The sequence below is a fragment of the Anolis sagrei genome, chromosome 4 (genome assembly GCF_037176765.1).
Source record: "Anolis sagrei isolate rAnoSag1 chromosome 4, rAnoSag1.mat, whole genome shotgun sequence".
NCBI classification, from domain to species: Eukaryota; Metazoa; Chordata; class Lepidosauria; order Squamata; family Dactyloidae; genus Anolis; species Anolis sagrei.
In genome coordinates, this window is record NC_090024.1 from 216373477 (window position 1) to 216445565 (window position 72089).

Sequence of the window (72089 nt, forward strand, 5' to 3'; positions counted from 1 at the left end):
TAAAACAACATACAATCTCCTCCATCACTCTAACCCCTACCTCTTCAGCTTTTATTTGCCAACTGGAACTCTTTTTTTGGTTTTTCCCATGATAAAATAAATGATATTTTCATGCTTAGAAGTGGAGCATCTCTGGATAATAGTAACAAGTGGGGCATGCCAATGAAATCACATGCCATCTGTGAGCTTCCCACTGGAGATGGCAAACTGAGAAAGAATGCTTGAGTTTTGCTGTGAACCAGCAGAGGCAATCCCACACAATAGTTGTAAACTGAATTGAAATTATTAGGTTTGCTTCAAGCTAGTGGCGTTTAGGAACCTGCTGCTAGAATGTGGTAGGGAGCTATGGAACCTGTAGTCCTCAGATAAATTTAAGAACCCCTTAAGTCCTTGTGAGAGTCTTGAATTCATACCCTACCATTCATTCCTAAGGAGCAAAATGAAGCATTCTATTTAAGTATGGCATGGCAATTAGACGTGGTCTCTCTTTCACATGAATATCATATTTTCTACCTGGTAACATGTTTATGCTGTTTTCTTTCTTTGCTATTTTCCCAATTGAGGGGTTAGCACTGTGACTGTCGTTTCCACAGGACTTTGTTTTGGGCATCCTTGGGTCTCAGGTTTGCAGCACGCATGTCTTTGTTGATGGTGTCTATCCATCTTTTCTTTGGCCAGCCACGTAGTCATCACCCTGCAATCTCCAAATGTAGCATTGTTTGTACTACTGTTCATGCCCATTTTCAAATGCATGAAAACATCCATATCTATGTATTGTTTCTAATGCACACTATTTTTGGCAAGCAATTTTCTTTAACATATTATTTTGTGCACATATTCCTACACTGTGCCCATTTTTTATTGGACATGTCCATTACAACATTCAGTGACAAGGTGGGAGTGAAAGATAATTGTATTCAAATTCATGTATTATCTCCGGAAGTGTGGAGATATGTGGAGAGGTGACAGCCACTTCTCCACAAAAGTCAACATTGACACTGAAATACAACACCGCCTGAGCTCTGCGAGTGCAGCTTTTTTCCGAATGAAGCAGAGAGTGTTTGAGGACCGAAACATTGAAGCTAATCTAATACACTGGATTGAGGAATGAATTCTACAGCACTATAGTACATAGTCCCACTTTCTTCCAATCACAAGGTTTTTTTCAATACATACAGTTACACCTTGTTCTACATAATGTTGGGCTCTTTGCTACCTCAATAGCATTTGTGTAGCTGGCTACATGTAGCTGGCTAACTTGGTAGCATTTATGTAGCTGGCTACATGTTCAGAACCTTTTATATACATTTTGCATAAAGCATTTAGAACATGGCATACTTATAAGTGCCTTGCATGGTAAACTTAATGGTATCTTGTTGCAGAGTACAGTAATCCTTCGCTACTTTGCAGTATCGCAGTATTCGTTACTTATTGCAGTATTTTTGCTGTTTCGCGGGTTTTTGCGGTACTCGGTAAAACAACAATCTTGTGCGCAGCTACTCCTCTCCACTTTTCCATTTCACATTAGCATCGGATTGTCACATGTGCATAGTAGGACTAAGGCCAAGCAACTTTATGATCACATGGCAGAGAAAATGGAGAACCAAGATGGTGGTAAACAAGAAGAGAACGATGACAACTATGATGAAGGGTTATGTTCAGGGAGGATTGTGTAGTGTATAAGTGTGTGGGGATGGTTTATAAAGACTTAAAATAGTGTATAACTTCTAAAATAATGTATAAATATTAAAATAAATATAGCATCCCTACTTTGCAGATTTTCACTGTGGGTGGTCCTGGAACATAACACCCGTGATAAGTGAGGGAACACTGTATTCCTCTCATCCTTATCTCATTCGTGATGTAAATGATGCCACCAACAGTGATTTGGAAGAGTAGCGCTGGCCATATTCAAAAGGTTCATCTATTATTGCCTCCACCTTCTGTAAAGCCCAATAGCTCCTTGGGAAAAGAGGAAGTGAGAACCTTAATTTAACATCATTAATGTTGATGAACAAACACATTTTTAAGAATTGGGCATTCAAAGCCATCTTCCCAGATAGAACAAACTGTTAGCCATTTTCTCTCATACTTAGTATTTTTTCTTTTTATCTTTTAATGATTTTGAGTTCTTCCCAGCACATTTATGGTTAAAAAATGTGAATTTTGCAAAGTTCATACCAAAAAGAAGGAACATTGTCGGATTTATAGGTTCTACTAAATCCTGCTAAGGCTGGTTTATTTCTTATGGCTGCCAAATAGAGACCAATTCACTTTGCCTGAAGTAATGATTCTTAGTTTATAGGTTGAGGATCCTTGATCAAGAATTCCAAAATCTGAGATTCTCTAGAACTGTCCATATGAATGTATAAAATAGTAAAACCTTTGCTTTCCAATGGTTCAATATACACACATTTTGTTTTGTGCACAAAATTATTTAAAATATTGTATGAAATTACTTTCAGGCTATGCGCAGAAGGTGTACATGAAGCATTACATGAATTGTGTGTTTACACTTAAGCCCCATCTCCACTTCTGGTCCCAAACATTTCAGATGAAGGATACTCAACCTGTACATGAAAAATTATTTAGGTGCTCGGTTCCCTATACAAGTGGAGCATTTCTTTACACTCTAGAATAACAGCTGCCACATCCAACAATTCAATGTTGCTTTCACATGGGGGTTGTAATATATCAGTAGAAAGAGTGAGAAGCAAAGAAAGCTCCAGTTAAAGAAAAGAATAAGGAAGGAATCTTTCAGTATATATGAGAACACTTCTATTGAATTCAGTGTGTGTTGAGCTGAGTCTGCTCCTGCATGGGGATGGCAACTGGTAGCTTCCATGTCAGTGGAGTGGTGAATCATCTTAGCCTACTTTTAGTCCATGCTTTAAGGAAGTACCCAAATGATGAAAACTATCACTGTAATAGGTTCGGAACCCTGGATAGCTCCTTAAAACATCACACAAAAACCTAGAATGGATTTATTGGTCCACTGATATGGAAGCCACCAACAGCCACTACTCCAGGGCACTCTTTAGCAACCAGGGCCCATTCACACTAAATAAATATAGCACCATGATTTCACTTTAGCTAATACATTTCTTTCCTGTGGAATCCTGGGATTTACTGTTTAGGGAGGGATATTTAGCCAGCATGGTGTAGTGGTTTGAACAATGGACCGTACTCTGGAGAGCAGGATTTAGATCGCTACTCAGCCATGAAAACCCATTTGGTGACCTTGGGTAACTCACATGCTCTTAGCACCAGAAAACCCTGTGATAAGTTTTCCTTAGGATCACCATAAGTTGGAAACAACTTGCAGGTTGACAATAACAACAGCATTTAGAATTGCTCTAATGCCTCACCTAAACCCTCAATTCATAGAATCAGATAATCTCAGATTTAGGGTGATAGGGAGCCTTTTCCCCTGCTTTTAAAAGTATATTTAGCATATTTCACCTTACTTATGAAGCAATGAGCATTGTGTTAGTTTTAGAAAAGTAACAGCTAATACTAACATGTGATATATGAATTTTTTTAATAAAATACCACAAAGCATCTTGGCTTTTTTGTATTTTTGTCCCCCTTCTATCTAATGAGATCACAGGAATCCTCTGTGTTCTCTGGGCAGCATCCTAGAACACTGCCAGGATGTTATTCTGTATGAAACCCTGCCAGAAGTAGCCTTGCATCATATGATGGGCTCCATCGGGCTCCATCAATGAAGAATCCTGAAAGTGCCCTAGGTCACTTCCTGAAAAAAATATGATGAGATCAAAATTCATTTCTGATTTATAACAACCCTAAGGTGAACCTATCACCGTGTTTTCTTGGCAAGATTGGTTACATTACCTTTACCTTTCTCTGAGGCTGAGGCTGTCACTTGCCCAGGGTCACCCAGTGGTTTTCAATGGACAAGCAGGGATTTGATCCCTCATCTCCAGAATCATGGTCCAATGTTGAAACCACCACACTATATTGGCTCTCCAGTACAACTTATTACAGAGGTTGGGGAAGTTCTTTTTTATGACATGCTAGCTGTGGGATACTGGAAGTTATTGCCCCACCACCATCGCCACCAAAAAGAAAACTTGCAATATCTGACCTATGTTTTGTTAGCTGCCCTGTGAATCATCCCAATATGGGGAAGGGTATACATAAATCTAAATACACCCCAAATAAATATGAGTACTTAAGTTGTTCAAGAGTGACCCTAAGAACAATCCCACTTTGAAACATATTGTTTTCCATTTTTGTTGTTGTTTTTTAAGAACTGGAAATCATTTTCCTTCTTCTTTCCTACAAGAGCAGGAAGCAACAGAGGAATGTTGCTAAGGTTAGCATGGGGTTAGAAGTGTATACACTCTCTTCCTCCAATCTCTAGGGTTGCAGTAAGCCATGTAAGAAGCTGTTGGATCCAGAATTATCCTTCTCACTTCATTCATATGAATAGCAGACTACACACAATGATTGGAAATGCCAGGTGGTTGAAATTTTGCAGCAGAGTGCAATGAGAAATATTGTTCTGTGCTGTGCTGTGTTGTCTTATTCAGTATAGCCATACAATACCTGTCAGCACTTGCACAAATGATCTATTATCTTTGTACCAGTCAATGCCATGAAAAATTCCAGTCCCAATTTTGTACACTTTACAAAAAAAAAGAGAGAAAAGTATCAGTTGAAATCAGAGTTTCTTCCAAGGTGATAATATTGCTTTGGATGGTCCCCAGATCAGACCTTTATTTCCATATTTGGATATATTTGGCAGGAACTGGATCATTTTCTTCTTTCTTAGCTCTTAAATAGCAGATTTTTAATTATTCCCAAAGCAAAGAATCCATTAGACATGCCCGTCTCCATTTTCTTCCTGAACTGAACCATATATTGGAAATGTAACCCAAATATGACCCCATCTTTGGGAAGGCACTTTGCTACATAAGTACAGCTGCTAAATGTCCACAGAGATTACAGTAATGGCAAATGTACAGCTTAAGCTGTAGTGAAAAATGTCACTCATAGAAAATAAATGAGAGAAGGATTATAGCAGCTTTTAACATTTAGTGACCTTCCCCCACCCCTAAAAAAAACCTCAAACAAAATCCTAGTATCTTCAGTTGGAGTCTGCATGATATAAGTTATTTGCACTTCAGGTTTGCTATAGCTAGTGCTGGTTGCCTTCCAGCTTGCTTTCTAAGAGACTTACGTCTTCAGCTAATTCTGTAACTTTGGCCTGGCAATCCAACAAATTGTCCTTGAGCACAGTCAATTCCTGAGAGTGGGCAATTAAGGTTTCGTTTATATGGTCCATGTAGCCCCACATACTTCCTGCATTATTCTCCAGCTCACTTTTGATGTGGTCTAGGCTTCCAGTTACAGTACCTAGTCTGCCACACATGTCCTCCACTTGGGCCACACGGTCATCAAACTGAAGTACTTCCTTCTGTAGATTGTGAGCCACACTCCTGCAGTTGCTCAAGTCATTGGTGATTCTGGACTTGAGTCTTTCAAGGTCTCCTTTTAGGTTGAGGACTCGTCTGTTACTGAACAGAAGTTGGGACCCTTGGTCATTGATCTTCTCCTGAATTGAGTGCACCTCATCTTCTATCTTCCGCTCACGTTCATCCACAGATGAGTTGACATGTAGCACTGTGTCAGAATATTGGGAAACAGAATCCTTTAGCCCAGTTATAGATTTACTCATAGTGTTCAGGTTGATTTTCAGAAGGGTGATCTCACCTTGCAAGGATCCTGTTGCTTCCACCTCAATCCGTCTCTGAATCTCCAGGATGGTTGCATTGAGTTTCTGCAGCAGGTCAGAATTACTGTCCATTTTGAGCTGTAAATTCTGGTTCTTACTTTGACAGTCTTCAATCTCTGTACGAAAGATCTCTACATCTTTGGAAGTGGATGCACATCCTAGCAAGCATGTACTTTCCAAAGTCATCAATTGGCTCTGTATTACCTCAATTTTCTCATCTGTTTCTTTTTTAATGGTAGCAAGTTCACCCTCCAAGAGAGGTAGTACAGCTCCATCTATTCCAGTTGTGGAACTGATATTATTCATATCTCCAACCATGTTAATGAATCTCTCCTCCAAGACTCTAATTTTGTCTTCAAATAAAATTTTTGTGCCATCCAGCTCTGACCCCAGGAGACCTCTCATACTGTCTTCCATAGTGGAACAACAACTTCCTGTTTCCCTTTCAGTGATATTCAGCCTAGTTTCAAGGTCCTCAAAACGTCCTTCAAAGAGGTTCCCCAAGGTTACAGTGGACAGATCATTGTCCATCCGGGAGTATAGATTCTTCTGAGACTCAGAGATGCTGTGCAGGCCTTTCTCCAAGATATCCATCCGTTTAGTGAGGTAGTTCAAATTGCTACAGCAGCTTTCCACAACTGTCAGACCTTGGATCTGAGTTTCCAGCTGAGAGATCTCTTTTTTAATCTCTAGTTCTTTGCCATCCAATGTCTGCTGAAGACGAAGGTTGGCAGCTTTCTCTTCCTCACACTGCAGCTGGACTTCCTTGATCCGGAAATCACATGTGCTCTGGATGTTCACTAGTTTCTTCTCAAAGCCATCCAGGAGCTCCACTCGCAGGTTGTTAAGCCTGCTGTCCACATAGTCTTCTAGCATGTCAATGGAAGTAAGGGGTGAAGGTCGGGCTGATTCCAAGAGGTGTTTGATTTGTCCATCATGGTCTAGGACTATGCCATGCACCTCTTCCAGAAGGTCAGTCTTGGTCTTCAGCACATCACTCACTTCAGTCACTTTGCTTAAGATCTCACCCACAGGTGGATAAGGAGAAAGGTCAGCTTTGTCTGCTGCATCCACAATCCCATCAGGAATTACTCCAAATCCCATAGTTGAATCAGGTACAGTAGGGCTGTTCATCAGGGATCCAATCATCTTACTGGTGTCCTCCTGGATGGCAAGCCGCAAATGGTCTCCCAGGCCACTAACCATGCTATGCAGACTGTCATAGGACTGGGAGAGACGCCTGACATCCTCTTCTAACCGGTCCAGTCTGTCGCCAAACAAACTAGGCATTTTGCGTCCTATGAGCAGGGAGAAATAACCGCAAATCATTACCAATATGACCATTTCCCTATTGCAGGTCATGTTCAGACAAAAGCTTCTTAAATATTTCAGTTCATCATGAGTGAAGAAAGTTATCTATAAAATGATTTTGCAGTCATATAAACATCCTGCATCCAAAATGATCTATAATTGCAGAAAAAGGAAAGCGAAGTACACCTGAAATTATAGGGTATATATTACATAAGAATCTAAAAACACACCCAAAAGGACATGAAATACTACTAAATAGATGATATGAGCTGTAATTATGGCCCCATCTACACTGCCAGACAATATAGTGTAGCACTCGCATTAGCCTAGGGTGTTCAAAGGACATCATTGAAAAGACTGTAAAATTTTTGAACCAAACTTAACCATTATCATAAATAAAAGCTTTACTACTCACCATAGTGGTTCTTCTTTGGTCCCGGAAAGGGCTCTGCATGGATTTTTGGATGAGGAGGAGGAACTCGGGCAGCTGGGAACATTTTATGAGTGGGAGGCAATTTAGGACTGGGATGCTGTGGCAGAAGCCCTGGCTGGTCAGTGGGACTGTCATGGCATCCTTCTCCCATGAGGCCTGGACAGCACCTCCATGCTATTTCAGTCACTGTCTTGTAGCCAGTCTTGTATGTGGGTCTGAAGAATGTACGATACCTAGTTGCAAAGGAGGTACAACAAGATTAGAAACTGAATGTGTGGGTCCAAATGCCTCTAACATCAAGATTCCTGTGTGGTCACAATATTGTTGGGAAAGTAATTTTTGAACTACATATCCCAGAATCTCCATACCAAGCATGGTCATATCTGAAGAACTGTCAACACGCATATAAACTCTCTGCAACCAAAAGAATTTCATGCTTATAGGAACTGGTAGTGTTGGTGCCCTCTTTATGGAATGGTCTAACTCAGCCTATATAAATGTCTATCTACTTGACTATCTACTTTTAAATGGGCCTTAAGAATTTGATTGTTTCAGGCTATTTTAATTGAATGTAGGTTTTATATATGTAGGTGTTCAGTCAATCATTTAATTTATCTAGTTTATTTAAAAGTTATTTTAATATTTTTTTTCTGGGATTTGCAGTCCAACAACATGTGAAAGAATGTATAATTCTTACCTTTGACCTATATCTTTTTGTGGAAAGGGATCATATGTCTCTCAAGCCTAAACCAACATTTTCAATTAATATTTAAGACACTGTCTTCAGCACTAGAGGGCAGCAGCTGTCCACACAGAGAGCATGCCTTGTCTGAACTACCACACATATGCCTGGGCAAATGGTAAGGGCAATATTTTATGAACTTTTAAAAAGTACAACAGTATTACTTCAGCATCCATGCTACATGTAACAAAGACTTCGATTGAAACAAACAGTGTTTGCATCTGTAATGAAATGGGCAATATTCCACAAACACTAGTTGTCTCATAAAGTTGTCATTCTGTAAGGTATCATAAGTCTTTTTTTTTTTTTGCAGGACACTAATACACCTACCCTTTGGAAATCCAGTACATGGCTTATGGACCAAGTGGAAGTCTCACCTCCAAATAAGCAGTGATTTTTTTTATGATGAGCATGTTCATATCTATCCCTGCAATCACAAATTATGAGCCAAGTACATTCCTTTTTAAAGGAATTCTGGGAACTGTAGGCCAAGAAGGGACCTTCCCAAGTTCTGTGATCCCAGGCTTTGAGACAGTCATCATCACTTGAATCCCACAGACAAGGGCTTTGGAGACCTCATTGTATACCTGAAATGCGAGTTCACACATATTGCTGCCAGACCTTAAATAGTAAGCTATAAAGTGTGGTGTAACAAACACCCCAGTAACCTGAGCATATTTGTACTGAAACCCATGTTTAGTGAAATTCCTGGTAAATGCATATGTTTAAGATGGCTTCATTTTGATTCATGATATGTGTATTATAGAGTTCACAGTTTTGGACTAGGAGATCCCATTCCAAATCCAATGAGTCATAAAATTAACTGGTCACCTTGTACCAGCCACCCTTGTTTAGCCTTTTCCACATTAGAAGAGCTTGTCAAACAAAAGACAGGATTCAAATGTTGAAAATAATGATAAACAAATCTACAGAAAAATAAATAAGTTCTAAAAGATACACATATCTTTATTCATGTATGCCTCTCAGATAAACATTGCAAAAATTCAGTTCTGTAGATCCGTTATATAACAGGTTGTGGTTTGGTATATGCACATATGAGCTGAGCAGTGTGTATAAGATCATGAAATAAGGCAATTATGTGGTTGGTGAACAAGATTCCAAAAGCTAGATTTTCAGAGCCAGCTTATACTATGATTCTTTGTTATTACACCAACATATTTCATACTATTAAGTATTCCCTGTGTACATTTTTAACATCTCAACAAGGCTAACAGTAATCCTCTAGAAAATGTGGATTAGGCTGGACATAGTCCTGGTTGGATTCACAGCATTTCCTTCTTTTTTGGTAATTAAGTGTAGCTGCTTCATGTCAGAATTAACTACTTGTATTCTTTGCTGCATCCCAAAGGCACCGTGGCTTGGCTTGACCCTCTATGGCTCAGTGCTGTTTTCCCAATAAGAACTATCCTCTAAAGTAGCTTTTCTAAAATGGGCAACTCCTATTATTCCCAACCGGCACAGTCATGTCTAAATGGCACTTGCTGCCCCAAGGCACGATTTTGGAAAACTCACATTTGGGGGAGATTAAAACTTCTGGGACATCTTGTTAATCACATGTGTTGTACATGCATGTATACCAGGCTCTTCATATCTGCTGCAGTTTGGTTCCAGGATTCCCTGTGTACACCAAAATCCATGGATGCTCGTGTTCAATCCCATACATACATACAATGATGCTATAGCAAAATAGTGTGCCTTATATAAAATGGCAAAATCAATGTTTGCTTTTCGGATATTTAAAAAATACTTTCAAACTGTGGATGGTTGAATCTATGGATAAAAATCTGTGGAGATGGAGGGCTAACTGAATGTCACATTTTGGACAGAACACAAGGGTGGGAAGTCCTGCTCTCTATGCCTTTGCTCTCATTGAAAATATCTCACCCAGGAGTTGGCAAGTCCAGGGCAGAGAAGGCTCTATGGGATCCGAAGACTGGTGTGGAAGGGAGGAAGCAATTCAGATGATGATGATACAATTGGTCTGTGCTCTTAGGTGGAGTAAAAGAAAGGTGCAAAGCATCTCTGAGTGCATCCTCATTTCTTCCCAAGCTGAGGCTGGCTCCTTTTTTCTTTGCCTGAATTATCTCATCACCCTGCCCATGAAGTCCTAGTGGTTAGCAGTAGCTGCTGCCATGTCCAACTGTTTGGGCAAAATGAAGGCAGAGAACTTCATGGGAAGACCATTTTGCTACACCTGCTTGGTACAGGATCTATCTCAGTCCTTGAATTTTCCCAGTAACAGCTTGTGCTACTTGGTCAATTTTTGGATTTGTAGTCTCTAAAATAATTTCCAAGCTCTTCTTTCATCCATCAGACTTTGTCTAAGGTGTCTCCCCTATTGCATAAGTTCAGTCCCTGTATCTCTGCTGAGCAACCACTTTCAGCTTTGTCCTGGATGTGTTTTCCTGTTATTTTTCCAGTGAGCCACTGGACGTTGGAGCAGGCTTTTGTTCTGGCAGGCTCCATTTTGGACCATTGCCTCAGAGCTGTGTGCTGTACCAAAACCTGCCATGAGATTCTACTCGTCTAAACTTTGCTTGAATTGGTATGAGTAGGAAGGAAGGCTGCAGGTCTTTATAGATAATTCCTCCCTGAAGAAGCCACCAAACTGCTGAGCAGTTGTAAAACAAAAATAACTGTGCTGCACAAAACCTGTTTGAGAAAAAGCCAAGTCCGGAGAAAGCTTGCCCAGCACAGACATCTACAACAACACTGGCATAGGAACCCTCCTCACCTCAACTCTCTGCAGACATTTGGGCCTCTGCCTGCCTCTCTCTTTCTCTTGGCTGAAACTCAGGGTTGTAAAAAGAGCAGGAATTCATTTATTTATTTTCTTTCGGGTTAAAGTGGGGAAGTCATTGGCATCAGGGCACTTCTGCTGTGCCATGTTTCCCTGAAGTGTTGCTGCTTCCAGTCGAAAATGACAGACTACTTCTTTTTTGGAGGAGGGGAGTGCTTTCAAAGTGCAAAAAACTCACTCCACATGTCAGCAACAGGAAGTATTTATTGCAGCTGGATAAACAGTTACTAGTGGCCCCAGTGGCTGGAAAAATTACATCTATTTCTCAGTTTTCCAAGCCATGTAGAAAAGTTCATCTGGCAAGATTGGCTTTGTTTGGAAAGCATTGTGCTTTTCTTTTTTGTTTGACCCCTGCACTTGTTATGAAAAGATGGGGAGGCAAGGCCTGTTATTTCTTTCGTCAGTAATTGGATAGTTAATTGAGATTATAGGAGACAAGCTACTGTCCTGAACTGGAGAGAATTGGCTATTAGCATGTTCACAAGCAGCCAGCCAAAGAGCTTGCATTAGTTTTCTAAAGGCATATCTCCATGCATAAGGTGGGCTATCTGAACACATTTCTCTATGTGAAAATGTCCTTTCTTTGAAGAACTCCCCACTCCAAAGTCGATTGTAAATAAAGACCACCAGTTTCTCTCCAGGCACAATTCCAAGTGCTGATTATGACCTATAAAACTCTATAGATCTCAGGTCTAGTCAATCTAAAGGATCGTGCCATCCCATATGAACCTTCAATGATCTTCAAGACTATCTGTCTTACCTCCTTCAGAGTCATGTTTGTGGAAATGTAGGAAAGGGCTTCCTTTCTGGCAGCTCTCAGACTTTGGAACTCCCTCCCTAGCAATGTTAGGATGGCCTTTTCTTTGCTGTCTTACTGGCAGCAGGTGAAGATGTTTCTAGTCCAGGAAGTCTTTGGGAATTGATAGTTAACAAGAACAGAGTTTTTAGGATGCTATTTTTAGTCTTTATCCTAAAGGGCTTTAATTCTGAGGTTAGTTCAATGCTGTTTTAATCTCTCTTTTTGGATGCTTTAACATTTTTAACTGCCATTTTCTGTCTAATGTGACCACCTTGGATCTCACTTGGGAAAAGGTGGCATATAAATAATGCAGTGGGCAGAGGGATAAAAAACAAAAAGCAAAAAGAGGTAGAATAACTGGGGTTTGCACTTGCCCTTCAGCATTTGGCATCTAAACTAAGCAGACTGGGCAGTCCCAGAGGTCACTTGGCCACAGACCTTAAAATGAGGCAATTCGAAGAGGTCAGAAATGAGATCAAGCATTGGCCTGGATTGCATATTATGTGCTTCAAGTCGTCATTCCTATTAAGCTGTTATTTTCATAGGCCGCAGGCAGAATGACTGTTGTATTTTTCAGCTGCAGATTTCTAGATCTTTTAAAAATGAAATTACCATGCTTGTTCAGAAGTAAATCCCATTCATTTCAGTACAGTATCTTTATAGTTTTGCACTTAGCCAAATAATGCACTTCCTCAGATGCCATTAGATCGTACGCATATTTACTCAGATGTCAGTCCCATCAAAATAAAAAAACCCACTGGTGCTTTCCTTATATTGAAAGCTGTGCTCTTGTGAATGAAATCTTTAGAAGTTAGTAGAAGTTGGTAACCAAACATGCTTAAGATCAGGCTGCCCAACTGTTTGCTTAAATGATATACATTCTCAACATAGGGGATGGCATTAGAAACATTCTTTTAGCTCCAATGAATTCATGAGCCTGTTTGGTGGGAATTTAGGAAAAGGCATTTTCCAAGACTGTTCTCAGATTTTGAAATTTCCTTCCAAAGGAGGCTAGGCTGGTTCCCTCCTTCACATCCTTTTGTCATCAACTGAAGGTTTTCTTTTCTTTCAACAAGCATTTGGGAACTGGTGGTTTTATACGAGTTTTCTGTTTTAGTTCCGTATTGTTTTTAATCTGTGCTTTTAAATCAAAAATTTAGATGGTTTTTATTCTATAGATTTCAGCTGGTATCTCAGATATTTAGTTAAAGAAAAGAGAAAACAACAGGCCAAATGTGGCCCTGTTGTCCGAATTGTGGACAAAATTGTGTGAGGGAGGTTGGAAGGGAAGGGTCATCATCTTCCCTGCACCTCAATCAAAAGGAGAACATATCTCTTTTAGCTGATCCAGTTTCTGGTACTTAAGGTGGACTATTTATTTATTACTGTGCTTGTATACTGCCGTTTCTCAGCCAAAATTGGCGACTCAACGCGGTTTACAACAGTACAACAACAATATTCAGTTTAAAACCATAAAAAACAACATACACAATACACAATACACAATATTGGCCCAACAATAATAATCCAATGCATCTCTTAACTAAAATCACAATCCAATTTCATCATCCATATTGCCAATCCTTAGTCATCAATTCATTGTACCGGATTAACCGAAGGCCTGTTCGAACATCCAGGTCTTCAATCTTTTTCGAAACACCATCAGCGAAGGGGCTGATCTTACCTCCATGGGAAGGGCGTTCCAAAGCCGAGGGGCCACCACAGAAAAGGCCCTATCTGTCGTACCCACTAGCCGCACCTGTGAAGCAGGCGGGATAGAGAGCAGGGCCTCCCCAGAAGATCTTAGGGTGGCATGTACACTGATTTCCAGTAAGACTATGCCATCTTACTAAAAACAGATTTCTTACTCTAGGACAGACTCTACACTGTAGAATAGAGCTTTCCAAACATTTCATGTTGGTGACACACTTTTTAGACATGCATCATTTTACAACACAGTAATTCAGTTTTTCTAGCAAACCAGAGGTTAAACCAGCTCTTTATAGGCCAGTGGTTCTCAACCTGTGAGTCCCCAGATGTTTTGGTCTTCAACCCCTAGAAATCCTAACAGTTGATAATTAATGCAATTTGACAACATTTAACAGCCATGGCTTCACACTGTGGAACTGAAGTCCAAGTCCAAGATTTGAATCACTATACCATTCAAACTCTCTGCTGCTAATTCCTCTGTTATGTGAAAAATTATATGTATTGTCATGTGCTTTTCTTAAAATGCGAATAGTTTTATGGACATTTTCTGAATTAAACATTTGCAAAATTTATCCCTCCAACAATTACAGCATATTTGAATGCATTTTCCCAAGGTATTCAATTCCTCATGTGCATTTTAAAATGTGCACATTTTTCCAAACGCAAATTGCACTTGGATCTATGGTCCTATTGTGCTGAGAAGTAATCCCCCCATTAGAAAGTGAAGCCGATGAATTTCTCAAGCATCCCTAATCTTATGCAGCCTGTGCCAGATCTTCTCAGTGACTAAGATGAACAGTCTCCAATGCAAATTGGAGTGCATAATACATGCACAAACTGGGGCTGACGTTATATTTTGGGAAGAGGGAAATCCTTTGCTATTTGGCATTTTGAAATTTAAATGCTGACTTCAGGATTCAGCACTGATATGCAAATATAGTTGAAATAAATTGTTTTTCATTTGTTGGGAAGTCTCTTGCTCAGATGGGAATTGTTCAAAAGTATGGCATGCCTTCTTATTACTTAACATTGCTTTCCTTTATGCATGCCATTCCTGTTTTGTTTTTCTCAGAGAAGCTATAAGTCTCCTTGGCTGGAAATAGTGAGCATTCCTTCTCATAGGCAATTCTAACTGAGTCTCAATTGATCTTACTGGTTTTTTTTTTCATTCCAACAACAAGGAAGTATTTATTTATTTATTTCACTACATGTATAAGTTCTCCATCTGCTCACTGAGTATCTGAGCCAACATATAAAATTCAGATGAACCAGATGGTTTTGAACTATTTGGGACATCACAGCATGAGAACTCTATCAAAATCAGGTTTTAGTCTTACTGATTTCAGTGGGTGTTAAAACAGATGTTTTTAACAGAACTTAATGACCCTTCAAAGTAATTTATTCTGACTGGAAGATAGCTGTCTCATACACTTCCCCAGGTAAAACACAATCAGGCTGAACATGTCTTCTCCCAAACTGTCCCGAGTATATTTTCCGTTCCCCAATGGATTGCTTTTCTGTTTTGATTAGCCAGTCACTTTATTTATACCCTATTCCCAAAACAGAGAGTCAAGAGAGTCAAGAAATAGAAAGAAAAGAAAGAAGAAAAGATACAACTAAGAGCTACATAGAATTGAAAAGATAAGAAAAGTTAAGGTAAAAATAATTGTATATTTGCTAGTATACAGTATTGCAGAATTATTTATTTATTTATTTATACTCTGCCTTTCTCCCCATGGGAACTCAAGAAGGTCACAGCAAGAGTCATTTCAGTAATGAATTTATAACCTAAGGTGCATCTATACTGTAGAAGGTGCAGTTTGACACCATTTTAGCTGTCATGACTCAATGCTGTGGAATTATGGGAATAGAAGCTTTACAAGTTTTTTAGCTTTGTCTTCCAAAGAATGCTGGTGCATCACCAAACTACAAAGCACAGGACTTCATAACATTGAGCCATGGCAGCTAAAGTAGTGTCAAACTGCAGTAATTCTAGAATAGATGCACCCTAACAGATCAAAATTCAAATTCTAGCCCAGCCAAAGGACCCATTTTAGGGGTAATTATCACTCTCCCAGCTGAACACAGGCAATGGAAAAGCTCCTCTGAACAAACCTTGCCAAGAAAAACCATGAGAGATTATTCATATGTTTTACTCAAGGATTTTTTGAGTTTCCTAATGCACAACCTTTTCTTGAAATCTTTGCAACAACCTTATAGGTTGTACTACAACTCCCATCATGTTTATGTTACATTTGGAAGCCGCGCTGAGTCTCTTCAGGGAGATAGGTGTGGGTTAGAAATAAATAAATATTATTATTATTGTTATTATCATAATCGCTAGGCTAACCTCACTGCTGTCAATGTTAGCTAATGGCTAGGAATGATTAAAGTTACCACCCAAAATGTCTGTTGGAAGCCAGGTTGCAAAAGGTTGCTCTGTCATAACAAAGCCTGAAGTTGGTATGGCTGAACTAACAAGATGTTGTTCTCTCTTTCCCTGCTTTATTTCTCTCCCCTTTCTCGGTTATCCCCCCCCCCCCCTGTTTTTAGACTGTATGTTCTTGAAGCTGAGACTTCTCCTCTTTATTATTGTAAAGTGACATGATGTAGATATGCTCATATGTCCTTGTACCATCTGTGAGGACCAGCATGGTGTAGTTGAACTAGGACTCTGAGAGACCATGGTTCAAAGCCTTGTTTAACTATGGAAACCCACCAGGTGACTTTGGGCAAATGATAATCAAACTCTCTTATTTATGGTTTTGATATCCAGTATTTTGTGAGCCTATCTAGGTTCTCCAGTATTGATCTATGGTATTCTTCTGGGCCAAGGATACCTCAGAATAATACTTAGGACCTAGAGAGGAGCACAAATGGAAGTATTTGTGGGCCTCCCTAGGTTCTCGGGTCTATGAATAGTCAAAATATAGGGTTCTCAGAGGAAGGCAATAGCAAATTCCCCCTAAACAAATCTTGCCAAGAAAACTTCAAGATAAAGTCAGAAATGACTTGAATGGGAAACGAGAAGCCCTGAAATATGGAGTTGGATCCAGAACTTTGAAACATTGTTGTTTTTGTTGTCATCATCATAACCATTGGATGACAAATGCAAAAAAATCTGCCATGCTGGCTTGATGATTCTGGGAATTCATAGAGTATTTTGCTCAAGCCCTGGCTATAATTAGAGGGGTTTTTCTGCATACATAGAACATCTATTAAGTGAAAGGTCATCTTAGATCTGGAGCCTAAGAAAAGCAAAATTAACTCTGAAGATGTTCTTCTGCCAGCACATTCTCTTATATCAGCCAAATCAGGGAACCCACCACTGGTGGCAGCACTGCAGAAACTGTCCGTTGCTATTGAAGGCTACTCTCTTCATGGCTTTTGGACCCTGTCCATACAATATAAAAGATTTATGCTATATTTGGGTCTGCTTCCAAGAAATACATAGTCATGCGGAACTGCTTTTGGACAGTTGGCTAGCATGGGTCTCTGTTGGAAGGAGGCCACAGCAAGAGCCTTTCCACTTTCAAAGAGAGTGATATATAAGAGGGCTTCTGTCACTTAGAAGCATGACATAGGGAAGCAAAGCTGCCAAGGGGAGCATGGGAAGCTGTTGCCTGCTTTGCACTAAATTCAGTGTCATATACTATAAGCAACAAATATAATCTGTCTGCCTCTGTTCACAAGGCTTCCAGCACCTTTTTTTATGTTGCCAGACAAAAAGCTCTGGAGGTCTCAAAAACTTGCATTTTTGTCCAAACTTTGTAGTTCGCATAATACAAATATCTTTCTAATATGAATTTGTGGTCAAAGAGGATTTCATATCACCTGAAACAGGTACTTCACTTTCTGAAGTTGCATACATAGAATACTGGAAAATGCTGAAATGTAGCACTTCATCATTAGGGATGGAAAGAGTATTGGAAAAAGCTGACAAGAAAAATCCTAGACTGCAGAAAATCTTTCCAGTTCTGTGCAAATTTTGAAGGTATTTTTAGTGCCAAAACCATGCATTTATGTGCAAGGAATGTCCAAATTTTGAGTAGAATGTACCCGAATACAGCATTTTATGTGGAGGAAACAGTACTTCTCTGGCCCCTTCCACACAGCTGACAACGTAACAACATTATCTGCTTTGAACTGGGTTATATGGCAGTGTGGACTCAGATAACCCAGTTCAAAGAAGATATTGAGGATTGTCCATCTTGACATTATGGGTTATCTGATTATGTAGAAGGGCCTTCTATATAAAAACAACCTCTATGTAAAGAAAATGTTGTTTTACACATTAAAATGCCATTTATTCATTTTGTGCATAAATTTCAACAGTGTTAGAAAAGTATAGAAAAGTAAAGATTATGAAGAAGTAGAGGAAAATGCAAAAAGTACATCTTAGGCCTCTTCCACACAGCTGAATAAAACCCGACATTATCTGCTTTGAACTGGGAGCTATGGCAGTGTGGACTCAATTAACCCAGTTCAAAGCAGATATTGTGGGTTATTCTGCCTTGATATTCTGGGTAGTATGGCTGTGTGGAATGACCTTTACTTTCTACAAGAATGGTAATAATGAAGTGTTACATCCTCAGTCCTTATAAAGGCTCCAAGACAACACCATCACCACACAAATATCTAAACAATTTATTTGGGTGAATTTATCAAACTGCCTACCTATCTATATTTCTATCTATAAAATTACTTGTGGAAGTTTTCATATGTAACAAGAGCAGAGCTTGGGAACTTTGGCCCCATAGTGCTTCCCAAAATTTTGATTGAAAATTTCTATTCCTGGAAACCTACAGCAGAGGAGTAATAATACTCCTCCTTGAAAACAGGTTGCAGGCCCTTGACTGAGTGTGTGAATAGCATCTCCAGAGTTTTTCAAAACTTCTAGTTTTTCACTTCTGTTTTGAACAAAAAGGTTGCATTAAATAGCAGACCCTGTGTATGAGGAAAACTGACTCAGGAGCTGCCTTCCAATTATAAAGTCTGTGACTAAGGGTCACTGAGACACCAAAGAAGACAATGATATGAACCAATTAAGTAGGAAAATAATTGCAGAAGAAAGAGGTTGTCAGGTTAACAGAATATTTGGCTATTACTTATCAGGATGATTGATACACAAGAGTTGTTGTGGTGTTGTTTATTTGTTCAGTTGCTTCCAACTCTTCATGACCTCATGGACCAGCCCACGCCAGAGCTCCCTGTCGGCCATCACCACCCCCAGCTCCTTCAAGGTCAAGCCACTTCAAGGATAACCTCCATCCATCTTGCCCTTGGTCGGCCCCTCTTCCTTTTTCCTTCCATTTTCCCCAGCATTATTGTCTTCTCTAAGCTTTCCTGTCTACTCATGTTCTGGCCAAAGTTCTTCATCTTTGCCTCTAATATCCTTCCCTCCAATGAGCAGTTGGGCTTTATTTCCGACGTATGGACTGGTTGGATCTTCTCGCAGTCCAAGGCACTCTCAGAACTTTCCTCCAACACCACAGTTCAAAAACATCTATCTTCCTTCGCTCAGCCTTCCCTAAGGTCCAGCTCTCACTCCATAGGTGACTACAGGGAATACCATTGCTTTAACTAATTTATCGAGATTGGACATTGCTCTCCTCCCAAGAAGTACACGTCTTCTGATTTCCTGGCTGCAGTCTGCATCTGCAGTGATCTTTGCACCTAGAATTACAAAGTCTGTCACTGCCTCCACGTTTTCACCCTCTATTTGTCAGTTATCAATCAGTCTTGTTGCCATAATCTTGGTTTTTTATGTTTAACTGCAACCCAGCTTTTGCACTTTCTTCTTTCACCTTGGATAGAAGGCTCCTCAGCTCGTCCTCACTTTTGGCCATCAAAGTGGTATCATATCTAAGGTTGTTAATGTTTCTTCCAGCAATTTTAACCCCAGTCTTGCATTCGTCAAGCCCTCCACATCACATGATGTGTTCTGCATACAAGTGGGATAGGTTGGGTGAGAGTATGCAACCCTGCCGTACGCCTTTCCTGATCTTGAATTAGTCTGTTGTTCCATGGTCAGTTCTTACTGTTGCTACTTGGTCATTATACAGATTCCTCAGGAGACAAACAAGGTGTCTTGGTATGCCCATACCACCAAGAACTTGCCACAATTTATTATTATCCATACAGTCAAAGGTTTTAGAATAGTCAATAAAACAGAAAAAATATGTTTTTCTGAAATTGTAGATGAGTTGTTGTAGATGAGAGTAAAAAAAGTGCCCTCCCCTTTGGAGATCCTCCACCCCCGAAAAGTCTTTCATTTCTGGTTCTTTTCCTGTTTACTTTATACTTCTAATGTTTTATTTCTCTCTGGTGGAAAAATTCTCTCCTGGTCCTGGAATAACATTGGGGGGTAGGAGGGTGGAATGTGCCAAAATTGCATCCCACACCAATGGAGAGGGTAATAATATTAGGAGGCACTAATGGTGGGCAACAAAACTGTTTGCAGCACATGGGATGCAACCACCCAACTCTTGCCCTAGGGATTACTGTTTCTTTCAATCAAGTCAAAATAAACTCATAGTCTTCTGTAGTTTCCACCAAGCTAGAGTTCAATCACAGCATCTACTTACAGGACTTTTCCAGGACACTTGGGTCCCCAGCTGCACTTGTGATATTCAGCTTTCACATAGCTCTCTACTCCATCCTGAAGGGTGCATGTCACATTCCTATGCACCACATACGCACAGTAGCTCCTGCAGGAGAAACAAAACAAAATTTGGTCAAACATCTGGTGGCCAGACCTGGTGCACCATCTATTCCCAGACTTTGGCTGTAATTCATGAATCCAGTTACAAAAGTGCAACCTTGAGCTATGCATTCATAAGTGATTTGTATTCGTGGCCCCTATTTACCAAGTAGCGTAAGGAATATGTAGAGATCATAAAAGTTCACCAGGCATCAGTCACTGTGGGTGGTGGTGGTATTCTGTTTATTGGGGTGCAGCAGACTGATGTTTCCACTCTCCTCTTTGGTGTGAAGAGGAATTTTGGCAAGGATCCTTCTTCTTAATGCTACATTAGTGAACACTTGTGGGAGGAAGGTAGAAATATCAGTTGGTTGTGCCCTGGTTGATAGGAGAACAGATCCCCATTATTCACAATAGTTGATGGCATTGTGGTAAATCAGATCGTGTGAGTGGTGGTGGTGGTGGGGAAGCTAAGAAATTCTACTTTGTTAAACATACTTAATCACTAATCCAGCATCTTGGCCTTTGCCTGCAGTTATCTAGCATCTGCAGTAAGATTAAAAAACTAAAACATTCTTATAGACTAATACTGTAATATCCCATCTCCCAGGTGACCTGATCCTGACTCTTGACTTTTTGTGGTTGTTTGAATATGAATGAATTAAAAAAAAAGAGGTCCCAATACAGATCCTTGGCAGATGGAGCAAAGTCTAAACTCACATTAGACATATTTATAGCTAGGCCAAGTTATTGGAAATGATTTGGCAAACCTTGCTGGATGTAGAGCCTTGAATAATTATTGTTTTACTCTCTAATTCCCAGCCATTAGGACCAGTGGCCATACTAGATGGAGGATTCTGGTGGTTTTACTCCAAGTTCTTCTGGAGCCATACCAAAGAGGATGATATGGACTCTTCTTTTCTATGAATAGAGAAGGAAAGGTCCAGATCATCCCCTTCAGTATCTAATAATTTAACATGCAGAGAACAGAATGTTAATTCCTCTGCAAGTACCTTACTTCAGTGGAAATTTGGGTTATTACAACCCTGGAAGTAGATTAGGTTGAAAGGTAATGACTGGACTAAGGTCATGATGTAAACATCATAGCTGAGTTGAGATTTGAATGCAGAGATCAGGTCAAAAGATAAGCACAATAAACCCTAGAGATTTTTCAGATGGGAAGTAGAGATATGGCTGAGATCCTGCATTGGGATGAGTTCATGGGGCTCAGAAAAGATGTGTTTGGGAGGAGATTTTGGTCATCATATAGTGAACTCTGACTTCTGCAAGACCCAAAAAGAGTGAGTTGCAATTGCAAACATCTACTGATATCATCATTATTCAACAACAGGCTGCTAGTTGTTATTTCAGACCTAAAGGAGGAACCATTCTGCAAACATGATATGATTGATCTGTCACAATAAAACAACTTCAGTTACTTATGCAGCATACCTCAAATCTAAGGCTTTGAAAATCTGAGCTGGAGAACCTGATAATTTTTTTTTAAATCTATTCTAAAATCCATCGCATTTCTGAATAGGAAACCTGGAACAACTGTTGTAATAATTTGCCATGAAATGCCATGTGTTTGCAATTGGATTAATGGAACTCTGTTTTTTTAAGTGGGAGAAAAAACCTGGAGAACAGAGCAAAGCACACCAAAAGACTTGAACATCTTGTTTAACATTTAAAAGTGCTGAAAACCTTAAGTGGGTTTCTTAGGAAATTCTGGGTGGAGAAGTTGGCTAAGAGTGAGAAGATCTGTGTTTAATTTTTTTCAAAAAAACTACCCAATTGCTGCCAGACTAGACAGTGCTTTAATGTGGTCCATTAGGGCTGACCTAGTAGCTATACCTACCACACAGAATATACACCAAAATCAAAAGTGAAGTACTAGAAGTTGAGATGTAGTTTTATTGTTATTTTGTACTCTATAATGTCATGATTCAAATGCTAAATCTAAAAATCTGAGTACGAATTTATGAGAGAAACCCACTATGCAGTCCACATAAAATGGGTTACTACAGAAGCAAAGTTATTTGTTGTAGGTTGCTGCGGGTTTTCTGGACTGTATGGCCATGTTCCAGAAACATTCTATGATGTGGGTGAAATATCAGGAGAGAATGCTTCTGGAACATGGCCATACAGCCCAGAAAACTCACAGCAACCCAGTGATTCTGGCCATGAAAGCCCTCAACAACACATTGATTTGTTGTAGTTATGTGCCTCCAAGTTGACTCCAATTTATGGCAACCTACCCATAAAGTTTTTTCTTGACAGGATTTGCTCAGATGGGGTTTCCCTTTGCCCTTCTCTTAGGTTTCAAGAGTGTAACTTGCCCAAGTTTCCATGGTTGGAAATTAGGCCAGAGTCCTAATCCAAACACTCAACTATATCATGCTGGCTCTAACAAAGACTTAGGTAGCTGTCACTTAGGACATAATAAACTGATTAGTAGAATCACTCTTAGTTAGAAGCTGCCAACATAAACCATGAAGAAGGCTGCTCCACTTTTTAGTCTGAGCCATCAGGGAACTGCCCACGGTGCTGCATTTGGGAATAGGTTTGAGCACCTTGAAAATCTTCACATTCAGATTAAATGCCAAAGAAGATTTGCCTCCCAACCAATTTTGCAGCCAATAGCTTGGAGGTTGTTACAGTGGGTAAAGAAAAACACCACTTGAAGGTAAAAACACAACAGAAAAAGTCAAAGCTACAACAAAAATGTTGCAATGATCCCCACCTTGTCTAATCCTGGTCTGTGCTGCACATCTGTATGACACAGGTTCACTTTACAGGATGTGTGTAGGGGGCATAGGGACATAGGAATTTGCTTTATACTAAGTTAGACCATAGAGCTCAATCATATCTGCATCAACCAGACTCACCCCACATCTCATAGCTACATATCCCATGCATTAATTGCACACTGTGTGACCAACTTTTTTTATCTGTCCTGAATCTACCATCCACTGAGAGTTCATAGAATAGGAGGGCAAATCCTCTCCATGATCCACTTGCTCTAACCCAGTGAAACTGTGTTCCAGGTGTTTTGGACTTCAGCTCCCAAAACCCCCAGGAAGATTACCAGCTGTTAGGAATTGTGGGAACTGAAGTCCAAAATATCTGGGGGAACACAGTTTGAGAAACTCTGCTATAACCCATTCATGCGTCTTTATCCTTCAGTGGACTTATTGTGTGCCTATTTAGGTCATCCCTCAGCCTCAGGGAGGTCATTTCAGGATGACATGGAGAGGCTCTTCATGGTTGTATAAAATCTTCTTAATCTTATGAATTTGAACTACTGCCCTATACTGGCTGTTTGAGCTCCACTGGCCCCTTCCCTGAAACTACCAAGGAGTCAGAGGATGCTGCAGAATGAAACAAACTGTGGTGCCAGCCTAATCCATTTTGTTTCAAAACCCGACTGAAATACTTTTGCTGCCTGAGGAGTAGCAGCAAATGGTACCCCTAAACCAGTTATTCTGGCATGAGAATCCCACAAACATCTCATCCCATCCAACTGTCACAAACGGGCAGGGCCAGTCCCAATTAATCCTTTGTCATCCTACTATTTTATCTACTCTTAAAATATCTCAGTTTCTCTTTCCTTCTCTCACCCCCCACCTTTCCCTCAGCTTACTTCAGTTGCTGCAAGTGAGTTCAATGTGCAAAACTAGTTTTCACTCTATTAACTTAGTAGAGAGAGGAGAATGGAGGCAGAATATTACTCCTTCCTTAGATTCAGGCAAAAGCAAACTGCTTGATCTGAATGCTGGACTAGGCTTCCAAGAGACCAGAGTTCAATCCTTCCTTATTAATAACTTTGGCCATCTTGACCACCCTCTGAAGTTGCCTGAGCCATCATGTCCCAGTTTTGATTTGTGACATATTGGAAGATGTGACAGTTGTTCTTATCCTTAGCAATCTACAGTCAGATAAACTGGTTATCTGAGGAATCTGCCTCACTTTGTATAATGGTAAGACCTGGCCTGAGTGGTAAGAAGGGGAGTTTACCCAAAACTAGGCAATGAAACTTTCTATTCACAAAATATGCCTCTGTTTATTTTTTTCTGCTTTGTTTTTTGAGTGAATAGATGAAGGTCCCATGCCACCACAGCTAGCTACCTCCTTCAGTAGGGTCCTTCTCATTTGGGGAGTTTAGGGAGTCTGCTGTGAGGAATGAGAAACTGAGAAATCTGTTTCACCCTGCCCAGTTTCACTCATCTAAATTGGAGTCCAAACTACTTGGTATAAAAAAAGCAGTGGCAGCTTTTTATACAACTCATGTTCCTGAAATAAACTGCTGTTTGCAATTTAATAAGGAATATGTTTACCAGATGGACTTTAAACCTTGTGGAGAATCTCAATAATGCCCTGCCCTTCACACACACACCTTTGCGAAAGCATAGATAACAATCCTGCTGAAATCTGAAACCATGCTTATTGTTCTCTATTTGTAATTGGGAATAATAGTGGCCTGACCCACTATTGGGAAGAGCACAGTTGAGAAGAGCACAGTAAAAGTTCTGCACCACTTTGCAAATTCACTATTCAAACCTAGACATGCCTATTCAGAAGTCAATGCCACTGAGTGCTTACTTCCAGGTAGGTGGGTGCAGTATGAATAGATAATCAATGAAGGTAAGAATACGGGACCATTAAGAAGAGCACATATTGGATTTGACAATACAATTATCAGAGCCAACATTATCTTCAGACATCAGCCAATTAGTTGCCTATGGGAACATAAGCATAGTCAGCAGAACATAAACATAGCCGTCAACTCATTTTTCTGAGAAAAACACAAAGTTACATATCACATTACAATATCTGGGGATACCACATTGCTTCCTAGATTTTTGGATTATTGAAGGTCCAAAATTCGAATTAGTAACATCTGGTTGACTGTTAATCATCATCATCATCTAGTTTCATTAATGGACATATCACTGTACAAAAACAAAGCAATAAAACCAACTGCTCTGACAGACATGCAATGTAATTTTGAGGAAAAAGATATGCAGATGCCAGACACCAGACCTAGCATGCAGCCATCCTGACAACTAGCTATGCTGTTTAGTAGGGTGGTCCATCTGTTTGGAAGAGACAGCATGAATGAAGTGATATGAATGCTGGACTAGGCTTCCAAGAGACCAGAGTTCAAATCCCTGTCCTGCTAGAGAAACCGACAAGGTAAAATCACACTTTTTCAGATTCAAAGGATGGCAATGACAGACCTTCTTTGAAGAAATCTTTCCACAATAAACACCTTGAAAAGGTTGCTATAAGTCAGAGTTGACTTGAAAGCACACAACACCAACATCAACAACAGGTTCACAGTGATGCCCATTGTGCTGGGAAAGGTGGGGTAGATGGAAGGCCCCTGATGGTGAAGCCATCTGTTTGGACCATGCTGACATTCCTCCCAACAAGTAGATATGCCCTGGCAAGAGTGGAAGCTGCGTAACACACAAGATGGAGTTGGCTTCACCATCAGGGGCCTTCCATTTACCCCACCCCTCCCAGAACAATGGGCATCACTGTGAACCCTAACCCTATGACTTCCCCTCACATATTTATACATGACTATCATGTCTCCTCTCAGCCTTCCCTTCTTCAGGCTAAACATACCCAGCTCTTTAAGCTGCTCCTCATAGCACTTGTTCTCCAGATCCTTGATCATTCTAGTCACCCTCTTCTGGACACATTTCAGCTTGTCAACATCTCCCTTCAATTGTGGTGCTCACAATTGGACACAGTATTCCAGATGTGGCTTGACCAAGGCAGAATACGGGGTAGCATGACTTCTCTGAATCTAGACACTATATTTCTCTTTATGCAGGCCAAAATCCCATTGGCATTTATAGGTGCCAAATGACATTGTTGACTCATGCTTAACTTGCTGTCCATGAGGACTCCAAGACCATTTCACACATACTGCTATTGAGTCATCTTCAGAAGTGATTTGATTGTGTGTTCTTGCATGGCTGGGGGTTAGACTGGTTGGCCCTTGGGGTCTCTTCCAGCTCTATGATGCTATTGTTCTAAGATATTTACCAGTCTCTGTTAGAGAGCTCTTGTGTCACAACAAATGGAAGGTAAGCTAGAACAGGTAAAGTGTTATCAAACAGTGGCTTCTTAGTCAGATTTGTACAAGACAAAAGGATATTAAATACCGGGCCAGGAAATGCAAAATCTGGTGCCAAATTAGATGTGCAATGTCCTGAGTGACCTCCAGCTGTAGTATTTCTCAACGGGGGGGGGGGGGGGGGGTCGGGACACCTGGGGGGTCATGGAAGGGTGTCAGAGGGGTCACCAAAGACCATCAGAAAACACAGTATTTTCTGTAGGTCATGGGGGTTCTATGTGTGAAGTTTGGCCCAATTCTGTGGTTGGTGAGGTTCAGAATGCTCTTTGATTGTAGGTGAACTATAATCCCAGGAACTACAACTCCCAAATGGCAAGTCTATTTTCCCCAAACACCACCACTGTTCACATTTGAGCATATTGAGTATTTGTGTCAAGTTTGGTCCAGATCCACCATCCATCAGAGTCCACAGTGTTCTCTGGATATAGGTGAACTACGACTCCAAAACTCAAGGTCAATGCCCACCAAACCCTTCCAGTATTCATGGGAGTTCTGTGTGCCAAGTTTAGTTCAGTTCCATTGTTGGTGGAATTCAGAATGCTCTTTGATTGTAGGTGAACTATAAATCCCATCAACGACAACTCCCAAATGACAAATTCAGTCTACACCCCAATCCTACCAGTATTCAGATTTGGGCATATCGGGAATCTGTGCCAGATTTGGTCCAGTGGATGAAAATACATCCTGCATATCAGATATTTGCATGACCATTCATGTTGTTCATTTGTTCAGTCATCTCCGACTCTTCGTGACCTCATGGACCGGCCCACGCCAGAGCTCCCTGTCAGCTGTCACCACCCCCAGCTCCTTCAAGGTCAGTCCAGTCACCTCAAGGATGCCATCCATCCATCTTGCCCTTGATCTGCCCCTCTCCCTTTTACCTTCCACTTTCCCCAGCATAATTGCCTTCTCTAAGCTTTGCTGTCTCCTCATGATGTGGCCAAAGTACTTCAACTTTGTCTCTAGTATCCTTCCCATTCATAACAGTAGCAAAATTCCAGTTATGAAGTAGCAACGAAAATAGTGTTATGGTTGGGGGTCACCACAACATGAGGGACTGTATTAAGGGGTGGTGGTATCAGGAAGGCTGAGAACCACTGAGCAAGAGATTCCATCTAAACTTGAGTTTTCTGGGGGTTAGAGCTGTTCCACAGTGGAATAAACTGTCACAGAGTATGGTTAGTTTTCCTTGTCTTGAGGTTTGTAAACAGAGGCTAGGTGTCCCTCTGCATTGTGTGTTCCTCCTTTGCAGAAGGGGCTTGGATTGGATGGCCCTTGGGGTCTTCCAGCTCTAGGATTGGATGGCTTTCCTTCATCCTTGCCTACTCATAGGGGGTGTTGTGAGGCTCCCAGCCCCTGAGGACACTCGTCCTGAGAGGGGTCACCCAGGCGCTTCCTGCTTCAACTCTCTACCAACTTCGCCTGTGCCCAGCCATCCTTTCAGGAGAGGAATCGGGATGGAGAAATCCTTCGAGAGAGAAATCCAATCCACAGCCAGCCAGCTTTGGCTCGAGCAAAGGACTCTCTCCTCTCCCGCCTTCAACACCATTTGCGGGGAAAGGTCCCTTTGCGCGGAGCCTTCCGCCCTTTCTTGCCAAGGACCCATTCTATATATTGCTGAGACGAAAAGGAAGGCGGCGAAATGGAGAAAGACCCAAGGCTTCAAAGAGAGAGAGAGTCCTTCTTTCCCATCCAGTCCTAACCTCCCCTTCCCCTCCCCCTCCCTTTCCTTGAGCATTCCGGAATGCGAAAATCCATATGAATTCTCCAGATTTGTTTGCGTGGAATGGAGAACGGAGAGGAAGGAAAGGGGTGGCGGAGAAAGAGATTGGAGGAGAGCGAGAGCGAGAGAGAGCGAAAGATTGAGCCTTGCATCCATCCACGCGGCTCCAAAGCATGGCTCCTTCTCGAAACCTCCGAGGTGAAATCCCCCTCGGTCCTAGTAAGAGAGTGATAGAAGGCACCCCTTGGCCATCCTCAGGCCCCGAAGGAACTGGCAGCGGCTACCTGGGAGTGAAAATGGGGTTTATATGTCTGTGGATATATATCTCTAGGATACAGAGAGAGAGAGAGACCAGCTAATCACCTCCCAATAAAGGATTCCCCCAGGCAGTAAGAAGCCAGACCTTGAACACTGCTAGGCCATTAAATGCTAATCAAGGTGGCCAATTGCAACATTCACACCTACCTCGAACAAACAAGGGTTCTTTCTCCCACCCTGGACAATCCATAGATATATAAACCCCATTTTCCTACTTTCCAACAGACCTCACAACCTCTGAGGATTTTTTTTGTCGTGTCAGGAGTGACTTGAGAAACTGCAAGTCGCTTCTGGTGTGAGAGAATTGGCCGTCTGCAAGGACGTTGCCCAGGGAACGCCCGGATGATTGGGTGTTCATATATGTGTGGAATGTCAAGGGTGAGAGAAAGAACTCTTGCCTGTTTGAGGCAAGTGTGAATGTTGCAATTGGCTACCTTGATTAACACTGAATAGCCTTGCAGCTTCAAAGCCTGGCTGGTTGCTGCCTGGGGAAAATCCTTTGTTGGGCTTAGGTAGCCACCCAGGTAGCCCCCAGCCACCTTAGGTAGCCCCCAGGTAGCCACCAACCAGGTTTGAAGCTGCTAGGCCATTAAATGCTCATCAAGTCGGCCAATTACAACATTCATACCTGCCTCAAACTGGCATGAGTTCTTTCTTCCATCCTAGACATTCCACAGATATATAAACCAAATTTTCCTAGTTTCCAACAGACCTCACGACCTCTGGGGATGTCTGCCATAGAAGCAGGCGAAACGTCAGGAGAGAATGCTTCTGGAACATGGCCATACAGCCCGGAAAACTTAAACGACTCAGTCAGGCCCGTAGCCAGGATTTTGATTCGGGAGGGGGGGGGGGCTGAGTTTGTTTCGGGGGGGGGGCTGAGTCTGAGTGAAAGAGGGTCTAGCCTAGCAAACCTTTTGTATCTTTACCCCAATACCCCCCTGCATATGGGATATATTGAGTAGGGTGATCAGATCATGATATGAATAAACATAACAGTTTAAATAATGCATCACTAAGGCCTTTTCGCGAACCACCATGAGAATTTCGGGGGGGGGGGGGTGAAGCCCCCCCAAGCCGCCCCCCCCCCCGCCCAGCTCCATGCCTGAACTCAGTGATTCCGGCCATGAAAGACCTCACAACCTCTGAGGATGCTTGCCATCAATACAGGCGAAACGTCAGAACAGAATGCTTCTGGACACTCCACAGATATATAAGCCTCACTTGCCTAGTTCCCAACAGACATCACAACTTCTGAGGATGCCTGCCATAGATGCAGGCGAAACGTCAGGACAGAATGTTTCTGGACATTCCACAGATATATAAACCTCACTTTCCTAGTTCCCAACAGACCTCACAACTTCTGAGCATGCCTGCCATAGATGCAGGCGAAACGTCAGGAGAGAATGCTTCTGGAACATGGCCATACAGCCCGGAAAACTCACAACAACCCAGTGATTCCGGCCATGCAAGCCTTCGACAGTACATTGTTCTCTCCTTCCATCCCTCCCTCCCTCCCTCTTTCCTTGGTCGCTTTTGGGGTCCAGCTCTGAGCGGGCGAGAAGCCAAGCGAGGCGAGGAGCGCGGGCGCAAGGCGAGCCAGGGGAGGGCTTACTTGTGCTTGCCCAAGGGCTTCCCCGGCGTGAGTTGCGGGCTGGATCCCGAGGTGTAGAGGCTGTAGCGGTTGCCGTAGGCGACGGGCGCCGGGGGGGCCCGGTAGTAGGTGCCTTTGGCGTCGGCCAGCCGAGCCAGGAGCGTCCCGGCCAGGCAGAGGAGCGAAGCCAGCGGGGCGCAGGGAGAGCTCTGGCTCTTGCTCATCGTCGCCCGGGAGGGAAGGAAGGAGGGAAGGAGATGCTCCAAAGCGTCCCGAGGAAGGCGTGGGTCGGAGGGAGGTGCGTCTCCTCGCCGGGAAGGCTTCGCTGGGGGAACCCTTCTTCGCAGACGCCCAAAGAGGAGGTCGGAGGCATCCGAGCCCCTGCTGCCCGAAGGACCGCCGCTTGGCCGCTGTTCCCAGCCCCAGAAGCCTCTCTTTTGTACCTTCCCGGGCCCTTCGATGGGTTTCCCGTCAGGCCGGCTCCCCTCAGCGCGGCAGGGCAGGGAGGCGGGTCCCACGCGCGCGCCCGGGATTAGCATAAGATCCCATCCCATCTCTCCTCGCCGCCGCCTCCTCCTCCTCCTCCTCCTCCTCCTCCTCCTCCTCCTCCTCCTCCTCCTCCTCCTCCTCCTCCTCCTCCTCCTCCCGACCGGCCTTTCAAAGGCTCCCTCCCACCAATCAGCGGCACTGGGACAGACCCCCGCAGGACAGCATCAAAAAAAGAAAGAAAGAAAGAAAGAAAGAAGGAGGAAACAATGGCTCTGGAATGAGAGAGAAGGAAGGAGAGGAGGAACCGAGGGAAAGAGTGTCCCTGCTTGGAGAATGCCCGCTTCCAGGAATGTTGGCTGGGGACTTCGGTGTCCAGATGCAGCACATCTGATTCTTATAAGCCACATGGCACCCATATGTCTTTCCTCAGGAGCTTACAGGCAAAGGGAATCCAACAGACCTCACAACCTCTGAGGATGCCTGCCATAAATGCAGGCGAAAGGTCAGGAGAGAATGCTTCTAGAACATGGCCATACAACCCGAAAGAACTACAACAACCCAAAGGGATGTCCCTGGTCCAAAGGGAGGAAACAGGACCACATGCTTTTGTAAAACCATTCTTTACACACATCAGTTTTTCAAAGAACTCTCCCAAAGTGATGGAATGTACTTTGGGGCCAGGTTTCATCACCTGCCATAGCTGCATGATTTCTTAGGCTTAGGTGATCCCTCGTGGTCCAAGTAGGATGGCCTCCCAAGTGTACTTATTTACTTATGCTATCCCTAAGTATGGTGTGAATTGTGAGAGTATGATGGCCTTCTAAAGTGTACTTATTTACTTATGCTATCCCTAAGTATGGTGAGAATTGTGTGAGTATGATGGCCTTCCAAGTGTACTTGCTTACTTATGCTATCCCTAAGTATGATGTGAGTTGTCCGAGTATGATGGCTGAGCTTCTCGTTGTCATCGTTCATTTGTTGAGTCATTTCCGACTCTTCATGACCTCATGGACCAGTACACGCCAAAGCTCCCTGTTGGCCATCACCACCCCCAGCTCCTTCAAGGTCAATCCAGTCACTTCAAGGGTCCCATCCATCCATCTTGCCCTTGGTCAGTCCCTCTTCCCTTTTCCTTCCATTTTCCCCAGCATCATTGTCTTCTCCAAGCTTTCATGTCTTCTTGTGATGTGGCCAAAGTACTTCAACTTTGTCTCTAGTATCCTTCCCTCCAATAAGCAGTCAAGCTTTATTTCCTGAAGTATGGACTGATTGGATCTTCTCGCATTCAAAGGCACTCTCAGAACTTTCCTCCAGCAACACAGTTCAAAAGCATCTATCTTCCTTCACTCAGCCTTCCCTAAGGTCCAGCTGTCACATCCGTAGGTGACTACGGGGCATACCATTGCTTTAACTATGCAAATCTTCGTTGCCAGTGTGATGTCTCTACTCTTCACTATTTTATCGAGATTGGACATTGCTCTCCTCCCAAGAAGTAAGTGTCTCCTGTTTTCCTGGCTGCAGTCTGCGTCTGCAGTAATATTTGCACCTAGAAATACAAAGTCTGTCACAGCCTCCACATTTTCTCCCTCTATTTCCCAGTTATCAATCATTCTTGTTGCCATAATCTTGGTTTTTTTAATGTTTAGCTGCAACCCAGCTTTTGCACTTTCTTCTTTCACCTTGATTAGAAGGCTCCTCAGCTCCTCCTCACTTTCGGCCATCAAAGTGGTGTCATCTGCATATCTAAGGTTGTTAAGGTGTTTAGAGTGGCTTATAGATCTTCTGAATGTGCACAGACTACATTATCATTAGCACATTGGAGTTCTATAACATATTTTGTTGCTACCTTGGTTTTGCTTTCAGTCTGCTGAGGTTAAATAGCTTGCTGTCTGTCCAACTGATGGGACGCTTCTCATCAACAAAATGAAGTATCAAAGCAATGAAGATGGAAAATAATGTTGGGGCAAGAACATCCCTGTTGGCATCTGATTCCACCTTAAGCGGGTCACTTTGGGAGCCATTACATTGTGTAGCTAAAAAGTGAAATATCCAAGTTAAATGGTTGATACCCCATGGAGTATTAAAGTGGCAGAACATGAGCTGAAATGTTCATCTGTGGATTCAAATCCAATACATTGAACCTTGCTGACATATATGAGGCAGCCTTGTCAAAACCTCACACTGTCAATCCTCATATGAAAAGCATTGCATCAATATTTTTCCTATTTGATGTTTTAGAGATTGAAATGATTTGTGGAAGCATTCCTTGATAGCAGGAACACCGTGATGGAAATGTTCCTGTGTTTTCCAATCATTAGAGCTCAGAGTGAGGGGAGCATATTGATACTTAAATGCTTGTTGCATGTTGTAACTAGGAGTTTTCACAGCCATCACGCATTCTTGAAAAAAAAAACCAGACACAGGAAATACAAGAAGTAGCCTCATGCCTGTCCATCTTACAGACTGCCCACCTAGTCCTGCATTGTCTCTACACCAATTACAAATCCGACTCTGAAATATCATGCAGGGTACTTTTCCAAACAAACCTTAAGGTAGTGGTGGGAAACCACCCCTATTTGTACTATAGCTCATACTTAGATAGTATGACAATTTTTGGGGATAATTCCTGCAGTCACTTCACCATGGCCTGGGCAAAAATCTTCAATATTTAACATTACAGAATTATGTTAACTGGAGAGGTCAAGGAATGGACTTCCAATGTCTTGCAAGTTTTGTACATTTTGATGTGCTGTGCCACTCAGGGCCCTTCCAGACAGGCCCTATATCCCACGTTGGTGGACAGGAAAAGAGATTTAAAGATGGACTTAAAGGCAACCTTAAAAACTGTGGCATAGATATAGAGAACTGAAAAGTTCTGACCCTTGAGCACTCTAACTGGAGGTCAGCTGTGACCAGCAATGCTGTGTAATTCAAAGAGGCACGAATGGAAGGTGAAAGGGAGAAATGTGCTAAGAGGAAGCACATCAAGCCAACCCTGACCGGGACTGCCTTCCACATGCAAACAGATGTCCTCGGTGCGGGATAACATCCAGATCAAGAATAGGGCTCCCCAGCCACCTACGGACCCCCCACCAAGACACCAGACTTATTCTTGGGCTACAAGGGATTGCCTAAGTACTAAATACTAAGTATATCCCAGGAATTGATCTCAGGTTTTCTGCTTTAAACTGGATTATATGAGTCTGCACTGCGAGATAATCTGGAATAAACAGAAAACCTGGGATCAGATCCTTGGATATAGGGCCTGTCGGAAAGGGACCTAAGACACAAGATTTCTATAGCACTGTTTCTCAAACTCTGCTCCTTCAGAAATATTGAACTTCAGCTCCCACAATTCCTTACAGCTGTGAAGCTGGCTGAGCTTTCTGGGAGCCAAAGTTCAAAACACATGGAGGAGCAGAGTTTGAGAAACATTGCCTTATAGTATTCTTGGGTCAGAAGTCCTTCATTTTCATATATTTTGCTCTTATCAATGGCTTTACATATCTGTACAGAAAGCAGAGTCTTCCACATAGGAAGCTGCAGTAATTGTGCAGAACCATTACACTATGTAACAAAATTTGGGGGGGGGGGGGGGGGGAATCTGCTCCTTGTTTGAAAGTGCCATTTTCTGTTTCATTGTGCCATAGGTAAAGGTAAAGGTTTTCCCCTGACATGAAGTCCATTCTTGTCCGACTCTAGGGTGTGGTGCTCATCTCCATTTCTAAGCCGAAGAGCTGGCATTGTCCATAGACACTTCCAAGGTCATGTGGCTGGCATGACTGCATGGAGCACCGTTATGCCATACATACTATGAAAGTAGTTGTTATACTCCAGAAACTTCATTTGTGTGGCTGCCACAAACTATGTTAAATTGGCTGAGACTCTATGAGATATTCATTGAAAAACTATAGCAAAATGTGCTACAGGGTGCCCTGCAAAAACAAGGTTTTCACAGTTTAATAAACTTTTTCCATGTTATACAGCCAGAGGGCTGCAGTTCAATGCAAAATATATGTTTTGCATACATAAAGACTTGGGTACAACCCTTGGCCTTTTTTTTTTTACATCAAACTTTGGACAGTCATTGATTCCACTTAAAACATTTTTTCCTGTTTTGAATATATTTTCCTCACAAGGCAGACGTCATATGGCACACCTGCTCTTCCTATTTTTAAGTTGCAGACAACACTGAAAGCTGATTGTGGGATTTAGGAGCACAAGCAAATTCACACCACAGAAATTGGGATTAAAAATTATTATTGGGCAATCGGGTACTAAATGCAATATAACAACAACAACAACAACAACAATTTTATTCTTCTATCCTGCCTCCATCTCCCCGAAGGGACTCAGGGCGACCAAGCCCAATATAAACAAGGTGCAAAAAAACACAATTAAAAACATATGACAATTAACTATATTAAAACAATAAAACCAATAAAATCAAAAACATCATAAAACATAACAAAACAGCAAGAAAACAATGACCAAGAAAAGTGGGCATGTGCAGATTTAAGACAACAGGGCAGGACAGGGACAGGAACAAAGTGCTGGAGATCCTACCAAAAGATGAGGGCCAGGCAAACTTGATCAGTAGTTGAACCATTATTTGAAGGCACATTGGAACATCCAAATCGTCAGGTTCTTCTGAAAGGTGGATAAGGTGGGGGTAATCTAATCTCTCTGGGGAGAGAGTTCCAGAGCCAAGGGGCCACCACCAAAAAGGCCCTCTTTCTCATCCACATCAACTGTGCTTGTGACAGAGGTGGAAGCAAGAGAAGGGCCTCCTCGGCAGATCTTAGCGCTCACACTGGTTCGTAGAAGGAGATACAGTCATGAAGATAAGCAGAACCTGAACTGTTTAGAGCTTTATAGGTGATGATCTGCATTTTGAATTGGGCCTGGAAACTTATTGGCAGCCAGTGGAGATGCTTCAGTAAAGGCATCATCGTCTCCCTGTAACTAGCTCCAGTTACCAGCAGTAACCTGGCTGCTGAACTTTGCACAAGTTGCAATTTCTTCAATGGCATCCCCACACAGAATATACTGAAGGTGGTTAGAGGGCAAGCAGGGCTACTTTTGGCTTTATGTATTTCTTGAGCACAAGAATTGTATCCATCCAATCATGTCTTACAATACCTTTATTCTTTATTGTAGGACAACTTGTGGCTCTGAATATCAGTATTTCCAGTAACCTTTCTCAAATATTGAGTTCTTTCCATTACTATTGAAAAAATTGTTCCCACAAACATTTCTTTGCTTCCATTTTGTGGCTTTTGTACTCATACTGTGGTGAGATTTTAAGGCAATCTGGCAAGGACATCCACCAAAGGACATCCATTCAAAGCAATAAAAACAGGAGGTCAATTATTATCCTTTGAAATAGGCAATGCATCCCAAACCAGAATTGTTTTATAGATAGGACTTGGAAGACCAACCTATTTACACTGACTTTTGTGGTGTAAGAGTATACATTAGACCATGGGATGATTAAAGAAAATTTAACTAAAGTAGAAGAAAAATACATTTTTGAAATTTCAGTGCTAGCATGGGAATATCAAGTGAAATAGGGCTGTGTGGAAGGGCCCTCAGAGATCTGTCTATGCAGTGGTTCTCAACCTGTGGATCCCCAGGTGTTTTGGCCTACAACTCCCAGAAATCCCAGTCAATTTACCAGCTGTTAGGATTTCTAGGAGTTGAAGGCCAAAACATCTGGGGATACACAGGTTGAGAACCACTCATCTGTTGACAAAATCACTCTCCTAGATAAGATCTTCCAGCAGAAATGGAGGACAGAGAAAGACACAACTAGTGTGAGATGGGATGGGTACTAAATTATGTCTGTTCTAAATTTCTTCAGCCTATGAAACATCCACAGTGTTGGCACAAAGTTCCACAGTGAATGTTATCCAAACTAATTTTCAGCACCTCTGACCTAGATTGAGGACAGTGTCAACTGATTTGTCTTGGGTAAAATGACATTTGGAAATCGTTGCCAGTTAGGATGACACCCTTTTCCCCATTCATTTTGTTGTGTCTACTTACTTTTTGTAATGCTGTGCCCACAAACGTATTTTCCTGGTTTTAATTAACTATTCTGTATGTTGTACGACCAAAGCTTCGAATGTTTACTCAGAAGAAAATTCCTGGTCCATATAGGATTGCTCATTTAGGATACAGTTTGACTGATTTATGACTTCATCTAAAATCAATAACAGGTATTTAGAAGACACTCAGTTTTGCTCCTCCAAAATGGAGGGATTCCTCTATAAATTCTTTAGTACCTGGCTGTCAACTTCATGAATGGATATTCTGAGGCTGGCAAGGAGATTGAAAAACATATTGTGAGACTTGGAGAACAAATCATAGCTGGACAACGCCACCTCCTTTGTCCAGCAGAGGTCACTCCATATCATCACTGAGGTGAGTATTTTTGACTATGCTAGAACATTGTTCAACTGCAGCATTAAAACAGGTAAGATGAGCAAGAAGAATACTAGCGAATGACTGTCACAAAAGCAGGGGAAGGAGAGAAGCAACACAGAAATATAAGCATGCAACAAACTTCCACTGGACTAAAACACAGAGGACAACGGATTTCAAAAAACCCATATATTTCTTCAAAGAAATAGGAATGGATCCCAAATGTAAACAATTGTATGTTCTACACACTTACATGGACATTCCATTAGTGTTTCTGCCTCAGTAATCCCTGGTCAACCACATCTTCCCATCACATAAAGGGCAGCCTGCTTCCAACCTAGCAGCAAAGATCCTGTCTGGATGCTCTTGCTTGCAAAGATGAGGCTGGCAACGATAGGACTCAAAAAGCTGATTTTTAAAATTATATCTCCCAGAGTTTCCAAAGCAGAATTGTCAATGGGTGGCCAGTTCTATAGTTCCTCCTGATCATGATTTTTTAACTGTTTTTAACATTATCAATTGTTACATTGTTTTTAAAATAATATTTACATTGATCCTTTTATTGCACTTTTTGTATCATTTTAATTTTATCACCTTAAATAATAATATTACCCATTTCCCTCTGTGGCTTGAGGTGGGATAAATATGTTGTTAGTCTTCTTTGAGTCTCATCATTGAGAGAATACAGAATACAAATGACAGTAGCAACATGCTTGTGTTCTGCTGCCCTGGAGACTAGGATGCAGAACAATGGCTTCAAACTACAGGAAAGGAAATTCTACCTGCACATGAGGAAGAACTTCCTAATTGTGAGAGCTGATCAGCAGTGGAACTCTCTGCTCCGGAGTGTGGTGGAGGCTCATTCTTTGGAGACTTTTAAACAGAGGCAGGATGGCCATCTGTTGGGGGTGCTGTGAATGGGATTTTCCTGCTTCTTGGCAGGGGGTTGGACTGGATGGCCCACGAGGTCTCTTCCAACTCTAGGATTCTATGGTTCTATGATTCTGTAATAACAATGTCTCTCCACTCTATCAACTAACCCCCAATTAATTAGAACTTTTAATTTGACTGATTTATTTTGATTATTTAGTCTTATCTTTAAGATCTAAGCAATAATCCATGAGAGCCAAAGAAGACCTTAAGATCATGACAGGGGGAGGCGGGAGGGTCTAGAAGGGTATATGGTTATGCTGCTAAAATAGTGATGGACTCTGAAGCTGGTACTTGACCAAAAGACTTGAGAAACAACATTATGCAAGTTTGACGAGGGACAGAAATGCATTTCTGTTACTCATCAAACTTGCATAATGTTGTTTCTCAAGTCTTTTGGTCAAGTACCAGCATCAGAGTCCATCACTATTTTAGCAGCATCACCACAACATCCTATCATGACACAGTTAGAAATGAAGCATCTGAATTATGATTAAGGGATTGGTGCAATGTATTATTTGTGTATGGAGTTATTATGTTTTAATATGTTTAATGGTTTTAAGTTGCATTTACATGTGTATTGTTTCTAGTGATTTTGTGTTATGATTTATTTGGTTTGTGTAATGAGGCATTGAATTTTTGCCTAGATGTATGTTGTACGCTGCTCTGAGTCCCCTGAGGGGTGAGAAGAGCAGAATAAAAATGAAGTAAGTAAATAAATAAATAATATTTACTTTTTCACTTGGATGGTTTCATTATGCCCTTCTATCCAATTTTTAATCACAGATTGTCTCCTGGATGTCAAATTAGTAAATTGCTGGTTTGTTTTTATCTAAAATGTTTTTTTTATAACTGTCCTATTTATTCTATTTTCATTTTGTTTGGTGATTTAATTTTAAGGGATTTTCTTAAGCCACTTTCAGTGCCATTTGGTGAGAAGTCAGGATGCAATTTTCTAAATAACTGATCCGCCATCTAATGAACTACATACAGTGAGAACTTGTGTGTAAAATATCATGAGATATGTGTTTCTGGCTAATTCCTCCTTCGTGGAAGTCTCTAATGAAGGAATTTTGTATCGCGTGATGGAGTCATCAGTGTTTATAAAAAGTGATTAAGAATTGCAGGAAAAAGTTACATTTGTATACAAATATAATTGAACTAGGGAAATATTATAGTGGGAAAGAAATTTTTTTAAAAGTACTCAGTTGGAGGTAGCATAATAAAAGACATAGCATTTACCTAATTAATTGAAGAATACAAGTTACAGTAGAGTCTCGCTTATCCAACATTTACTCATCCAATGTTCTGTATTATCCAACACAGTTTGCCTCCTGCCCAAATCCACAGTTGTTTCAGTACATTGTGATGTTTTGGTGCTAAGTTCATAAATACAGTAATTACTACATAACTTTACCATGTATTGAGCTGGTTTTTCGGTCAATTTGTAGCAAAATATGTTTTGGTGCTTAATTTTTAACATCATAATGTAATTTGACATTTAATAGGTTTTTCCTTAATCCCTCCTTATTAACCAAAATTTTCATTTATCCAACGTTCTGCCAAACCGTTTATGTTGGATAAGCGAGACTCTACTGTATACAGATACCCAAGTCTTTGCTTTAGATTAAGGCATTCATTGAAAAAGGACTGAAACAGATCAAGCGATTGGCTACCTGTCAAGCTGAGCTGTTGAGATTCACCAGAGCTATGAAAAGAACTGCTGTGGTTTTTCAGAGTTGTATTATGGATTTCAGTGCTGAGCGATCATTATCCTTGGCATACAAGAAGCTATACTTCAAGAGCCTTCTTTTGGTTTATTTCAATTTTATTAAGGCGCTCTTCAACTTTGGTCTTAAAGTTATTTGCCGCAGGGAAGAAGCTGTTTAGCATCCTCTGATTTTGTTGCTTTGTATCCACTGTTTTATCACTTGATGCTTCACTTGGAATTCAGATTTCTGCAGTCTATTTCCTATGAATCTGTCTCTGGCAAATTCACCTTAGGCGCAATGCCTAACATGGTTTTGCCAAAGATAGAACTGCAGGAAACCTGAAGCCCAAAACTGAGCCAAAAAACCCTCATTGTGAGCCAATAAAGGAAATAGCCTTCAGATATCTGAACCACAAAAGTGCACCAATTAACTTTAAAAATAAGCCAATAAAGCCAAAGTGGAGCCTATGTGGTTACAGTTAAAGGTAACATATTTCAGACAATGGCCAGGATCCTACAACACAGATATGGTTATAAATACTGAACTACATACCATTTCCTAGCCAAGAATGAAACAATTCAGTGCAGCCTTTTCAGCACAGCCATGCCATTGTACCTATTTCACTGCAGCAGTTTCAATGCAATATGCAAAACTGCCTCAGATTTGTTTCTACCCACTAAACTGGCCCAGACTAATTTTCGCTTGTATGTGTTAAGTGAAATTGGTCATTGTCCACATATAACGTAATTATGTACCATGAGTCCAAATTTTTTTTTTGTCTTCCATCTTTGTCGAATCTTTACAAATGAGCACTAAGGATTACATTAACAATCATTCTGAAGTTGCTCGTTGTTGCCTCTGGGTCAAATTGGGGATGTACCACCCAACTCTCTGGAAGTTCAGAAGGGTTCATAAGGGCAGATATGTTTATAAAAATAGCTTTTTTCCAGCCACAGATCTCCTGTCCAGTTGAAGAAATACCATATCATTGCATTTCAAACATTGTCTCTGATTACAGTAATAAAAGTTTACAATCTCATCATATGGGCTAATTACCCATCATACATCAGTTCCTCTCCTGTACATCTACTTTCGGTGGCACTCCATGGCAAAAGGGGAGAGGGAGCGATGTATGCCACTATGGCTTCCCATGTTGCATATGTAACAATAGGGCAGCGGATGCTTCATCCTATGGGATGGGCCAAAGGTAAATCGGACAACAGCGCTGGTGCAATGTTTTATATGTTTCAGAAGAGCATTTATTTGACCTCTGATGTGATGCTCTAATTTCACCTAACACACATGAACAGGAACAAGCCTGGCACAATTTAGCGCACCAAGCTGAAACAGCTGCATTGAAATGTCCTAGATCTGACTTCTCAAATCCTGACCTGACTTCTCAAACCTTCTGTAACAGCCAGCAGTCACACTGAGTGTTTAGAGCAAGTAATCTTGCTGTGCTCCAAACCTGGTGTTTGGAGCACAGCAAGATTACTTTTCTAGTTTCATTTCACCAATGATCTGATCTGTAATGGGATTAGGTATTTCAATAGAAGTAGAAAGTGGTTTCACTGTGCTTATGATTACATAGGAAATTCTGGAACCAGCTCGGATGGTAATTACACAAACCACAGAAATGTTGATGTGCATTAAGGGACTTCTTTTTTGAGGGAATTTGTTGTCTTGCCAACACAGACTGAAGCTGGTTTTGAAGATAGGGCAGATAGGGCTTTAGGATACTCTACAATTAATGCAGTATGACACCACTTTAACCACCATGGCTCAAAGCTATGGAATCGTGAGATTTGTCGTTTGGTGAGCCATCCGCACTCTTTGGAAGAAAAGGCTAAAGATCTCATAAAATGCCAACTTCCATAATTCTATAATATTTAGCCATGGCATTTATAGTGGTATCAAACTGCATTAATTTGACAGTGTAGATGCACTCTTAGTCTAAGGAAGTTTGGGCAACTAACTTTGTTCACTCAGTCTCTAAGGTGCTACAAGATCCCTTTGCACACTTTCTAATCTTTGTCACTTTCATATGCGTTAAACCACATTTCCACGTTAATTTGCAGCTCAAAAACAACCATTATTACTAATTTGAACGTGTACTGCCACATTTTTCCTGCCAATTACTTCTTTTCTTACATTGTTTTCTCTTCTCTAAATTATTTTCTGTCAAGACACACACTCCAAAATATATTTTGAAATACCTTTAAATCAGGAACTAGAATCAGGAGAACTGTACTTCTCATAGAATGAAGTTTGAACTGAATGGAGCTCCATTATATGGGCCTACACTTAAACTGCATTATATGGCAGTGTAAATCCAGGCTCAATTTCTCCTAACTGTTAGGTGAAATGGACTGTCTGATCCAGTGTAAGGCAGCTTCCAACATAGTCCTCATGGGGATATGTTAACCGACAGCTATTTCCTACAAATAACTGGATAAGTCTGAGATTGTTAAAGCTGTGGGTTTTGTTGTCACCCAAGTGTGGGAGATTCTAATTTAACTTTAAATTGGGGATGAGCTACAGCTGGCAATAAAAGTAAGTGCATGTTTTAACAACAATAGGTTGCTTTTCTCTGAAAAAAAGACACAGCATCAACCACCTAGAGGCTAATTTCACAAGTAGCTGACACCAAACAGTGACCTCCTTTCCCTTGCCTGCTTTTTTTAATTAGCACCTGTACAAAGTAATCACCTGGATAATTGCTTCTTTTCATGGGTCAACAAGTCAGCAAGCTTTGACCCCCAATTCCCACATGGGTAAAAGATTTCCTTGCAGGTCTATGCTGGAAACCAGGATGTTGGGGCAATTAATTTCTTTTGGCCTTGCATCAGTGGTAGAATAGGAGGATTCCATTCTAATTCCAACTGCATTCTTATTTGCCAACAGGGATATATGAATCCGTTTATATGATATCCATATGATATGTGGCATATTTTCAGTCACATGTTTGTTCCATCTAATTTCCACATAGTTCGATTATTTATCCACAAAGGTTGACATTTATTCCTTGTCATACACATACTGCATGCAATGTTTCTTATCATACAGATTTTTGCATACAACATTCACCCACTACTTCTGGTGTCTGGACTGCAGTCCAAACATAATTCCCATAGTTTTCCAGACTAAATTAGCCCGGAAAACAGTGGGAATTCCAACCGCCTCCCCCAAAGCCCTAAAACAAGTTTTAAAAGTAAGGAAAACTTACCCGGTCTTCAGTAGAGTGTTGATGGGGGGGGTCTCCCGGTGCATTGAAATGATGTGCCAAGAGAGCGAGGGGAGGGAGGAAAATTGCCCCCACCCCACCCGCTCTCCTGGCGCGTCATTTCTATGTGCCTGGAGAGCTCTGACAACACTCTGTTGGAGGCTGGGTAAGTTTTCCTTAAAAGGGGGTTTAGGGCTTTGGGGGAGGAGGGTTAAGTCTCCAGGGGTTCTCCCAGGCCAGTCCTGGAAGAACATCTGGACACTCACCCCAGAAAATGCTTGCTTTCTGGGGTGTGAGTGGATAGGGCCCCAGGAACAACCACCTTTTTAAAATGAGGATGCTCCTGGGATAAAGGGCTGTGTAGAAGTGCCCATAGTTACATCATATGCATAGAAGAGTTTATTATTCCCTATGTCCTATTGGTGACTTATGTTGGAGCAACTACTGGTTATGCAGTATAAGTATTTGGGCAATGTGAAAAGAGGTTTGAGCAATGTGCAAAGGCATCCATAATTTCCTTTAAAACAACAATAGCAACCACTATAGAAGCCCTTGAAATCATAAAAAATAATCAGTAATAAAAAACATTTTAAGATGCCAGTTTATAGAAGTGCTTCTTCTTCACATTATTTCTTTTTTAAAAAGAGGGAGAATAACAAAAATTGAATGCAAATCTGTTGAGACCACTTTCCACACTTGGGGAGCAAGATTGTGGAAAGTAGTCCCAATAGATTTGGAGGCAACTGTCAAGAAAACTCATCTTGAAAATTGCAGGATCCTTTTGACAGCCCCTTCTTAGACTCCATACCATTTATATCCCCTTAATGAGATTCACTTTTCCCAGAAACGTGCTGGAAGTCTAACAGAGTGAAAGTTTTAAAAAAACCTGAAAGGTGGGGGTGAGATTCCCTGTAATCCCCATCAAGCTGCCTCCTCTCAATAGACCAACATTGTCTCCATGTTCCCAAGGAAGCAGCTGGTAAAGATAATGAGATACAAGCTGCTCACTGGACAGCTGGCACATTAAGAAGGGCAGGCAGTTAACACGGCACAAGTTAATATTAACAAAGTGGATACCCAGAATATTTGTGCAACTTAGTGTTGCTTGAAACAGCATATGTTTTACGTTCTTCACAACTGCTTTGTTTTTCTGTGGGTAACATATATGTGTGGGTGGCAGAAAGGTGAGAGACCACTCTCAAGCCAACATGCCTCTCTCTGGCTTGAAAATGTGAGGAGAGCATGAGCAATGACAGGATTTCAACAGTCAGCTAAAGTAGACAGATTTGTGAGCCATCTCTTCATAGACAGATGCTTATCCGTTGATTTTCAGAAATGTAAACAAACAGCTCCCCACAACAGCAAAGTAGCTGGGTACAAAAAGTGTCCATCTCTCCCTAAAAGGGCATTTCTCTAGAGAAAGATCTTACTGTAGCCACCTGATCCCACTCTTGTGATGATGCCATAGGACTCTGTTGAGGGAGCAATAGCTAGGTCTTCAGGAAAGAGAGTAGCTGCCCTGCTTTTTTCTTCGTGGGAAAAATGTGACTGCTGAATGTGGTCACACAAGCCTTATCTCTAGCTTGGCAAACTCTTGTACTGTGATCATTTGTCAAGATTAGCTGCACGCCCTAGTAGGGATGGAGCCTTTCCAAATCCACATTAAAATCTATTTGCGGTTCTCATGGTAATTCAAAAAAATTGCTGGGGCAGCAGCAAGCGGCAGCACAATTGATGAAATGGATGCAATGGAAAGGAGGGAGGGAGAGGACTACAAAGGGAACCCAGCCATAATTTGGAAATGAGGTGGCTGGGAGGCATGGATTTCAGAAGTGGAAGGGAGATGTGTGTGTTTGTGCATGTGTGGCTGGTGTGTGAATACAAATAAGAATGAATGAGATAGACCTGTGAATCACACTGGGTGAAACTGTGGGGGTGGCACCAAAATCACTATTTATGAAACTTTGTTAGATAAAATTGCAAAAACATTTTTTCTCAATTCAAGCTTACATGTACTGTATTGATTTACCTGCAAAGCTGAAATTCTATGCTGATTTATCCTTTGAATCTTCTAATACACATGTGGTCTGGGTCAGAGCTATCATTATTACCTGATTTAAACTTATTCTTTCAATTACACAGTTTTGTCTCTATGAATGCCAAGCACACATGTTTTTGTTGCTGCTCTGAGTCCCCTTGAGGGGAGAAGGGCGGGATAGAAATGTACAAACTAAATAAATAAATAAATAAATAGTTGCTGATTTTGACAGTACCCCCCTCCCCAGGTATTTTAGCTACAATAAGTGAGGATATGGTAAGGGAGGATATCCTTGAGGGTGGCATCATGCATTACTGCACTGCGTGATACCAACCCTACCGATGTCACTGCCTTGCTGTTAGAAAGGTCTGAACATGGAATATTGTGCAGGAGTATATTTTGATTCGATAAAGGAATTAGAATTGGATTGGTGGCAGGAGTGGGACATCTGTCTGCTACTTTGCCTCCTCTTTCTGCTATTTCTATCAGTCAAGGATAGTCCAGTCCCATCCTTATGTCTTATGTTGCCTCATTTGTACTGCATAAAAAAGTGTGGTACACAAATAAAACTGGCAATAGAATAGGAAAGGTGACAGCAAGTGAATGGCAAAACAAGAAAACAAAAGGTTCCATCATATGGGTTGCTGCCAGTTTTTCAGGCTATATGGCCATGTTCCAAAAGCATTCTCACATCTATGGCAGCCACCAATTAATGGCCACATCTTGTCTGTAGTGCATACCAACCCTCCTGTTTGGAAAGCCCTGTGCATATGGGCAGGACGGTGGTGATGATGATGTAGGAAATCATTGTATGGCAGCAATGAAACTGATTAAAACATAGTTTCTTAAAAAGTAAAATAAGACTGATTTTGTTTCACTGAAGATAATAGTAAGCTGACAGAAAAAAAATGCAGAAGCCTTCAGTTTGCACTTGAAATGTGGAAATGGCAAAGTTGGTGGGAATGCCCAACATCTTATCAAAAAGTCTTAGCATTTGGCTCCATAGGAATACAACTGATGTAGGGGAAGGAGAGATGAAACACAAAGAAGTATTATAGACCTAGTATTAAAGAAGTAAAACACTCAGCCCTCCAGCTGCAGTAAAGGAACAACAGTTCCATCCCCCACACATTCTGGCTCAGGACTTTCTAGCTTAACTGCCCATGGCAAGGATATGGGAGACAGCCAGTGTTTATGAAGCTTCCATGAAGTATTCTTGGAGAGGGCAAAACTACATAATGTACAAGTCTTGCATGTCCTTGAGATAGCATGAAACCGCAAGCTTCTACAGAGCTCACAAGAAGGTTTTTTTTTTATTTGAAGAGTGCTAGTAAACTCCTGTTATCTTAGTCTGGTGGATGCTTGCAGTGACAACCCAACGGGATTCTTCTGTCCCTGCAGAGAGTGAGACAAAGCACAAAGAAACAGACCCTTGTCTGTGTCTTGTCTATGGTTTTGCTAAAGGCCAGTGTTCTATCTGACTTCAGGAGCACATATTGTACATTGAGTCTCAGTTGTTTGAGCTGAAGAGGAGGGAAAAGGACTTAACTCAGAGATAAAGCACACAGTCTGCATGTAATAGTCCCAGGTCCAATCTTTTTGTTTTTCCAGATAAAGATGTGAAGATTTTTGTCAGAAAAGCTGCAATCACTGTTATGTAACACAGATTATACTGAGCTGGTTTGGCATAAAATAACTTGTAGTACTCCTGAACTTTCTATGGGCTAGTTCTCATGTTATAGCTCTAAGCAGCACACATTAGAAGTGCACACACAGCTTTGTTGTTGTATGTCTCCAAGTCAATTCCAACTTATGGCAACACTAAGGCAACCCTATCATGGAGGTTTCTTACCAAGATTTCCTCACAGTGGTTTTGACTTTGACTTACTCTGTTACTCTGTGACATAACCAAGGTCACTCCATGGGTCATCATGACTGAGTCATAGGATTTTATTACATGAATCAAGGAGCCCCCGGTGGCGCAGTGGGTTAAACCCCTGGGCCGGCAGGACTGAAGACCGACAGGTTGCAGGTTCGAATCTGGGGATGAGCTCCCTCTATCAGCTCCAGCTCCTCATGCGGGGACATGAGAGAAGCCTCCCACAAGGATGATAAAAACATCAAATCATCCGGACGTCTCCTGGGCAACGTCCTTGCAGACGGCCAATTCTCTCACACCAGAAGCGACTTGCAGTTTCTCAAGTCGCTCCTGACACGACAAAAAAATTAAATGAATCCACTATTCAATATAGTTATATTATTGTTGACAGTGGACACCTGCCACATTGAGTATCCTTGATATTGCATCTATCTGCAGGACAGTTGCACTTATTCACCAATTTGTGGTCTCTCCAATCAGATTTCCCTGCACTCTCATGACCTTGCCTTCCTGCACTCTGCTGATTTTTTTAGGGTACAGCTGTGTATTTACAGCTTTTTTAAAAAGGGGGGACAACAATAAATATACAATATAAAGTAAAAGGAGAAACAGTCAGCTTGGGAATTGCAATGTGAAGAAAGGAAGAAGGAGAAGAGAAAAATTCTGCCCCTTGGTGTCTCTTTATTGTTGGCACAGGAGTGGAAGAGATCAATCATATAAAGATAGGTGATTGGAACATTGCAGGACTGGGAATTATTGATGGGTTTTATCTGCTGAGAGTTAGCAACATCACTGGAGAATCACGGGGCAGGAGAAGGCAGATTGGCAGCGAGATGTAATGTTGGTTTGCCTACCTTGTGTAATAACATCCAAAGTTAAGAGATGCTTTTATGATCATTGCACCATTAATGAAAAGCTCAAATGATAAAAGCTACTAAAGCCTATATTGTAATAAGACTTGTGAGGATGATAAACTGAAATACTGTAGATTAAGTATGTACATAGCTGCTCACTGAATTAAGTTGCAGAGGTTTTTCATACAACACAATGTCTATGTCTTCAAAGCAGTTTTACGGCATCAGGAGTAAATGATGTTTTGTTTTTTGCAAAATGAGAACTGCTCTTTAAAAAAATTATTTTTGGTTTATTGAATTTTGATTATTTTTATATTGCAAACTTTGACTTTATATTTTTTAACAGTATACTGATTAAGCCAAGTATTTTTCATTGTAGGACAAAAGTTAAGCAAACAAAATGAAATTGTAGCCTGTCTGTTGTATATTCATCCTTAAGTAAGCATTAGTGGAACCCAATGCCTCCAGAATTTACATACATATTAGGATTGAGTCCACCTGAGTACAATTGTAGTGCTACATAATCTTGGCTTAAATGCACCTGTTCTAAAAAGCCCCAGAGTTTTTTTGTGTGTTTTTTGAGAGTATCTAAACGAACAGCATTAGAGCTATCAGAACAAGCACAAGGAGCTATCAAAACAAGTCTTGGGATAAAGTTGTACAGGAGTTCAAATCAAGTGTGAGCTATTTTTAAAAACCCTCACATTATGAACATCCCCTCAGAGCACTGTGAAATCCACAAAATGGAAAGAATATGGGTCAACCACGGCTTTGCCAGGAGAGGAACCATTCATCATAAGTCAGTGATAAGGAGGATATGAATAAGACAGAATAAAATGACAACTCTGAAGGGATCTGTAGCTGAGATGAAAGAAACCCTCATGGGATAAGTTTGACTACATAGGCTTTATGGAAGAGTGGTGAGAAGAAACACATTGTTGAAACAAACCCATGTCAAAGACCATTTGGAATTTGCTAGAAGCATGTCAAAGACACAGCAACCTAAAAATATTTGGGAAATTACAAAAGGCAAACTTTGACATAATACTATTGCAAGAAACGCATATCTGCCACAAGCATGTGGCACATTTGGAAAATAAAAGATTAGGCAAGACATTTTATTCATCATATGAGAAGAAGAAAAGAGGAGTAGTCACATATATAAAGGACAATTTGACACCGGAACTGGCATTTAAGGACGTAGAGGGAAGATGTGTTGCTGTCAGAATTCTGATGGGCACCTTGAAAATTCTCATATGCAATATATACGCACCAAACGGCCCAAAGACAAAATTTATCCAATTCCTGTCTACAAAATTGAGAGAAACAGAATTCGACGAGCTTATATTGATAGGAGATTTTAATGGAGTGATGGACAAGAAAAAGGATAAGAATAAGGCAAAAGGGAATGGAGAAGGTGGAGGGCTGCTACCGCAAAAATTTTTCGACCTTCAAAGAGAATTCGATTTGGAAGACACTTGGAGAGTCAGAAATGAAAAAAAGATGGACTATACTTTCTATTCTCATCGACACAAATCCTGGTCACGGATAGACCTTGCTTGGATAACAAAAAACTTATCAACTAAAGTTGAGGAAATGGAAATACTCCCTAGGGACATCTCAGATCATTGTCCATTGGAAATAAAAATAAATCAAAAAAACTATCAAAGGAAATGGAGACTAAATGAAAATTTGATTAAGACAGAGGAAGATAAGACACAATACAACAAGATTATTAAAGATTACTTAGAAATTAATGATACCGATGAGACAAAAGTACAAGTGACATGGGATGCGTTGAAAGCTGTGTTAAGAGGATACCTTATACAACATGGAGCTAGGAAAAATAAAGAAAGAAATAGACAAATGAAGGAAGTGATGGACAAAATTGAATGTAAGGAGACTGAATTAAAAAAGAAACCGGATAGTAAAAAATTGAATAAAGAATTAGTAAGACTCAAACAGGAGAAATCCCGTTTGGAAACGGAAAAACATGCAAGAGAGCTGAAATTTTTGAAACAACAAAGGTTTGAGAATGCGAATAGATCTGGGAAATGGCTAGCAAGACAAGTTCGTAAGAAGAAACAAGCCACACAGATAACGAAAATAATTGATGGTGACAGAATAGTTACGACAGACAAGGAAATTATGGATGAATTTAAAAAATATTATAGTAAATTATATACTAGTGATGGAATAAAGAAAGAGGAGATCACTGAGTATATAAGTGAATTGAAACTACAAAAAATATCAGAAGAAATACGGGAAAAGTTGAATAAAGAAATTACGGAAGATGAGATAGACAAAGCAGTGAGTAAAATGGATCCGGATAAAGCTCCAGGCCCAGATGGATTTACAGCTGGTTTTTATAAATCAATGAAGAGAATGGTTTTACCAATATTGAAAAAGGTCTTAAATGAGGCACTGCTACATCAAAAAATCCCAGATTCTTGGAACCAAGCTGAAATAGTAATGATCCATAAGGAAGGTTCAGCACCAGAAGACATAAAAAATTACAGACCTATCTCCTTACTGAATGTAGACTATAAAATATTTACGAATATCTTGGCGACAAGATTAAAAGAATTCTTGACAGATTGGATAGGGGAGGACCAAACAGGGTTCCTCCCAGGGAGATATATGAAGGATAACATACGGACAGTCCTAGACCTGATTGAATATTTTGAAGCAAACCACCAGAAGGAAGTGGCGATATTATCAATAGATGCAGAAAAAGCATTTGATAATTTAAATTGGGACTTCTTCAAGATCTTAATTCAAGAAATGGATATGGGAGTGAGATTTACAAACGCAATTAACGCCATTTATGAAGAACAAAGGGCGAAAATACGGATAAACGGTCAACAATCTGAGGAATTTGCAATTACGAAAGGAACCAGACAAGGATGTCCGTTATCACCTCTGATTTTTATAATGGCTTTAGAACCATTAATGAGGAAAATAAGAGAAGACACGAATATTAAAGGAGTAAAAGTAGGAAAATATGAATACAAGATTAAAGCTTTTGCGGATGATTTATTAGGAATTGTAGAAGACCCAATAAAAAACCTGGAGAACTGGATAAAGAAGTTACATGAATTTGGAAGAGTGGCAGGCTTCAAAATTAACAAAGGGAAAACTAAAATTTTAACAAAAAATGTCAAGATGGAACATCAGGAGGAAATAACAAAAGCAACAGGAATGGAGATAGTTAAAAAACTAACGTACTTAGGAATCTGGATAACTGCAAAGAATTGTCAATTGTTGAAAAACAATTATGAATTTACCTGGAGCAAGATACAGAAAGACCTTAAGAATTGGAAATCACTGAAACTATCTCTGTCAGGAAGAATAGCATTAATTAAAATGAACGTACTACCAAAATTATTGTTCTTATTTCAAAATATACCAGTAATCAGAAATCAAGTAATTTTTAAGAATTGGAATAAAGAATTACTGAAATTTGTGTGGAACGGAAAAAGACCTAGAATCAAATATCTAAATTTAATCGACAAAAAAACAAGAGGCGGACTAGGATTCCCAGACCTAAAAGCATATCATGATGCATGTGCTCTCTTATGGATAAGAGATTGGATGTTGCTAGAAAATGAAAAAGGTTTGAACTTAGAAGGACATGATCAACGAGTAGGATGGCATGCCTACTCGTGGTATGATAGAGAGAAAAAAGAAAAAAATTTTGGAAATCATTTTATAAGGGCATCCTTGATAAGAGTATGGATGAAATATAAGAACTACTTCTACAACAAAACGCCTTTATGGGTGTCTCCAATGGAGGCACATCAAAGAAGATTACTGGGATGGAGAGCGTGGCTAACATACAAAGATATCTTGATAGAGAAGACAGCGGAGATTAAACCATATCAATATCTGAAAGAAAAAATATTAATCTGACATGGCTGCATTATTTACAGATGAAAGAATATATCAAGCAAGATAATAAGATAGGCTTCACTTGGGAGGAAACAATTTGGGATAAAATCCTAATTTTAAAGAAAAAAGTAATTGCAGTTATCTATAATACACTCTTAAACTGGCTAACGGAAAGTGAACAAGTTAAATCATGTATGATAAAATGGGCAGAAAACATAAGAAGGCCGATACAATTTAAAGAGTGGGAACAGATGTGGAACAAAAAGTTGAAATATGTGTATGCAATGGATTTGAGAGAAAATTGGATAAAAATGTTCCACAGATGGTATACCACTCCAAAAAAACTATCTTTAATGAATAAAAACTCCTCTGATAAATGTTGGAAAGGTTGCCAACAAACTGGTACTTTTTACCATATGTGGTGGACATGTAAAGAAATAGGGAAGTATTGGTCTATGGTACATGAAGAATTACAAAATTTTTTGAAAAGAGTCTTTAAGAAGAAACCAGAATATTATCTGTTGGGTTTCACTGATATGGATTTACAATTACAGGAAAATGAGGACAGACTTTTTACTTACATGACGACGGCAGCTAGAATTACTATAGCAAAAATTTGGAAACAGAACAATATTCCTACTAAGGAAGAATGGCTTGATAAAATCAGAGAAATAAGAGAGATGGACGAATTAACTTTTTTGTTGAAAAAAAAAATACTGGAAATCCGATAAAGAGAACAGATTGGACACTTTACGATAAATATGAGAAAGAAGGAAATAATTAAGAGTTTGGTTTTAAAACCTTTGGGAACAATTTTATATCGGAGACGCAGCACCTGATGATGAGATGGAAGTCAACCCTTTTTTATATTTTTTTTTAATTAGTATATAATATTTTTTCTCTTTTTTTTTCTCATATATATTCACTGTCTTTATAATATGTCCCTTTTTTCCACACTGTTCTATCCTCTTTTGAGTGTTCTCCTTCTTTTGTTGTATTTACTAGATAACTCAATAAAAAAATTATACAAAAAAAAAAAGACACAGCAACCTGTGGCAAAGAGTCTTTGGTGTGATGACATCCAAACTGAGGGCCTGTCCTAACAGTACCTTTATCCCAGGAGTTTTGAAGTATATAGGAGGGTGGCCAGATGCCATTCCCTGTAAATGTGGGTGCAATTGCTACAAAAGGCAAAGAATGCAAGATTTCCAGGTGCGGGAATATTGTGGTTTTCAGCTGCATATGCAAATCTTCACATGTCTGTATGTCCCTGCAATCAGAAATCGCAGGATTTTTTATCTGGTTTGTTCCTGGGTTTTAGATGTCTGTTCCTGATTGATTGGTTCCTGAAAAGAAGGTGACACTTGTGTAGAAGGAAAAACTTTGTCTGTGTGGCAGACACTTCATGAAATGTGTGGAGGGCACAGTTTCGCTGGCCAGGACAAAGAACTGAACTTTTGCAGTGATTCGCTGCAGTGATTCTCCACATACCCACATATCTGCATCTTGAGGTTTTCTTTTTAAACCCCACCGAAGTTTCTGGTGGAAGTCCCACAGCAGCCATCTTGGGAGCCTCTAAATCTTTCGACAAAGCATCAAGTCTGGACAATGAAGGCAGAGATCCAGGGACCAACAGGTTTGTATGTGGACCACTTCTGAAGTCCCGGGATTTTTTGTCCCTGTTTAAAACCCATGATTTAGTGCTGTCTGGAAGCACCCTGAATTTGGGAAGTGTTGCCACAGATTGCTAACAGTGAGCATCATCCTCCCCATGGTGAAATATGGTGAAAGTAGAGCCAGGCCCCTAGGCAGGATTTTGATTCGGGGTGGGGGGGGGGTGGGGCTGAGTTTGATTCGGGGGGAGGGCTGAGCCTGAGTGAAAGAGGGTCTACCCTAGCAAACCTTTTGTATCATTACCCCAATACCCCCATGCATATGAGATATATTGAGCATGGTGATCAGATCATGATATGAATAAACATAACCGTTTAAATAATGTACCTGTAAGGCCTTTTCGCAGACCACCATGCCAAGTATGCCTGAAGGTAGCATACTTTTATAGGGTTGCTTCTTATCAGGAGGAGAAACCAGGAACAAGGGTGAAATTGGTGGAGCCAAATACAAATCAACTGTGGAAAAAATGGCTTCCCTTTATAGGGTACTAGCAAACACTGGAATGGGTCAAAATTAAGAACATGAATGTCTTAGGATAGTCCAGTTTGTCCCATATCTAAATACAACTGTGACAAATGGCTATAGGCTAATGGTCCTCTGGAAAAATGGAATGATTTGGTCAAGAATGTTGGGCAAATTTTGCAAGTTTTCAGTTAGATTATACAACATGAAGAGTGGCTATCCCAACATTCTAATTCTCTATGAGGATGGGTTTGCAATGCCAGAAAATGCTTTTAGGACCTCGTGTTGTAATGTCCTTGCAATTGCAATAGATGCCAAACATGTTCTACCAAGTGTTGGCAAAGGGAAATAAATATTTATACAACCAAAAAGTGCCATTTTATTGCCATGTACTTAACTTTTATATCACAATAAAAATCTTCATGCGGCTCAATATGTAGTGTACATCTAGCAGTAGTAATAGGTTGTAGCATAGCAAAATATGGAAACGTCAAAGGAAATGAAGACTTCTCCAAGGTTTTTTACCTGTACTGGGGAAATAGGTCAGATGCTTAGGACCTAAGTGTGCTACTTAGCACCTATATTCCCTGTGTGTTACAACTGTGCACACGTACTTCAGCTTACTGTCTCATACTGCCATTTTTTTTGTTTGAATATGTTCCCATTGAGAAAGGGCCCCCAAATAGATGCAGACAGAGCAGTGTGTTTGAGACTAGCCTCAGAATTCCAGTTACTTTTTGTCTGACTTAAGATTGAAACATTTTCAATGTTGGCTGTGAATAATGTGTGTATTATGTGTGCATTCATGCACAGCCATATCAGCATGGGCCTTTGGAACAACTTCTGGCAATTATGAAGCAAAGCTAGGATAAGTCCAGGAAATTGAACTGGAGCATTAAGGCTACAAACTATAAAAGAACTACTCCCCATCTCCACAATTACCTGGTTAAAGCAAACACTGGCCAGGTGCAATGAGCGGAATGCCCCCCTTCCCTCTCCAACGCATACAAACCTTCTCTCTGTTCTGTGTCACCAGCCAAAGGTTTCCTGTAAGATGTTAGAATGAAGAAATGGCTGCCTTCCAGTTGGAAAATATGATGTAATACGCTACAGAAATCATTCACTCATTTCCACACCATTTAAATAGCTCAATACCATCTCAGCACCTTGCAGTTCAAACACATCATTTCATTTCTCTGGTGCTAAAGACTTTTGTTTACAGTTTGTGTCAACAGGAACAGGAAATGAAGATTCAATTGCAAGGCTAAAATAATCATCTATTGGCTTCCATAGAATTGCAGGTTAAAAAATCCTGCAGCCTGCACTGAGAATTTCACCCAGCTCTCACCAAAAGTTGACCAAACATGTGGCAAAACTGACAATGATATAATATCTGAATAGTATATTTGGGAGGTTTGTTAAGCAGTTAAAGCAAGAAAGCTCCATCTTGATGAATCCATCACTGTTGTCATGGAGGCCTTTCCCAAAACCTCTTACCAGAAATTTTGAATTGTACACCAGAAAATTGAACCTATCCAAGAGGACCTAGACCCCTTCCACACAGCTGTATAAAATCCACATTGAACTGGAATATATGGCAGTGTGGACTCAGATAACCCAGTTCAAAGCGGATATTGTGGATTATCTGCCTTGATATTATGTGTTATATGGGTGTGTGGAAGGGCCCCCAGTGAAAGGAAGGAATTATGGAGCTATGGCCTTAGGATTTTTCCAGCAAATTATTAATCTAACAACCCTTGGTGATGACACAAAGTTTTTGGTAAACTTTTGTCCAATAGTCAGCTAGAATTTTATTTTCTTGTCTTTTAGAAATTTAGAATTCTGTCAATTGATATTCATAACAGATTATTTTAGAGCAGTTAGCTGGATCCAAAGAAGATACGAGTTGCTTTACAGTATTAAAAAGAATGGGGGAAAATGACCAATAAGCACTATTTTCAGAATGAATGTGAAAATCAGAAGGATAAGATAAAACCAAACTAGATTTATTGAAATTTAACCAAATTATTGAAAACAGATAAAATAATATGATATAAAACAAAATGCCAAATAAAAACAAAGGAGGTATCTCTATTTATCAGTCCATCCATCCACAGCAAGCCCTTCACTTTTGCAATAGTTAGAGTCACAGAATCCCTGTGAAAGTAGAAAAACACACAAATGAAATAGGCCTTATTGGTGGAAGCTGGTCATTGGATTGAGCTGAATGACCTGGAGATTCCTAGACAAAACATATCAATAATATCAGTGAATAATAAAATCCGCTTAGGTTAAATCTGCAAATGTGGAGGGCAGACTGGTTTGTATATGCATTTTTCATTGACTAAAGTGTGTTGTATACAATTTTGTTCCATTGACAGTTTTGGTAAGTAAAAACATCAATATATGTTTTAGAAAGACAATAACTCAATGAGTTATTTTTACTAACTTATCTTGGTGCTGAGTAACATACATAAAGATCAGGAGGCACATGAGTTTCTTGTCTCAGTGAAGAGTTACAAGAAGGTGTTTTGGACTACAATTTCCATCATCCCTACTATTGGTCCTGCTCATTGGGACTGAAATGAGTCTACAGCTTGTCACCAAACACATATTAGAATTACTGACTTGATGCTAAATAGAAATATTCCTTAGTTAAGATATTTGGAAACATAGAAAGCAAATGGATAAAGGCTATTTAGTATGAAAGCGGAAACGATATTGAGAATGACATCAGTAGGAGATGTAATTAGTTAATGGAAAAGGCTGATTATGACCCTTATTGAAGAAATGCTGCGGTTTTTTAAGTGCGGACGGCATTGCATTTTCCCTTTTTTCAGCTCCTCTTTAAAACACCTGGATCCATAATTATTCTGTGTGCAGAGCTTTGCTCTGCTCTCTTGTGGAATTAAACTTCTGTGATTATTCATTCCCCAAACTCACTTAAACTATCTGCTTTTGGTCTTTCTCTTTGCATCTTTCATTTTAGTCCTACCTAGAAACATATGGTTTCCATGGTGCAACTGAAACAGCAGCAGACTGGGGGGTGGTGGGTGTTGAGTGAAAATGTGAGCTTGATATATCCCCAAGCACAATAACTTTGAGATTTGGAGAAGATCCCAATTCTCAAGGAATTTCCTGATTAAACGAAGCTGCCAAACCTAGGCTCTGCTCACATTGCCCATAAATATAATTGTAATAGCACAAATCATGGTCACAGAGGGGGAAATGTTTGGATAGGCAAGAACCTTCTGTGCTCAATAGCAACAATATATTTATATAGCATCTTCTAGCATAATGGTGAGGTTGATGTGCACATTGATTGTATACCTGACATCTGAATATTTTCTATCAGCTATTAGCCTGATTGAACCTTTTTAATACTAGCTCCTTGTGCTGGATAATTTTACTCCGGCATAAAAATAAAAACCTAAGAGGAAATGTGGTTGCATTAATAATGAAGAAAGAAGTAGCAAAAGCAGTCAAAGATTATAATACAAAATGTTAACAGGGAGAGTATCAGTTTACAGAAAACCTATCAATGTAACTGTAATTGTAACTATATCAATGTAACCATATGTTAAAACTACAGAAGGAAAAAAATTGAAATATTCTATGCCAGAGTTCAGGAGGAAGTTGGTCACACACCAAAACAAGACTTCTTCTTGACCATAGGCAATTGGAATGCAAAAGTAGGAAACATAACAAAATTGTGGATTAAATATGGCCTAGATTCAAGAAATGAAACAGAATTGAATTTTGATTGACTGGATTTTGCAATGTCAAAAGTTTGTTCATTGCAAACATATTTTTCAAGCAATCAGGGAGGTGACTGTGTACACGGACATCACCTGATGGCCAATAGAGAAATCAGATTGATTATGAAATTGGAAACAGATGGATACGTTCCATTCTCTCTGCAAAAACAAGATGACTAGGGGATTGTCACACAGATAATATAAAAAATGAGAATAAAACTAAAGGAAAATATTAAACCAATCAAAATACAACTGAAGAACATCCCCATAGAATTTAACAATAATATAAAAACGGATTGGCACAATTATGCTTTACTGACAGCAATCTCAGTTTTTCGGGCTCCATGAGTCCAGATAACTGAGAGGGCACCCACACCCTTCCCCAAACCCCAAACGTAGACCCTAAAACTTACCTAAAAGTGACTGCCAGGCATGGGGCCTACTTGCAAAGTTCTCCTGGTGTGCTAAAATGGCACCCGAGGAAAAGGAAAGGGGAGATAAAGAAAATCCCTCACCCGCCCTCCCATTTCCTCAGGCACCATTTTGGTGTGCCAGGAGAACTTTGAAAGAAAGCCCTGTGCCTGGCAACCACTTTTACACCAGCCACCCCCAAACCCCAAATAGCCACCCAGGAGGGTTTTGGGGTGGGAGTGAAAATGGGTTATTTTAACCCATTTTAACCTGTATTTAATTGCTGTATGAAAGCACCCTAGGACCTCCAGTGGAACTCTATGACAACTTCTGGCAGAAGTCATTCATTTCAGAAGACTTCACTGTTATCCATGGTTTCCTGTATTCAGGGTATTTTTAGGAATGTCTTTTATGTAGATAGAGAAGCCATGCTATACTACTTTCAAGGCAGGTATCCTCCACTCAATATTTATGCATTCTATTTTTCTGCCTAAATACAGTATCACACACTTATTCATGTTGAAATTCATTTTGTTAATTTTGATATAATTCTTCAATTTACTAAGGTCATGTCATGTTGAATTTCGATCAAAAATATTATCTACTTCTTATGTCTTAATATTGTCCACAAATTTAATGAACATGCCCTTTACTGTCCAGGGTTATTCTTATCATGATTTCTTGACACTTAATAGTATTTCAACCATTTAAAATATTTTTGAATATTTCCCCATCCCTTGTGTAGTAATTGTAATTGTGCTATAATTTGTAATTACTTTTTTTCAGATTACAGCTCCTAGAATCCTGCAGCCAGGAAAATGCTGGGGGTTGTAGCCTCAAAAAGTAACTTTTCTGAGCTCTGGAGTATATAGAATGAGAAGGACTTAATAACTGCAAAGCATTCTGAGAAGATGAATAATAAAAATAATACATACAAAGGTGCATGTTTGAGTATGTGTGCATGTGCACATGTGTATGCAGTGCAATTATTTCTTAACATTCCCTGCAACTTTATAATATTCCCTCCTTTTTTTTCTTAAGGACACCGCAAATGGCTGAAAGACTGAGAAATAGCAAAGGAGGGGAAAGAAAGGGGAGAAAAGAAGGAAAGAAAAACAGTACAAACACGTGTGGCAGGCAAGGGAAATGCCTGCTCTAAAGAAGTGTTTGTATCTGGTTTGTTTAGTTATCCTCTAGGTAATTTTGCAGCTGATGAAGCCAAGGCTTCTCAGGCTGAGGACCAAACAATATCTTCACTGTTTCAGCAGCACTTGCCCAATTCCAGGCTTCTGATCAGGAGGGGATGTCACAGAAAGCTCATTTATGGCTGAAAATGTCCCCAGAAAGCATTGCAGAAAAGGAGATCCAGCAATTAAGATGTGGCTCCAAAGGCCAAGGCAGTTGGCTGTCATTTAAAATTGGATCTCAAGCATTGGATCTCCCCCTGCCTTTCTCTAGAGAGGTATTTATTTGGAACTGCCTGGAATGTTCACTTCCCCAAGCTAGTTTGCTTCTTTTATGTTTCCCAATGGGGACTGTCTGGCATGAATATTTTTAGACATGGGTTGGCTCTACCAGTGTGCTGATGACTCCCTCCTCCTTTCTGTCTAAATCCAATGAGTCTATTTCAGTTGCAAACGAAAGTCTGAATTCAGTAACACATTGCGGGGGAGGGGGGAAAGATGACAAATTGAAGCATCCTAATACAGAAAAAGGATGGAAAATGGAGCTAGTTTGTTTTCTGCTTCTTTACAGACTAGAATGATGGACTGGACCAATGGTTTAAAATTACAAAAAAAGATTCCTAAATATTATTAAAAAATTCTGGACTACAAGAGTTGTTCAACTCCTGTGAGGGTTATTGCAAAGGGGTTGCATCAGCCAGTGTCCCTTACTGATGACTGATCAGCAGGTGGCTATATAAGAAGAAGAAGAACTTTACTTTTCTACCCCACCTCCATTTCCCTGAAGGGACTCTGGGCGGCTTACATGGGGCCAAGCCCAAGGCAACATACAATTAAGAACAGTACAATAACAAATTAAAATAGCAACAGCAGACTAATTTTGGGGGCGGGGGGTGGGGGGAGAGGTCACTATGCGAACTGGTTAAAGGATAGGGTGATTCCATAGGTGGATAGAAATGTATATTAGCATAGGAAATAGGATGGAAACAGAGCAATTAAACAGGATCTTAACTTAAAAATATAGTAATGTAATATAGGAATATATAAGGAGGATGAAAGACTCCATCTTTCTCTCTCCTGACTCATTAAAAAGAAGATGGCACTGAGGTGGTAGGGACTTTTTAAAGCAACTCAGAGGAAACTTTGAATCTAAATCAGTCCTCCATCCATACCTCATTTACAACTTGATCAGTGACCCAGGATTTTCTAGGATGCCTTGGGAAACCAATTAGGTGTGATCTTATGTGAGGATACAAGGAAAGAAGATTGGGAGAGGGGGAAAAAAGAGCTGGGCAAGGTTCCCCCCCCCCCCCTTCATCCAACCAGGTATCTCTGAAACAAGCCAGGTTGGCATGCTCATCCAGGATCAAGTCCTGGATGGTGGCTGTTTTACAATTCACTGACCTGGCATTGAGCAGCAGCCTTTTTTTTTTTACTGAAGTGACTTGCCTCCTAGGTTATCCAGATTATTATCAACACAAGACGGCCTGGGGGCAGCAAAACCCTCTTGCCATCTCCTCCTCCTGCCTCCCCACCTGCTCTGGAGCACCACTAAAAGCTCCTTCCTACCCCATCGTTGCCCTTTTTCAGGCAACAACTCAAAACCTTCCTATGTTCCAAGTGTATGGTGAAATGAATGATTGAATACATGGCCTATGAAATATGGAATGGTTTATGGAAATGGCTTTTAATTTCCCCTTTATTAATGCTGTTTAAATGTGTTTTATAGGATGTTTGTTATTGCTTTTATAACTATTTATTTTATATTACTTAAATTGTATTTTATTTAAATTGTATTTTGTACTTATTTATTCCTGTACAAGGCACTGAACATTTGCTTTTTTATGTCTGTAAACTGCCCTGAGTCCCCACTGCGAGATGGGGTGGGATATAAATAAAGTTTCATTTGTTTGTTCAAGAGTGGAATGGACAATTTTGAAGGCAGATAGGCTCTTCTTCTTTGGTGATATTTACACAGATATTTACTGGCCATTTTTGGGAGTATTTTAGTTCTGTATTCTTGAATGGCAAGGGATTGAACTAGAGCAGGGGTCCTCAAACTTTTAAAACAGAGGGGAGCTGAACTATAGTTTGGAAAAAATGAACAAATTTCTATGCACGTTGCACATTTCTTATTTGTAGTGCAAAAAACCACAAAAGAACAATACAATATTAAAAATGAGGAACATTTTTAAGCATAATGAAATTACTAGTATTTCAGTGGGAAGTGTGGGCCTACTTTTGGCTGATGGGATAGTCAAGTTAATTACAATTGTTGTTGTTATGTGCTTTCAAATCATTTCAGTCTTAGACAAAGTTTAGGATGTGGGACTGTAAATTACCTTAGAAGGCAGCCTCTGGTCCACGGGTCTTAGTTTGGAAACCCCTGGACTAGAGGATCATTGCACTCCCTTCCCACTCTACGATCTTAAAGTGCATGAAAACAGAGGTGCTCTTGATTAGTCAAAAGGAAGATTCAACCTTTGCTGGGTGGCATCATTCCCGTATGCCCGGCATATGGGAAAATGCAGATTTATAACTCTTGAATTCAGTGCTGGGTTCCAGGAGATTGTTTGCCAATTAAAGGTAGTTTACACTGTGTCTGAATACAGAAATGCACTCACAATTTTCAAAAATCTAGTACTCAATAAAGTACAGGACATCCCATATAATGTAAAGTAATTGTGTGTTCCACTCAATGTACACTCCCCTCGCATATCAAGAATGTGTGAGTGTCTTTTCTCCCAAAAAAAAATAATAATCACCTAACATTCATTTAATGCTTGTATGGCATTCCTAGCAGTAGAGACTCCAACATTATAAATAACATGATAGATATTTATAAGATGTGAGATGTCACGTTTTTCCTGTTTACTTTTCGGTTGAATTGCTTGTTCATGAAAAATGGGAGATGGACTGCAATGGCTAGACAGAACTATTGTACAAAGAGAACACACTGTACAAACTGTCCCAGAAAGCCTTGCCAAGTGCCAAGCCACATCACTTCTGATCTGTACCTCATGTTGTCCACCCACCCCACCCCCTGCTACTCAAACTCATTGGTCCTTTGGATTGCACAGGAAACATTAACTACAACGCTTAGGAAATGCTCTTTCAGGGATGTGCACTGAATCTAGAATGAAAGGCTACCATGGCGTAGTGCCAGAAAGAATACAATGCGGGGAGCTTGTCTGCTAAATGGCATGCTGGGCCCTTACATATCCCAAACACACAAATGACACTTTTTGCTCTTTCAGCATTCATGCACAGAGGAAGATCCATTTATCTAAGCTTGCAAGGATAAACAATGCTCTGAGCTTTGAAAAATTTAGTTAGAACTCCCAGGATCCCCAAAGTAACTTTTCTAGACTCTGTGGTCACCCTTGTAGACTTTTTTTCACCATTTGATGTCTCAGTGCCCTCTTACTCTACATAATTATAGTATAGCATATATTTTTAAAGTTTTAACTATTATATCTGGCCCAGCCATAGGTTTTTAAATTCTTGTGTGTTATTGTCTATGTGTGAGTTATACTAATTGTATTATTTATTTTGCTTATTGCTTGTTGTTTTTATTGGTGTGCTGTTGGGCTTGGCCTCATGTAAGCTGCTCCAAGTCCCTTGGGAAGATGGTTTATTATTATTATTATTATTGGTTGGAGCCCCCGGTGGCGCAGTGGGTTAAACCCCTATGCCAGCAGGACTGAAGACTGACAGGTTGCAGGTTCGAATCTGGGGAGAGGCAGATGAGCTCCCTCTATCAGCTCCAGCTCCTCATGCGGGGACATGAAGGAAGCCTCCCACAAGGATGATAAAAACATCAAATCATCCGGGCGTCCCCTGGGCAACGTCCTTGTAGACGGCCAATTCTCTCACACCAGAAGTGACTTGCAGTTTCTCAAGTTGCTCCTGAAATGACAAAAATAAAATAAAATTATAGATTGAACATTTTTCACATTTATGTGGTCAAGGTCCTTCTCATCAAGGGCAAAAGTATATATATCAATTCTTCATTTTCCAAACTTTTAGTTTAGTAAATCTGAATAGGTCACTTATTATTTAGTGATAGTACATGGAAAAAAATTGTGCCACCCCCCTCCTGTTTTCATTGGAAATCCCATTTTGTACCTGTTGTTTAAGTATGTATATGTGTATTGCTGTGTTCTTTATTTGTGTGTTTTTTCCAACAATTTAAATGAAGAAAAAGTTGAGAAGAAGTCACATTTTGGTGGCAATACACTATTTTCTGGAAATAACAAAAGAAGTTATTACAGAGGATGTCACACTTGATCAGCGTCTTTCTCATTCCTTGATCTTATTAGGATAGTGATTATTGTCTATTTGTGTGCATTTCTGTTTTTGTTTTTAATGTTGATACGGTCAGTAAACTAATCAATAAACTTTGCATGCTTATTATTTTTTCTTCTTCCAAGTATGGTAAACATTTGTTCATTGCTCCTAATTAAAATGCAATGGCTTTAACAGTGCAATAAACATGACTATGCTCTACAGTTCTATCACACCACTTTTGTAAGTACATACTGATGTGTTGCCCTGCACCTGATCACATGTACTCTATCAATTTAAATACCCTACAGCTAGATGGCTCTAAGTTTTTGGAGTTTGTTCACAAATGGGTTTGTTTTGCAGCAAAACACAATTCCTACGAGCCTGTCCAGACAGTACCTTTATTGCAGTAACTCCTGCAATAAAGAAGGGGCTGTTCAGACAATGTTCTGGACAGTCCTGAATTAATTCACCACAAACCAGGAAAATCCTGGTTTGTGGTGAATTAATTAGTTAGTAGATTTATTCCACACCTTCTCGGTATCAGGACTGCAGTCCAGACACCATTCCCAGAGATTTCCAGATTACATTATTTGTGTACATGGAAACTTCAGAAAGCAAAGGTATAACTGCTTCAGCCACTCAGGTGAGCAGTTTTGAATTTTGAAGTGTTTTGGATTTCAGAATTCAGATAAAGGATGTGTTCATCAGTCTGTTGGGGATTTTGTGCCTTTTCAGCTATACAAGGTTTTATCTGTTTCAAGAGATTTAATCTGTTTTCTCCTTTTTACCCATTTTATTCTTGCATCTGGGAAAGCTTCACCTGTTGGGTTTTTGTATGTCATTCAGACATTAAAGTGTTTAAAGGATGGCAACTCACTGTTCTTTCTGTAACATACTTTTCAGTCTCAGGGCTGAGACACAAACCACCCAATAGTCCAACTGGCCAGAAATGAAATGAGAGATCAGCCAAGCTAACTTTAGTTGCATTCATCTTTTCAAATTATCAACTTACAGATCGGGGAACTGTCTTCCTTCTCTGTTCAGTTTTTTTCTTCCAAATTTGCTTTAAAACACAGCCCCCACAAGCATACTTTCCAACTTCAAGTTGCTCTCCATACTCTGAAAAAAATCAAACAAACAAAAAGAAATTGCTTCCTGGCAGCATTGATCCTCATCTGCTTCAGCTTCTGGGATACATGTTTTTTGTATCACTGTTCTGGCTCGGAACTGCTTGACTCAACCTATCCCAATTCTCTGTCCTGTATGTAATACTGAATATCAAGGAAACTCTGCCAGAGAAACTTAAGAACATAAGAGGATTTCTGATGGATCTGAACCAAAATCTGTATAGTCCAGCATTTCATCCAACAGTGACCAACTAAATACTTCAAGTCATGCGGCAGTGGCCTTAGACAGTAGGTTCTTGGAACAACAAATTCAACAGAGGATACCTCTAGGCAACAAAGGCAAGGCTACCTTTAAGCTGATACCCTCGCTGATTAACTTTGCAAACGCCATGGCTACACAAATGCTAATTCAAGCTTGCTAATTACAACATTCACACTTTCTTCAAACAGACATGGGTTCTTTCTCCCACCCTGGACATTCCACGGGAATATATACACTTCACTTGCCTCACTGCCACCAAAATCTCTGAAGATGCCAGTCACAGATGCAAGCAAAATGTTAGGAGAGAATCCTATTAGAATATGGCCATACAGCCCTGCTGATAGGGAGCATACTATCCCCCTGTTGGAAGAGTTCCACTGGCTCCCAGTTTGTTTCCGGGCCCATTCAAGGTTCTGGTTTTAACCTATAAAGCACTACACAGCTTCAGTCCAGGCTACTTGAGACACCGTGCCCTATGATACAGACTGGGCAGAACAATTAGATCTAACATGGAGATTCTCATCTCCACTCAGCCCAGGGATAATCTACTGTTAAAAATCTCTAGAGTTTTTTTGGAGTAGCACCAAAGCTTTGGAATCAGCCTCTGGAAGAAATCAGATCAGTTCCCTCCCTTATGTCCTTTAGGAAAGCAGTGAAGACTTTCCTGTTCAAAAATGTTTTTAATTCATTTTATTGTGACCTAGTATTTTATGGATATCTGGGAATTTTAGTGGCATTTTAGCTTAATTGAATTTTAAGTATTTATAAGTTGATTGATGCTATGGAGCATCCTTGTAACGTTTTTGGTTTTATAGTCTGTTTAAATATTACATTGTCTGTTTTAAGGATTATCTATTGTAATGATGTTGTAAGTTGCCTTGAGTCCGTCGGGAGAAAGGCAGCACAGAAATTCCCAAAATAAGTAAATAAAAGGGCATCAGGCAGCAAGAATGGAAAACTTGACTAATTTCATTGTCACATGCAAAACTAAATGTGTTTAAAATGTACTCTGTACCAAGTGAGGTTATGAAAATAATTACTTTTATACTGTTCAGAATTTTTGAAAATTGAAAAATGCATTTGTATTTTACACAAAACCGTTTTTAGCATTTAGTTTCTGATTTTTTTTAATAAAAGAGAGATGGGACAAGGGTGGTTTTGGTGATGGTGGTGGTGGTGGGGTGGGGGGGGGGGTGGCAGCAGCTTAAACCACTGAGCTGCTGAACTTGCTGACCAAAAGGTCATCAGTTTGAATCTGGGGAGCGGAGTCACCTCCCGCTGTTAGCCCCAGCTTCTGCTAAACTAGCAGTTCAAAAACATGCAAATGTGAGTAGATCAATAGGTACAATTTCAGTGGGAATGTAGTGGCACTCCATGCCATCATGCCAGCCACATGACCTTGGAGGCATCTATGAACAGCATCAGCTCTTCGGCTTAGAAATAGAAATGAGCATCACCCCACAGAGTCGGACATAACTAGACTTAAAGTCGAGGGGGAAGCTTTACCTTTACTAGAGCCAGACTGAGCAAAACTGACTGGAATGTGTAAGTTGTCTGAATTGTACTAATGGCTGGTAAACTCTTGTTTGTGATTCTGAAGGGCTCTGATAAGACATGCAAAGCAAAATATTTCTGAATTGGATAGCTGCTAGTGTGAGCAAGAGAAGTCAAGTAGAGCCCAAAAAACCTGTAGCACATTGTAACATAGCAGGATTTGCCTGAATTTGGCTTAGCTTTCTGTGCACACATGTAAACTAAGTTCAACATGCTAGACAATCTATGGGTATTTTATTTTTCATTGTTTAATGCTGTCAGGTCTGTTCCCATTTACAGCAACTCTGTGATCGAGGAGCATCTTCACTATAGTATTAATTCGGCTTGACACCAATTCAACTGCTACGGATCAATGCTATGGAATCATAACAGCTGTACTTTTAGATTTCACTGCCAAAGATTTTGGGTGTCTCACCAAAATACAAATCTCAGGATTCCATAGCTTCAGCCACAGCAATTATAGTGATGTCAAATTGCATTACTTCTACAGTGTAAAAGTCTCCTGAAAAGCCTCCAAGATCCCATTGACAACTGATCAACTCAGGTCTTACAAACTGGGAGCTGTGGTTTCCGTGTTTAAATCAAGCCACTTGTGCTGTGGTTTCCCTCTTTTTTTTTTTTTACTGTTTTCCATTCTACCAAGCATTATAAAAATTAAGACATATTTCTAAAGATTGGCAAGTATGTTTGCATCACTTGATAACATACTTATTTCACATGCAATGAATTAACTCCTTTAGAGCAAATCGAGAAATATACAAGCATTCTTTGAGCATTTTCAGACAAGGAAATATGGTTCAATTCCTCAACTGAAACAAATAAACACAGATCAAATGAGATTCCACTACATGAGGAAATACTTCAGTATGACTTGCACAAGGACATTCTAATAACATTCACTATTTGTAACTTTTCTGTTTTAGAATGGAGGTCCATCCAATAAAACGTAGTTTCATTGGTATGTTTGCTATAACTGCTGAACTGCTCAATGCACTCTAACACATACAAAGTTCAGCAGTATTCTCTATGTCGTAAATGAATCTTTTAAATCATACCTTGTATAACAGCTTAATTGATCAAAGTGCATGTGCAATAATCTTCTAGCTATGGTAGCTTTCAGAGGAAAGAAATAGCATACCACTTCTGCATATTCCTTCCCTAAGAAAACTCTCTGAAATTAATGGGTCACCATAAGTCAATAAACAATGTGAAGTCACAATATAGCTCTCCGTTGATCTGATATTGTGAACTCTGAAGTTCATGAAATCTTATGTCAAATATTATTATTAGTGGGTTGCTATAAGATTTCAGGCTGCATGGCCATGTTCTGGGCTGTATGGCCATGCTCTTCTGGAACATGGCCATACAGCCCATAAAACTTACAGCAACCCAGCAATTCCAGCCATGAAAGCCTTCAACAATATTATTGTTAGTCTTTAAGGGGGTCCAAGACTAGTCTTTGCTCATATTCACACAATCTCCAAATCTAAGATGAATGGTTTCCTATTACTTTTGTTCATGGCCAGGTGCAATTTTGCAATCATATCTCATGATGGAATCCCAAATGTCTCTTGGCCTTATAAATGGTTTTATATATGTTCCAGTGTCAGGTCATGACATGTTCAGCAAGCTTCAACAAATCAACTCATGCTGGCCTGCAATCAAAATGTACACTGCACCATTAATGGGAACTGGATCCATCTGGATGCTGAAATGGATGAAAAGGAACAGCCACCAGTTTTGTGAATTCATTCTTCTTGAGTTTGGTTCTCAAGAACAAGAAACTTTTACTGCACAAGCAACTATTTATATATGATGCATACATACATGTTTGTGGCAACATAATTATTTATTGCTTGCCAACACACACTCATATCCAAAGACTTGGGTTCAATGGCCCTTTGAAGACATTAGAGCATCTATGACCCAACTTGTGTCAAAGTGTATTTACATTATGAATAGGTTGACTAAAATACTAGACATATACATGAATATAAGTTTCAAGGATTGTATCTCTCTATATAAATTTGACAAACAAATACATAATGAGTTTTGAGAATTCAGACAAAACACAATACAGTTTCGTGTATATATTCATAAATTGTATTCTTTTGGGTAAAAATTGTTGATGTTTTGATTTTTCAAGAAAGTAATAAAATAACTACATATTTTTGAAGTCGCTTTACAATTTGGAACTTATTATGTGTACAAAAATGCATGTTGGCTTTTTTACACAGAAAACACAAGATTTTATGCACAGAAATAATATTTATGTGGTGAAAACAACTTTCCTGCAGAGAACAGAACATTTTTTGCATATAAAATAACATTTCTTGTAATAAAGAGAAGGAACTGCATACTTGTGCTCTGGAGAAGAAAACAGGCATGAAGAAACATCATTCCAGCTAATGTGTTATTGCCAGAAAAATAGTGATTAAAGCAGGAATCAGAAGACTCTAGACACACTTGTTTAGCTTGCTGCCAAAAGACTAAAATCAATGTGCGTCAGACAGAAAGAAATTTGTAATTGGGCATTTTTCTTAATCCTTTCTCAGCTTCTGAATAAAGAGCAGTGAGACTGTTAGACCGGAACAGACCAATGGTCCATCCATTCCATCTTCCTGTGTCCAATGGTGTTGTGAACTCCTACGTCATTGTGTATTCCTGCTCTGTATCAATGTTTTCTTGTTTCAATGAGACAATGATTTCTATGGTAACTCAGGGAGACAAGAGTTGGGAAACCAATGAGCCAAGTGAAGGTGGGAATTTAAAGGCAAGTGGGCTTCTTATGAAAGCAGAACAGAGTAAAGAAGGAAAGAAACAGAAACACAAGGAATGGAAAACTGGAACTGAAAAACCTGTCCCTTTGGCTTTTACCTACATTCTGATTTTTTTTAAAGCTCTGGTTGTTCATGTTTCAAATATGAACTTTGTGAATTTTGGTAAAATTAATAAAAACAAACTAAAACAAAAAATCAGTTATTTGATTAGCTAAATTTAATAGGTATAGCTATAATTTTATATCTGGCTGCCATATTAATGGTAAAAATGATCAGCCTCTCAGAAAAAAAAATCTTGCTTCTACTGAGCTATGATTTTCTAAGTGAATGTTGTGCTTTTATGCTGATTTTGAGTGGTCAATGGGGCTTCTTTGGATAGGAAATGACAGTCCACCATCAATTATCAGGAGCCAAGATGGAAAGCTTTAAACTTCTAAGAATCTCCTTATCTTGATACACAACATCAACACAATTTTTCATTTTCTATGCAGTTGAATAATAGAACAGATTTATTCCTTACGTTCCTCCATGGCACTCATCTTTTATTGTAGAGAAGCTAGTGCAAAGAAGGGCACTCAATGAATTTTCTGTCTCAGCTGGGAAATTGAGAGCCTAAAAAGTACAAAAACTGCAAATGCTTTAGTGGTAAATCCAGCAGCAGTATTTCCAACGCATACCTACCAGAACCCTGAGATTGTCATTTGCAGGTTTTTCCAAGTTCCCATGTCAAGTAGAGTACAGCAAGTGGTCATGAGTAAAACAGCCTTCTCATAATGGTCATCCAGTTGTGGAATGCTCTCTTTGGAGAGTCCAGTTGGATACCTCTTCTTCTTTTGTACAGACAATATTTTTAAAAAACATTTTTGTAGAAGTTTGAAGGCTCATAAAGTTAAATGGTGCTTTTAATGTTGTTTTAGCTCTATGTTTTAAAATGAAGTAGTGAATAGGGCTGTGCAAAACTTGGTTTGTAAAACGTTTGTCATATCTATTTTGTAAGATTTGTACATATGAAGTGATATTAAGAAATGGGAGTGGCAGCTACACAAAAAACTTAAGATTCAAAACACTGACCTATGACATTTGGATGAGTTATGTAAGTCTCATAAGTGGTTCCAGGTTGTCATCATGGGTGCCGCTTGGGATAGATACGTTTTATTGATTGGCCTATTGGCCGTATCAAAACATTTAACATATAACACAATTAACACATAGTCATACATAGTCATACATACAACATACAACCCTCGGTATAAAAGGAGTTAAAATAAACAAGCTGTCAACAGGATCTCGTTCAGATCAATTGATTCTAAATGTGCAATTCTCAGCTGTGTTGCTTTGAATAGAAAAAGGGCTGTTTTGTGTGTTATTTTAGGGTTCTGTCCGGCCAACAAAAATGAGGTTTTAATATATGGGTCCCAGTGTGTTTTTTGAATAATGTATGGTCCAAGGCAATGGTCTCTCTCTTTCTTATACAGCTCACAGTTGAACAATACATGTGTGATATCCTCCACCTCTGGTGCTCCACAAATACAAAATCGTTCGTTGTATGGGACTTGATTAAACCTTCCGTGCTTGTCCATTGTATCCAGCTGTTCAAAACGAGCTCTGGTAAATACCCTCCTAAGGTGTTTAGGCATTTCTGGTGCCGCTTGGGGGTTTGGTTCCCCCAAAGGGCCCTGAGGAGGATGGTGAGGCCGGAGTGGAGGGAGATGCCTTCTCTTTTCCAAAAGGGATTATCAAGAGGGATGGAGGGTGGGGAAGGAGGGATGGATGGACGGCACCAGGCTGGATGGACAGGCAAGAAAGGAGCCCCTCCAGCACATGGCCAGATCAGAGAGAGACAGGCAGAGACCACACTCACATTGAGGCTTCTGCCAACCTAGCAGTTCTAAAATATGGAAATGTGAATAGATCAATAGGTACCACTCCAGTGGGAAGGGAACGGTGCTCAATGCAGTCATGCTGGCCACATTACCTTGGAGGTGTCTACATACAACACCAGCTCTTCAGCTTAGAAATGGAGATGAGCATCACCCCACAGAGTCGGACACGATTGGACTTAATGTCAGGGGAAAACCTTTACCTTTACCTTTGAGCTTTATTTTTAAAAAATATTTTAAATTAGAGTTTTATTTTTAATAACATTGTCTTTTTAATGAATTTTACCTTTTGTATTCTCTGTTGTTTCAGTTGTATTTTGTTCTTAACATTCATAGTAAACTGTCCATATTTCAAGAATGGTAGATATAATTTAGATGATTAAATAGGCAGATAGACAAAATACACACCACCTTGTGATCATTGGAGGAAAGACATGATGCAAATGTAATTAATAAAAAAGTTACTGCAACTACATCCCACGTAACGTATTTCTAAGCAAAAATGTACAAGATTATAGTCTGAAGTATAAGTGGAAAGGCTCGTCCCAATTACAACACACCTGTAGAAAACCAAGGAATTAATTTGAATTTTCTGATATGTTCCAACCTAATCCTACAAGGAAAAAAGAGAACATAGTCAATCTGCCGTCTGGAATAAAAGCTCCTGAGATATAATTACATTTTGCACCTGTCAGAGAGTCCTAAGGCTATCTATAATACAAAAATAAACTGGCTTCACATCCATTCCTTATTCCTGAAGGACAAATGTTCAGCCAGATCAGCAATGGATGAGAACAGTAAGTTCCCAACTGGTACCCAGCCTTTACAATGAATTCTCCCTCTGGCATGATTTGCTACATTGCTTCACAGAGTCCCCTCCTCTCATGTGATTAAAAAAAGACCTGAGGCTGGCACCACTTTCGGTCTCTCTAAGGGAAGCCATCTGGTGAGCTTGGCAGACACTGAAGTTTGTAACCTGAAGTGAAGGACTGAAACCTTTTCATTCAAGGGCGGGACCTAGCAAGAGCAGTCTGGTCCTAATCATGTGGTGTACCACATACACCACCACAGCCCTGCCTCATGGCTTCTGTTGGATAGAATAGCAAGCCTCCAGAAACATTGTGGTCTAATGTAACAGAGCCCACCCAGCTCTAGAGAAATTCTGGGATCAGAGACAAGATTGTGCCTGCCATTCTCAC

At 40.1% G+C, this 72089-nt stretch overlaps 1 protein-coding gene across 1 annotated transcript; it reads right to left on the reverse strand.

Annotated features, from left to right (window-relative positions):
• Positions 1-2092: 2092 nt before the first annotated feature.
• Positions 2093-30623, reverse strand: EMILIN3 (elastin microfibril interfacer 3). Its single transcript, XM_060772223.2, has 4 exons — positions 30088-30623; positions 20165-20287; positions 7488-7738; positions 2093-7059 (listed from the first exon to the last, which is right to left on the reverse strand). Exons 1-4 carry the CDS (start codon positions 30618-30620, stop codon positions 5165-5167), a joined length of 2802 nt encoding a protein of 933 aa, XP_060628206.2. The 5' UTR covers positions 30621-30623; the 3' UTR covers positions 2093-5164.
• Positions 30624-72089: the final 41466 nt, after the last annotated feature.

Coding starts and splice junctions, on each gene's coding strand:
- EMILIN3 (XM_060772223.2), bottom strand. CDS start 30,620: ATGGGATGGGATCTTATGCTAATCCCGGGCGCGCGCGTGGGACCCGCC. Junction 20,288..30,087: donor AAGCCCTTGGGCAAGCACAA/GTAAGCCCTCCC, acceptor TTTCTCCTGCAG/GAGCTACTGTGCGTATGTGG. Junction 7,060..7,487: donor ACCAAAGAAGAACCACTATG/GTGAGTAGTAAA, acceptor CCCTGCTCATAG/GACGCAAAATGCCTAGTTTG.